Here is a 50,780-nt window from a genome sequence, read left to right as displayed (position 1 = left end):
AGAGGAGGGGCCCCTGTCAGGGTTTCCCCCTTGCTTATCATGGGAAAAAAGAAAAGCATTAAAGTCCCCAATGATAATCCACGGATCCCGAGGATTATCCCTACCAATTCTGTTCAGGATATTCCAAGTGTGGGGCTTAAGAGAGTCAACCGGAGAGCCATAAAAACACGTAAGATGGAAAAACACATTGGTAACCGTACACGAGACATAACAATCAAAATGACTAATAGATTGAGAAAGTAAAGTGATAGTTACATCATTAGACCAAAATAAAAGCAAGCCCCCGCTTCTACCTATCCTAGGTATTTCCAAACCCGAGTCAAAATGGAGCTTGTGCTTAAGATTGTCAACAGCATTCTTAGCAAGCCTAGATTCCATAATAAATAAGATAGCAGGATTACAAAAAGAAACTAAACGGGAGAGATTACGGAATGCACGATCACTCCCTAATCCACGCGCATTCCAGCTGACAAGCTTCATGGCGGGGGGCAGGCCTGCTCAGTGGCGAGGCCTGCGTTTCCAGAAGAAATTTCAGTGGCCTGTGGGTTGTCAGAGCGGGAGCGCTTGATTTGATGACGAAGCTCTCCGTTGACCATTTCAGTTTGCCTTTTGAACTTGTCCTTTGAATCAGGCTTGTTTCTTTTCCTTGAGGCTTTAGAACCCGACGGGGTAGCAATTCCCAGTTGGTAGGTGAGGTTCATGGCTTCAAGTCTCTTGCTAGTGTCAAGGAGAGAGATGTTCTCGGGCAATGGGACATGGCAGTATTTTGAGCTAGTGGAGTTGGAGCCGCTTGAATGTTGGGAGGTGATGGCTTGATTCGGCGTGGAGGTTGGAGAGGCTTTTGGGACACTAGTGTTGCTCATTGTGGCGTTAAGGAGGGCAGTGTATGTTGGTGTAATGGTCTCAGGTGGGTTATGAGGAGGGTTGTGAGTTGGTGTGTTGGTTGTGGGGTCGGGTTGGTTCCATTGAGGGAAGTTTTGTGGGAGGGTGGATGGGCCAGATTTGAAGAGCCCCACTTGTTGTGTTTGGCCTTGGGGAGGGCTAATATCGTGGGAGCCATAAGTGGGAAAAGGTGGCATGATCTCCGGGGGTGCAACACAAACCACACTAGCCGGGTTAGAAGTCATGAAGGAGGCTACTGGAGGATTGGCGAAGTTCAATTGTTCAGGGCATAACAGAGCGTTAGTAGAAACTTTAACTTTGCCAGTAATGGTTTTGATGTCATACCTGAGCTCCGGGGGGAAGGGAGCTTCATCACATGCCTTCATGTAGTCCGTGCACCCTTTATTATAACTATGTCCCATTCGGCCACAGAAGAAGCAAATGTCGGGTAGATTCTCATATTTCAGCTCTAGCCAAACGACTTTGTTAATGCCCGAGAAGTGAATGGGTATGCCCCGAGGGAGGGGTTGTGCAACATCAAACATAGCCCTAAGCCTAAAATAGGGTCCCCATGTCTCACGAAGAGATGGCTTGTAGAGCTCCAACATATGGCCGAGAGAGGAGGAGACAAGAGCCGCCAACTCTTCGGAGCGTTTGAGAAAGGGAGTGTTGAATACTTGAACCCAAAGAGGAATTTTGAGCAAACTATCCCCATTTAGAACATCCAGAGAGTTCGGGATATCCATAAGGATAGCTTGGTTGAGATAGGTCCAAGGTTGTTGCAACAAAACCCGACGCCTATCTCCATCACAACCAAACTCAACAAGGAAGAGGCCATGAGGGCGCTCGGTAATAATCACCGGATTTCGAGAAATATGATTCCAATTCTTTGTCATTTTTTCGATAAAGTTCTTCCGGTTGTAGGACTTGACAGTGTGAACTTTAGCAACAAGAAAAAGAGGAACATGTTGAGGCTCGGTTTCAGGGGTGTTTGCAGGAGTGTGGTCATGTAAAGTTTGGATAGTACACTCAGTTTCTGTTAGGTTGAGAGCAACAGATAGAGAAGAGGTTAGATCATCCATTGAGCAGACAGATGGAGTGTGAAATAAAACACAAATCAGTAAAAAACAAAGCTGAGATTGCGGAAGTTTTGTTGTTGGTGTGGAATGGAAAGGAATTGGAGAGCAAATAACCAAACAGATACACGGGCAAATGGGGATGCTGGATTGAAAGAGTTTGATTGGGATAACAAATACTAGGAAAAACAAATCTAATTTAAACCAAAATAAACTGCCCTTACTAACAGAGGGTATATAAAAATGACTGATATATATCACACTTAACTATGGTCAGCGTATTATGGAGAAAGAAGAACACCAAGAAACAAGTGGTATGAGATTGGAGAAAGAGGTATGGAGACACTAGGATAGACCACAGAGAAAAAGGTTGATAGGAAGTCAAGGCTTGGACGGTTAAACTAAAGAGAAAGGGAGCAAGACAAAGATATAACCAACTGAAAACACGCAATAAGCTGAGGTACGTATAACTCTGAAGGGGAGGGAATATGTTTGAGACAAGATCGCACACAGGGGAACTGCTTATATGCACGGCTATAAATAGAAAAATACCTACAGAGGTAAGACAAAATGTAGCAGTAGTAGTCACTTCTGTAGCATTTAATAAGGAGTAGAGTTGCTGCCTAGGGGATTTGAAATTAACACTGGACAGAACACATTTGCAGGTAAAATTAAATGAGGATTTCAAACTCAAATTGGCAAAAGGGATTAAAACCCTTCTGTCGACGGATTTGAGAGGGTTCCCATTACCCCAAATCCCTTTGAAAGTACAAATTCCAGGATACAATTTAATAGGAAGACCAAATATATATCTAAATTGCTCAATAAAAAACCAATTTCTCTGAGCAGATTTGACAGTGAATAGGAGAAAATGTAAGGGGAAATCAATACCTGTAAGAGGTTCATTTAAACCTGTACTGATCGACGGATTTGGGAGGAGGCCGGAGTAAATGTTGATTTGACTGGGGTGGTTGGGTTTCTGCTGAGGAGGACGGCTCGCTTGGCTTGGATGGGTCGAGCTGTTCTGTGTCTCAGTGGATGAAGAATCGAAGCCACCATGATCGAGCGATCTGGAGCTTGGCATGGGTTTCACCGTGTGGAAACTGGCATAGACTGGGTGTGAACACGCATGGGAAGAAGAAGAGTCTCTGTTCATACTGAGAGAGTCGAGAGGAAGTCTGGAAAGGTCTAAGTTATTGTGATCCATAGCTTCATTTACTATAACAATAGAATTTATTGTATGTTATGAGGCATTCAATATATGACTAAAAAAACTTTATTAACTGGCTGCACATTGTATATGGAATAGAAATATCACTTAAGTTGTATTATGACAAAAAATCAATTGTATTGTATTCTAATAACAACATGAGTTTTGATACCAAATGTTAGAATACTGTAAATTTAAATTTAGCCTTAAATAATTCATGAGAATCAAACAATAGAAGCGTACCGGAATCCATAAACTCGATTTTAGAATGGTATAATCTTCTAATTTTCGCATCAAAGAACTTTTGAAGCCTTATTTTCCTAATGATGGGAATTCAAGAATCTAAAAAAAAAATATGATACAAAAAATAGAGACTATTACCGTTATGTTACCAACTGCCAAAACAATTAGTAATATTTATTAACTATTTCTAATTTGGCCCCTCATCTAATTAGAAATTGTCTAATTAGTATCCACATATTAAAATCATGATAATCATGCTCAAAATTCATAAATTTTATTTCAAAATATATCACATAAATTTAATGACCTAAGATATATTTTTTACATATACAATTTATTTATTTTGGAAAAAAATCTCAATTCATGGTATGTGTAGTTTAGATTACCTTTGTATATATAGATCGTTTGTAATAATAATATTTTGATTATATTTTAGTCATAGGTTGTTGATAATTCCTTGATAGTGGATATTATACTCACTAATAAACTAAAATGGGTCATTTTAATTTACCTTCTAAGCAATTTGACCTTGTTAGATTAATTTTTATTAATAACAATATCGTTTCATTATTATTTTTGTAGGAATAAGATTTATTTATTTATTTTGAAATGGTAGGAACTAGGAATTAGATATCAATTTAACATGTTAAGAAAGAAAAAATATATTAAATGAATATCTTAACATTTTAGTCCAAACAAAATCTTCACATTTTCTAGCACAGAAATAATCTTCACATATTTTTTTCCGTAATGACAAAAGTATCTTCACATTTATTATTAGCAAAACAATCTTGACATTTATGTAAAAACTATACTATCTCTCCAAACAAAATCTTTTCTGATTTTTTATTTATTTAAACAAAAAAAACATGTTTTTTTTTTCTTTAATTTCATAAAAAGAAAAAAATTTCACAAAATAAAACTCAATTTCTTTGATTTGAACACAAGCAAAGCAAACTGATTTCAACTACCAAACTCATATTCAGTCTCACCTTATTCTGTCTCCCTCTCTCTGAATCTTCCATCTTTCCCCATTTCATATTCAAATTCCGATTGGATCTGTACCACTAAACAAATCCCATCTTTCATTTTCTCCAAATTTTGGTTTCAGAATCAAATCACCGGAATTTCACCGTTTTGTTGGAGAAAATGCTGAGTAGGGGGTCGAATGCCCGGCTTTCCGGCATGGCATTTCGATCCCGAATCCCAACGCTCTTGCTTTCCATGTTCGCTACTTTCGCTTCCATCTATGTTGCTGGCCGGTTAGTTTTATATATCACACCTTTTAACGACTCTTATGGGTTCTTTTTTATTCTTTTCATAAATTAAATTATGTTTATATATATGTCTTGGTTGTTTTCTGTTATATAGGTTATGGCAGGATGCCCAAAATAGAGTTTATTTGATTGAAGAGCTTGATAAGATTACTGGTCAGGTGGGTTTTTATTTGTTCTCTGTTTAGACCCATCTTGTGATGTGAAAATGTGTTCTGGAAATCAAATTTATGTCTTTTTTTCATTTTGTTTAAATTAAAGTATTGTGTAAGTGAATTTCTTTTCTTGTGTAAATTTTGATTACCCAGATGTGCACATGGTTGACTTGACTATCTATGTTCAATTAAATTAACCATTTCTGATTTGATTCTAGGGTCATTCTGCGATTTCAGTGGATGATACATTGAAAATCATAGCCTGCAGGTAGAAGAAATAGCATCATTTGGTTTTGTGATGTAGTGTTTTGGAAATGGGGTTTGAAGAGTGTTTTTTTTTTCATGTTAGGGAACAACAAAAGAAATTGGCAGCCCTTGAGATGGAGTTGGCTGCAGCTGTACAAAAAGGTTTTACTTCGACCCGCTCGACAGAAACTAATGGAACTCACACAAAGAAAAGGCCACTGGTAGTAATCGGAATTCTTACAAGGTTTGGCCGCAACAACAATAGAGATGCAATTCGGAAGGCATGGATGGGGAGTGGTACAGTCTCATTAGTCTTTGTATTCACCTATGCATTTCTTTGTGTTGTTACCTTTTCATTATGTCTTAGCGGTAGGGTGTTGTCTGTTTTACAAATATGCTAATCTGTTAAGTCCTTAGTGACCGAGACTAATTAATCAGTGTTTATATGACTGATACAAATTACAAAAACATTAAATTTGGATTAGTGCTATACAGGGTTTGCTGTAAATATCAACATTTAGTATGCTGGACATGAATTTGGGGTAGTTAACATCTTTGATAAAGAAAAACCACACTAGCTATTTGGTAGTTCAGATATGCATCAACAGAATGATCAAATACAAATGACATTTTTACAATCAAGTTGCTAGATAACTTAAATTTTAGGTTATGTCTGAAATACTAAATTTTGCCTTGATTGCATTTATCTGGTAGCTGGATATAAACAAATCCAGCAACATAAGCTGTTTCATTTAACTAATCAATTTCATTTTACTAGCTAAAGGAGTGTAATGTCAATTAGTCTTTTAGACTAAAGTCTTAGCTGCATGGAGCTTCATTTTATTTTTATCTTCTTGCTTGAATTTTGTAAGTGGGGCTTAGTTATGCTACAAGTGTTTATTGTGTTAAGCATTTCTTCCTTTGAAAGTCTTACAAGGGATGAAACTGTCTTCGCAGGTGGTGCTTTGAAAAATTTGGAGAATCAGAAGGGCATAATTGCACGATTTGTCATTGGACGAAGGTTATTTCCTTTTATTCTCTGTTATTTGGTTGGAGGGACTGTTGTTGAAGCAATATTTCCTTTGGTATATGATTATCAATAGTAGACCTCTGCCTAATGATTCATTCTACTGCAGTGCAAATCGTGGCGACCAGTTTGACCAAGCCATTGACAGTGAAAACAGGAAGACTAATGATTTCATGATTCTTGTGCGTTTTTGTGTTATTGAAAATTGATAATGAATGTTTTCCTGTAATTATAACTGGTATATAAGCTGCAATGATTTAACTATTTTCCAATTGCGGTCTTGGCAGGATGACCATGTGGAGGCACCTGAGGAATATTCAAAGAAGGCTAAATTATTCTTTGCTCATGCTGCAGAGAAATGGGACGCTGAGTTCTACGCTAAAGTCAATGATGATGTTTTTTTAAATATTGGTTAGTTGAATCACTTTCTTAAATAGAGTAAAGAAACATGAAACTATCTTGGAGTTGGGATTCTTGAACCCTGTCATGATCAAATATAACCCTACCCTACTCTCCCCTATTTCCACACGTTTCCTATTCCTGAGCAAATGAAATGATACAGAAATTATTCTATTACCTTTAATCAATAATTTAGGGACATTTGGGAAATACCATTCTTCTGTTAAACACCATTAGTGTTTGAGAGGTGTTATTTAGTATATTTACTTGTATCACATGCACGCTAAACAATGAAAGCTACCTACTTTAGAAGTATTTTCACAATTCAAACTCTTAAACTGTTAACATATCTTTCTTGGGGTTTCGTATTTATTTCGTATGTTCCCCAGATGCTTTTGGAGCTACTCTAGCAACCCATATGGATAAGCCTCGTGTTTATATTGGCTGCATGAAATCAGGCGAAGTTTTCTCTGAACCGTGAGTTTTACCTTAAGATATAAGGACATTTACAACATGAGAAGTATAAATGACTTGTTGTGAGATTCTTATAATTTGCAATCTCATTTCTTTTCTCAGTGGCCATAAGTGGTACGAACCAGACTGGTGGAAATTTGGTGACAAAAGATCGTAAGTAGTCCTAGAACTTAATCTAATCTCTTGTAGATCCTATATCATGGGGAATATTCACAAATCTTCTGTTTAGCTAATTGTTTCTACAGTCATCTTTTTGGGCATATGCTTTACACCCATCTCTTATTCTCTCTGTTTGTGTTCCTTCTTAGGCTATATTGTAATATTACAGAACATGCTAGTATAATATTACATTGAAAATGAAACACTGCATTTTTAAATGCTGATGAAATGGTAAGTCGTTAATTAAACATGCATTCTGCTTATAAACTTTAGGAATATTACTTCTTGGCAAAGACATTTGACCTTGGTACTTGCATAACATACCAGTTATTGTACTCTTGGTTTTGTAAATGCTGTTTTTCTTGAAAGATAAACTGAAATATTGCTGCTATAGTGTTCAACAGATTTTAACTTGTCTAAGCATTTTCATTTGAATTATTTTTCCTATTTAATTTGAAAACGAAGCCTTGGGCTCTGGTTGTCAACAGATATTTCCGTCATGCTTCAGGTGAATTGTATGTCATTTCACAAGCTTTGGCGAAATTTATAATGATAAATAGGTGAGTACTCTCTTTAACAAACTGGTTTCAATATAATGTAACCATAGATGCAAGGATTTATATCTTGTTAACTGGTTTTACAGAGCTATTCTTCGTACTTATGCACACGATGATGTGAGTGCTGGATCATGGTTTATTGGGCTTGATGTCAAACATGTTGATGAAGCCAAGTTTTGCTGCTCATCTTGGTCATCAGGTATCTCAGTCACTCTCACTCTCTTACTCATCTCCAAAATATCAGAGACATTCGTGCCGGTTTTGTTTTGCATAGTTTGATTAATCTCCTTGATATAACTGAACATGACTTTTGTTTTTCAGGAGCTGTATGTGCTGGTGTTTGATTTGATTTTCTTTGGGATTGTTTTGAGAATAAAATCGAGGTAGATGGTTCTTCGGTTTGAAGATATTAGTTAACATATCTTGATGTTTTCACTTGGCTTCATGAGAAAAAGCATAGTTCCTTCCCATTTGAGAGTCGATTACCCTCTTATGACGACAGATGAGATAGCTTCTCTCGACATTTTGACAGAAACACAGATAGGATGATCGTGATCGGTTCGAAACCACATTTATGAGTTAGAATGTAGGCCAACTTTGTAAGTATAGAAACACTAATGTCAAGGGTATGTTTTTTTGTTTTGTTTTCTTTTTATTGGCAACATGATGTATTTTCCGAACATCATTGTCTTATGAGAAAGAAATAGGAGTGATTCTTTTCCATTTTTTCAACTATACATCTCACAATAGTGTGTTTAATATATAAGGGAACTTTTATTATATTCATATTTTAATATTAATTAGCTTAACTATTCAATTTTTAAACTTTAATAACTATTTTATTATACCTTTAATTATTTTTATTAATAAGGTTTTTGTTTTTGTAAGCATTTACTTTATTTCCTTTTTTAATTTTGTTTATTTAATTAACTATTATTTAGCTAAAGTTTTTCTTTAGAAGACTTTTTATAAAAAATATATATATATTATTTGAAAGTTTAATGAGATTGGGTGTTTATTGTGAACTTTTTGTTTTAACAATATATGTGCTACTTTTATCTACTTGTTGGTGTTATATATAATTTGGTACTAATTAGTATTTAAAATAATAATGTGCAATTATATATTTAATAGTGTCATATTGTGTACTAATTAGTATCTAAATATAAAAATAAAAAAAAATGATTTCTAATTAGTATCTAAATATTTGAATTAATTTCTAAATAGTATTCAAATAATTTTGTTAACTACTAATTGGTATCCGATAACATAGAATAGGTCAAAAAAAAATTGACTAAAAACTTTATGTTGTGGTTTTGAATACTAATTAGTAGAAAAGTACTTACCATAAAAACCTATAAAACCACTAATAATATATAAAATCAATAGTATGTTACATATATAAGAGGTAGTCGTATAGTTGGTTATCATTTACAACTTAATACTAATCAAAGTATTAAAGTGCTGCTTTTATTTCGAGCCGTTTAATTATTAATAATATTATGATTTATTTTGAAGTTTTACATTATCTTCTAAGGAAACAACAAGGGATTAGGGATTATATGGCTTTAAAATTAGATACGAGTAAGGCTTATGACAGATTAGAATAGAGTTTTCTTAGCAGAATTTTATTAAGGATGAGTTTTTTTCGAACAATGGGTATTATTGGTTATGAAATGTGTAAGTATCGTGCATTATAATATCATTCATGGAGGTGAGTCCATTGGGCTAATTATTCTGGCATTAGACAAGTGATTCCTTTTCTCCTTATCATTTCATACTTTGCGTTGAAGGCTTCTCAGCTCTCATTCGAAGGTATGAGGAAAGGAAGTGGATCCATAGGTGTAAAGTGGCTCGAGGTGCTCCTATGATTTCACATATGTTGTTTGCAGATGATAGTTTTTTCTATTATAAAGCTAATGATTTTGAAGCTTCCAAAGTTTTGGAGTTGTTGGCTACCTTTGAAAAAGTTTCGGGGAAAAAGTGAACCTTCACAAATCTTTTGTCTTCTTTAGTAACAACACCTTGCAAAGATGTAAAGAAGGGGTCCTAAACATTCTTAGTATGTTAGAAGCGCAAGAAGGTACATCTTATCTAGGTTTACCAAGTTCAGTAGGCAAAAATAAGAATTTGGCTTTTGGTTTCTTGAAGGATAGGGTCAGAAAAAGAGTTCGAAATTGGGATAGTAAATTACTATAAAGAGATGGAAAAGAGATTCTCATTAAATCAGTAGTCCAATTTTACCATCCTATGCTATGATCATGTTTCTTCTTCCGGATGGGGTGTGTAAGGATAAGTAACGGTTCATGAGACAAGTTTGGTGGCAGACTTCAGTTGACTTTAATTTAGCCATGCTTGGTAAACAAGGTTGGCGTTTACTCACTCAACCTCAATTCTTGGTGGGGAAAGCTTTTTATGCAAGATATTATCCCAATAGTTCTTTTTTGAGTGCTCAATTGGATTCTAATCCAAGCTTCATTTGGAGAAGTATTCTTGAAGCTCAAGGCATTGTTCGACTCGATGTTCGTTAGAGAATTGATTCAGGCAGTGACATTATGATCCTCCAACAACCTTGGCTTCCTCATTTGAGTGACCCTTTTGTGCATTCTGATCATCTTGCTCTCCATGGAAATAAAGTCTCTAGTTTGTTTAAAAGTGGCTTAAAGAAATGGGATAAAGAAATTATTTCTGATCTTTTTGAGGATTCTCTCATTTTTAGTATTCCTCTCAATGAGTTTGAAAATAGGGACTCTTGGTATTGGAGTAAAGAATCGTTTGGTGCTTACTCGGTTAAGAGTGCTTATAATCTTATTCAAGAATCAAATGGTCATTTGGATTATGTAGATAGTTTTAGTTTTTGGTGCAAATTTTGGCATCTCAAAGTTTCTCCAAAAATAAAAGATTCCATGTGGAGAACCCTGTCTCATTGTTTACCTACTACTAACAATTTGAAAGCTAAGTTATGTCCCATTGAAAGATATTTGTCCAATGTTTAGAGGAGGAAAGGAAACTACTTTCCATTGTTTGGTGGAATGTCCTTTTGCCAAGCAATGTTTATCTCAAGTAATTGCTGGTTTTTCTCAAAATGGTTGGATGAATTTTACTAGTTGGTTTGTGGACTTCTGTTCACATAATTTTTCTGCAATTATTGAGAAGGTCTCTGTTGTTTGTTGGGCGATTTGGAAGGTCAGAAATGAACGTGTGTGGAATGAGAAAGTTTCTGTGATAGAAAGAGTGTTTGTTAATGTAATTACTTATCTTGATAGTTAGATTTTGGTTCAATCTAATGGAGGAGAACTCTATTCCGTCTCAACTCTCTCTGCTATTGCAAATGAGTACTAGACTAAACTTGAAATGGATTCTATCAAGATTAATTGTGATGCAACCATTTTCAATGCAGAAAATTTATTTGATTTTGGTTGGATAGCCCGAGACCATTCATTCAGACCATTTGTTGGAAGTTGTGGCAGGAAGTAAACTCCTTTTGATCTTGTTTCTCCTATTCAGTGGTGGAACTACTTGTATCTATGGAGTGGCCATGGCCCTCCCTAACTTTTTAGAAAAAAAAATATAATAATATATAAATTAAATTAGAATAATTAGATTTTACTTATAAGAAAAATGTGATAATTCTCTTATTATTAATGCCTAATAATAAATTGTGAAGTTGAAATAAAGAAGCTCAAACCCAATAGAACATTTAAATTAGTTATCTATTTTATGGTAAAAAGTGACAAAAAAAATGATTAATATAATTTATTTTTGAAGAGTAATTTTGTATGATATATATATTTATATGTGTCTTTATATATGTATTCTTATGGTATCTAATACCATATTAATATGACACTTTATAAGTAGTTAGCGGTTTCTTATATTATTTATTAAATTAAAATATTTAAGACTCGATATTATTTTACACTAACGGATATGTCACTTTTTATAGCACTTGGCACTATAAGGTGCCATTTATTATTTCTCATTATTTTATATATATTGTATAAAGTTAATTAACTTTTTATATTGATTTATAAAATACTACATACTAAAAAAATTAAGTGAAAATACATTTTATTTGGCCTCTCCTTATGTCGTCGTCTAGTTCCGCCACTGCTCCTATTGGTTTAATAATCTCATATTGTAAACGTTTACTTGCAAATTTGTCCAATGTTGTTATTTTTTTTGTTAAACGATTAGGGAACAAGGTGGCTTATTGGCCCTATTTATGCTCTAATCATATTTGTATTGTCAATGGGAGTGTTGTCCCTATTGAGTTGAATGTCATTTTATTGGCTGAAGTTTAATGCAGATGCTTTTATTCTGTTTCAAAAAACATGTATCCATAATAACATATTATTATTGTGTAAATTACATGGATAATTAATAAATGGAATAATCTGATACCAAAACGCATTATATATTTATTGTACTAAATAATTGTTATAAGAATAATGTTATTAATAATGAGTGATTTAGGATATTCAATTAGTTAGGATATATTTGTTTTAAATATAGATTATATTTTATGCTAGATATTATTACAAATAAATTGGGTATATTATTTTATATTTAACAAAACTTTAATTATTTATTTGTATAAGTATAGATGTGTAAATTCTCTAAATTCACAACTAACTCAAACATATTAAGACAATAAATATGGTGGTTCAAATTATGATTTTGCTTACAATTAAGAATGTGTTTAGAAGTTACTGTATAATTATTTAAGTAATAATTACATAAAAAAAATTAATTTGCTTACAAATTAAGAATGTGTTTAGAAGTTATTGTATAATTATTAAAGTAGTAATTACATAAAAAATTTAATGTGTTATTTGATAAAATAATTAATAATTACAAAAAAAAAAAAAATAGTTAATATAAAAAGATTTTTTTATATATATAATTATAGTGTAATGGCAATTAATTCTCATAAAATCATCTTATGTCAAATTGTTTAATTACCTTCAATCAAATATATCACAACTTTCCGCAAGGTAACTTGCCACATTGACTCCCCTAGACTGTCCTAGTGAGCACTATCAATCTAGAAACATTTAAATTTATTTTTTATTTTAAGATTTCTTACTTAAAAAAAAAAATAATGTATAGTATAATATAAAAATTTTAAGTATAATAGAAAAATTAGTGTGATGGTGTATTTTAATTATAAAGTAGAGAAGCTGAAAATGCTCTGTAATTAAAGGATCAACATAATTTGTCCTTTTTGTGTAAATATAAGACTGAAGGACATTATTATAGAAGACATCAAGTTTAAATGATTGCAATCCTTCCCTTTTGATAAGGTAAGTAAATCTGATTGAACCAAGTTATTAAGAACTTGTTGAACAGCTTATGATTCAATATTATACAGTTTTCAGTTAATGCAAAGAAGAAATAATTTACGTCCTTCATATAAAGATCAACATCAAAAATACATTATAAATAGATGTATACATAAATTGTGAACTGAGTGAAAGACATCTATACAACTTCATGGCCAAAAAACACAAATATCTATGACAACGACATGGGATTTGATTTTCGTTCAGCAAACAAAAACTTATGTGAAACATTTATATGCTGTACAATAGTACTGGAACCCAAAGGTCCATACAATTTGGCCATGACAGTCTTACCAATACACCACATCACTCTAATTCATCAGTGTAGGATAACTCAAGATGAACCATTGAGAAAATGTGCCAGTGCCTTGTCTGTATCATTCTCATACATTATTAGAGCATCAGCAACGCTCTTCGATGGAAATCCCATCTCTCGTAAGAGATTGTATCCATTGACAAATTCTGGAACCTGAAATAAGTAAAACAAAAACACATCATCGGGTGTTTCTCAGCACCGCGGCTCCAGAGCAAGATATTTCTACTAGAAACCAAAACATCCTATACCACATTTTAATGACATAAAAAACAACACAATACACAGCACTCAGAATAATATAGTTGCAGAACTCAAGAAAGCACCTTAGTGGAATTGTCTCCATAATGCCCCACGGCAATAGTAACAGCTTCTCGACTCAGCCCTGAAGCAATATATTTCGCAACGGTAGGGTCTGGGATGGATCCCTGCCATAAAAATTTATTCAATTAACAATTTCTTATGAATGTAAGACCAAACATATGCAATATATTAAATATTCTTTTGCAAGTAAATTACCACTGATTTCTGAAAATTGCATACATGCACTCAACCATTGAAGAAAAGTATTGCAAATATGAAAAGCAATGAGCCAATGAAAGTCAATAAAGATGACATACCACCGAAGATGATGAAGATGTTGACGCTGGAGTCCTCGATGGAAGATTTTCCAGCCCAAGCTTCACCCAGTTCTGGTTTTCCTTCTCTGCTTCAGCGAGAATTTTCCTCTCAAGCTCAAAATCAAATTGGAAATTACTCCGAGGTATCTCTCCTACATATGGTGACAGCTGAGGCTACAAAATGAGACAATAAAGCCAAAATTATACTACGTTGCTTCTCTTCAATTGTTCAATACAGATAACAAAGAAGAAGATAGTATTCAGGTCAACTGAGAAAATAACGCAAATATCACACTAACAAAGTAATAATTCTTCAAAACAATGGCCGAACATTGAATTCACACTGATGACATAACTTAATTCTTTAAGGTGGCGTTTGGTTGGAGGTAATGAAATGGAATAGAATGGAAAGGAAATAATTTTCATTCCATTCCTTTGTTTGGTTGTATTTAAAATCATTGGAATACCATTCCAATAGAATGACCTTTCCATCATTTTGGTGGAATGACTATTCCATTTTAAAATGGAAGAAAAGACTATTCCAATGCAAGGTTTGAAAAAATTTAATAATTTTTTTATCAATTTTTTTATACATTTTAAATTTTATTCTATTCCATTCCAATTCCAATTCCAATTCTCATTCCCATTCCTATTACTATTCCGATATTTTCGTTCCTCCCAACCAAACGCCTCCTAAGTGTTGGGGAAAATGAAAGGCCGAACTACTTCACTAGTATGGACAGAGGTGTAAATCCAAAAAATCACTGGTATAATAACATGAACAACGGCTACATTCATAGATGTAACATGACAGATGAAACATCCAGCTCGAATTTCATAAAAAAGACACAAAAATGTATATTATATATAAACATATCGCCAGTGGTGCAACTATCATATAGATCATATACCCTTTGAGGCAATAGTGCAACAGCACAGATCTAAACAAATCAAAGATATACTGACCATGTATTTGACAAAGAACCCAACAATAAAAAAGCAGAATTCCTTCACCAAATATAATAGGGAGACACAGTTATGTTCCTAAGAATTTTTTACGACTTTCTATTACAATCTTCATTACTGTTCCCCCAAATTATGAGTAATCAAAAAATATCGACTGTGGACAAAACTAAGATCACAAAAGCTCATTATCGTCGAATCAAGCAAAATTCGTTGTCGTTTCTTATCTCCGAAAATACACAGGGTTCAATCGTGAAGTTAATAAAGTAGAATAATCAAACAAAGCACACGATCGCTACTATGGCTAATAAAGCATGATAACCAGAAAAAAAGAAGTCGGATCTTACAGGAGGTGTGATCCGATACTCCGGCTTTATAGTTACGCGTATACCCAATCCAGCTGCACATTCAGAAAACAAAGAAAATCGAAAAGTTGGTCAAAATTCCAATAATAAACAACAAGAGCTGCAATAATTCCCTAACCCTAACCCTTATAAGAATAAAAAGAAGTGAAATTTGTAGACTTACAAGAAGCAGAAGAGGGAGGAGGTGGGTTGTGGGGGTGTTGGGGAAAGGGACGGCCATGGTTGGGACCAAGCTTGGGGTAGAGAGCGGAGGAAGAGGAGGAAGAGGAGGGAGGAGGAGGAGGAGCGTACATGGGGTGGTTGGGTTGGGGAGAGGAAGAGTGTTGAGGGTACATGGGGATTTGGGCTTCCAAACTCCTGAATTCGCAGTCCATACAAAACACCAACACCACCACGCCGATGATCCCTTAATTAATTCTTCACTTTCTTTTTTTTCTTTTTCTTTTTTTCATTAAATATTAAAATCCACGTTTTGGAACTTTCTTGTACTTTTCGCGGGTGTTTCTCACAAAAAAAATTTATTCTAATGCAAAATATAGTTTATTTTGTCAAAATTATATTTTAGCGTGTTAAATTGTAATGTAAATATTTTAGAGCTAGTTAGTATGTTGTATTGTATTGTATTGTGTTAGATTGTATATCATTTGGAACGCCATATTAGGTCGTATTGTATCGTATTATATTGAATTGGATTATATATCATATTTTTATATAATACTATGTTAAACTTTAATTTATACTAAAATATTATATATTTAGGTGTCTATAAAAATTAATACTATATAGAGTTTTACATAAAAATATTGCATAAAATACAATTCAATATAATACAATATAATTTAATACGGCGTTCCAAACAAGCTCATTAGTATTATTTAATACAATACTATGTAAGATATTGTATTAGTATTATTTAATTCGGAACCCGGTCTCGGGTCGGGGTCCGGGTCCAAGTCTAGGTCGGATTCCGGGTTCGATTCCGGATCCGAATCCGAATCCGAGCCGGGTTCGGGTCGGGGTCGGGGTCAGGGTCGGGGTTCGGGTCGGGGTCGGGGTCTGGGTCTGGGTCCTAGGTCTGGATTAGAGATTGGTGTTGACCTCGAATCCTTTATAAATATTATAATACAAGCTAATACGGATCATTTGTTATGTATTAAATAATACAATATACATTGTATAAAAAAAAATTAGTCGTAATAATTAATACAATACATTATTTTATTCAAACATAGTGTTATTTATTATTTAATACAATACGATCCTTATACGGCATACTAAACGAGCCCTTACATAACAAAAAGTGATCTGATAAATACCATTTTGGATCTTGTGTTTTGTAAAAGTTACTAATTGGATCCTCTATTTTGTTAAATGACAAAATAGACTCTGTATTTTCTAAAATTGTACAAATAGGATTTTTTGTCAAAATAAAATTTAATAATAATCTGATCTATATATGTTATGACAAAACTGGTTATATTTTTTGTATCTATTCGTGTTAAAAATTGTTTTTAAATTGGTTATATTAAAAAGATAAAATTATTGAAAATTGAGCTTACGGTCTTATTTTTACTATTTTAAAAAATATAAGATTTATTTTATCATTTAACGAAATAGAGAATTTGATTGGTAACTTTTACAAAACATATGACCTAAAATGGTATTTACCCATTTATATCACAATATAACATGATACAAAATTTATTAATAGATTAGTACTAAATATGGTAACTCATTCATTTGCAACATTTAATATAAAAAAAAAAAAATATGTACATTATATAAATTAAGCAAAGAAAAAAACCATTTTATAAGTTTATTACAATGTATATGTAATAACTTACTTTCATAAAGTTATACATTATTTTATCTATTATAAAAAAAATTATTTCCAATTAATTATACAATATATATAATAAATATTTGCCAAGTCAAAAAATATAAGTATTTAATTTTTTTATTTATTATAACACATTATTTTAATTAATGAAGGATGATATATTCATAATTATTTTATAGTTTTATAATATTTTAGTTAATTTTAAAAGCTAACTATTATTACAAATATTAAAGATTTGTATTTATTAGTATTTGTCATTAAATCATTATTAGCTATTCCCGAATAAAATCAATACCCATATACATACTATACCATATACGTACTATAATTGAATTGGTAAATTAATCTGCAACTCTAGCAACAGACAGAAAATACGTGTTCCAAATAATACTAACTCTACAGTATAGTGTATTTGGCTAAATAATGAGCAACACTATAGAGTCTTAAACTCCAAACAAGAATCAAAACACAGCATCATGAACGACAAACGAGATCACAGAATGATAAACATAAAATTGAAACAAAATTCAAAGTGAAACTAAAACTTGAACACAAATGCTTACATGGAAAAGGCAATAAAGATCACTGTGATCTTGAGCTTAATAATCCGCGTGAGAAAACAACCTTCAACATTTGTTGAATCTTCTTTATTGATGCGAGAATAGAGTTACAAAGTTTGTATCGAAATCCTCTTCTCTTTTCAATGGAGTCTCGGTCCTTACACTAATCTTCACTTGAGACCATTCAATAAAACACATGAAAGAGTCTATTTACAACCCTCCAACTCACTATTTTCCATCTCTATAGCTCATCTTGACACACTACATTATGACTAGTAATATATAGTATTGTATTAGGTACACTTAACGGCTAAAGGAGTAACTAACTTAACTGTGAAAGATAGTTAAGTGGCTGAGGTGGGAGCTAAAACTGTTAAAATAGTTAGTAGAATCGGTTCAAAGGCGTCAAACCTCAACAATTTCACCTGATTTGATCACTTGAATCATCTCTGTCTGGCATACCAAAGATACATCTGCTTTCTAATTCCAATGAAAGTTGTCTCTCAGGAGAGACAATGCTTCTTTAATTTTGAGTAAGCTTAGACAATGTTTGTCACTTGTGATAATTGTTGACTCAAAAATTTGGACACAGACTCCTAAACCACACCCGCTCGCTAGATTAGAGACAATGAATTATAAGTTAATTAAATATATATATAAGAGACACACAAGGAATTTATACTAGTTCATAACATGTATCGCGACAGTAGTAGAGCTACGTCTACTTTGAGTTTTATATCTCACGAGGTGGATTACAAAAAAAAATGACTAAGTCTGGATGCTCTCATTTTTAGAGAGATAAACTAGAGAGATATTTTAACCTTATGACTACTTTTCTAAACTTAAAAAATGAGCTAGTGGAGCTCTCTTGGAGGTCCTATTAAATGATAATAAAACAAACCAAAAAATATGGAAGAATAAATTTAGGCTATTTCTGACCGTAGATAATGATCTAACGGTAGAAATTAACTTTGAAGGTTGATTGTCAATTTTCGGAACTTGAGTCGCATCGGTTGGACCCGCTCCGAATAAGTTATGGCTTAAATTCGTAACTCCCTTGGGGTGAAATTTAGGACAGGCCAATTCCCAAAAATTATTGTCACGAAACCACGATCTGGATGCCCCAATGGTTCTCAGAAGCTTGGTCGAGGTTCCATATGAATGTGGGTGCTTTCTTGCCTTTGCACCCATGGTTTATATCAATAGCTGATTTCTTTTGAGTTTTTACCTACCAAATAAATCCAAATGGTTATAGAATCATGTCAACCTTCTTTATTTTTTGCTGCTTGAGAAATTGGCCTGTCCTAACTCCCCATGAAATTAACTTCTTTTGTGACTTGAAAAGAAATCTAACTCAAAAAGAGGAGGGATTCTATCACTTCCATCAATTCAGTCCATATATAGAAAACATGACTAAAACTAATTGTGGTCTTTACCATCAAGAATATTGTTATACCACAGTCCTTCCATCAAGACATATTACCTTTCAAAAGGTTAGCCCTTTCAAAAGACCTCTCCATTGATTGATATGAAGAGGGAGTATATACCATGCTTATTGAAATTGATGCATGGGAAAGAGATGGGAGGACTTTATTTACCATTGAAAAACCTCTGCAATTTTGGCCTTATAATGTCTTGTCGATAAGTTTATGTAGATACTCGCTTCTCTGATGACTCTTGGATGATGCTAATCGAACAAGATGAAGAGGATGGTCAGAGTGCCACTGTCATCTTGTCTAGGACAGTGTCGAAAGATGAGAGTTCAGTTCAAGATGACCCAGAATATTCAAGGAGAGTATCTGTATTTTTAGACCGGGATGATGAAGAAGTTACTTCTACTCAAATTTTTCTAGAAAGAGCTAGGGAATCAACAGGTTGTTGATGCTCCCTATTCAGTAGTTATACCTTGTTGTCTTGCTCTTCTTTTATTTTACTAATCGCTTGTCTTTTGTTCTTTGTAGACAACATGAGTTTCTTGGCTCCCATGGCATCCTATTTGAACAGGAAGATTCCAGTGCCAAAGGAGACCGAACCTCCGGTCAAGGAGGTTGTTCAAGGTGTTGACCGAGGTTTTCGGCAACTAATAAAATATGATTATACTATTGAGCTGTAAGAAAGTGAGAGAAGAATTTTTACGTGGTTGGGGCGTTAATGAGCCTTAGTCCACGAGTCTTTGTTATTTATGGATGTATTTAATACAGAATTTATACTTGGGAGGATGTCACCCCTATAAATACAGAGAATGTTCTTGGTGAGTATTTACTCTTCTTGCTCATATGCAGCCCAAGATTCTCGATCCCATTTAATGAGCTTTGAGGGGGTATTTATAGTGTTTTGGTGGGGTAATCCCTAGAATTGTTCTTACAAGTGTATCTGTAAGTATCCATAAAGTTGGGTATTCCCAATGAATATACCATGAGTAATGCATGGTCAAATCCCTAGGTGCTGTAGGGTTTTTATGAGGAATGTCCTTTTTGCCTTGTGATTGACGTGACTCTTCACAGTGTAGCCGTCGCTAGACTTAAATGATCATTACTGTGGCGCTGCTGGTTGGAGGTTGTGCCGTCAGACTTTATTGCGTGTTGCAGTCCCAACACGCTTCCTCCCATGCAGCATTTAATGCGACTTGATTGCTCAGGAGAAGCCTGACACCTCATGGAGATGCTTTAGTGCTACGTGAGCCTCCGGGAGCACCTTGAACTCCGGGTGCCTCCTCCGGGACCTATGTCCAGGATGTTTCCTTGTGGCTTACAAAGACTTAGCAAATATTTATGAATTATCTGATCCACGTGTCCCTGTCCGGTTGGTCCACGTATATTGGGCGAAATCAGGGGCAACATTTACCCCCAAGCCTTGCTTAATTTGAAAAATGAAACAAGGCTTGCTCAGGTGCCTCCGGTTGACTCCTCGGTTTCTTGGCACAAGCCTAGAGCGCGTGAGGGTGTGTTTAATGATGGCATTTAATGCAGAGATTCGCTTTTTGCAGAGGTCGATTCGTTTCATGCCCATTGATTGATGGGGCGCATTAATGGTGTCAGACGGATACTCAAACGTTTCCACCGCCTTTATTGTAAATCAATCTGGCCCGTTGATCTTTGGGTATTTGAATCGTGCGTTTCCCCCACCGTTCGATTGGTAGGTGGTGACGCCTGTTCCATATGCATTTTTGCCTATAAAAGCCACCATCTTTCCTTCATTTCGGTTACTTCCCATTTCTTGCCAACTTTGCTCGAATTTCCTAGATAGAAAATTCTCAGACCCAGCACGAAACCTTTGAACACTTTGCAATTTTCCCAGTTCTTCCTTGCTTGCTGCTACCAGTCCTTCTCGTCTTTACTCGACTCGCATCTGGACCCCCAGTTCAACACTTCATTGTAAGTTTTTTGCATCCTTTGGAAATGACATGCTTTTACTCGTTCTGTTTGTTCTTTTCTGGGTTCGCATTCGAGATTTCTGGGCATGCAAGTGTTTAAGTCCTTCATGTATTATGTTTTGCATTTACTGCTTTAGTTGTAGGATCGCCATTGTCATGCCTCTGTTGTTATTGTGCACTTTCATTGTAGAAGACCATACGCTCTTCGTTCAATGGTTGTTTAGGGCATAGAGTAGGATCTTTTCTTTCTGTTTCCTTTATCGTGTAAAACCACCTTCTGCGATTTTACTGCACCCGACACTTGTTCAGGGAATCTTTCTAGGGTTTCCCGTGTGACACGTGTCCGGAGGGGGCCTCTTTCCAGCGGTTAGGGGACCCCCATTCCCTTTTTCTTGACTTAGGGTTTGGCATGGGGCCTAACTGCTGGAATTTTCTCTTCTCTTTTTTTTTTCACAGAATAGAAAATGTCTGCCTCTGGCTCAAAGTCCTCAAAGAAAAGCGGGAAACGCATGGCTACTCTAGAGGAGGTCTCCTTGGGACCCGTTGCCCATGAGGGGTATAAGTCTCAGGCAACCGGATGGGAAGCGGCCGAACTTCATTCCACCTTAACCTGTCCCCATCAACTGGAGAATATTGTGGAAGTTACTGGGATCAAGCCTTCCACCTCAGGAACCTACCATCGGCCACCTCGCGATGCGGAGACGCCCAACCATAATTATGGCGGCTTCGGAGCTTGGAGTCAGACGCACTTGATGGCTGGTGCCATGCTTCCTCTTCAGGACTACTTCGTTAATTTTCTTGTTTTTGTCGGCCTTGCGCCATACCAACTTATTCCCCAAGCTTACCGCCTGCTCTCAGGCTTGTTTATTTTTTATGCCGCCCGCGGATGGAGATCTCCCCACCCGGCGGAAATTTTGTACTTTTATGAACTTGTATTCGTCCCCAAGAAGGGGGACAAACTTAAGGACGGTTTTTATGGGTTCCGGATCCACCCTGCTAACGAAAGGGTGGTTCCGTATAATAGGCAGACTCACGTCAAGGAGTATCGCCATCGCTTTTTCTTTTCCTCCGGGTTCAGGGCAATGGACCACCCGGAGCTCCTTACTGAGTGGGTGAGGATCCCTCCATATCAGCGGACTGCCCCTACCCAGACCTTCCTCCGGAGGGCCCAGGCCTTTGCTTCCTATGACCGAGCCGATCTTGACGTCGGGGGTTTGGTCACTACGGAAAACTGCAGGAAGGCCAAACTTATCCTTCCGCATCAATCCGTGGAGGACTCTAACCTCTCCCGGGTCATCTGTCTCAATGTGAGGGCGCCGGTCGCGGAGAAGACCTTCCGGGACGAGATTATTGCCACGGCAGAGAAGAAATACCAGGACTATCTCTACCGGAAGGCCCAGGAAAAGGCATACTCTAAGGCCCAGGCGGCCTCCGGGAGGGGACTTCGTGTGGGAGCCCGGTGGTAAGAAGAAGCCAGGCGATTGCCGGGAAGTCCGAGGCTAAATTTTTTGACAAGATTCTTCAAGAAGAGATTGGAGATCGTCCCGCTGGGAGGCCCCTTCGCATTGAGGATTCTTCGGAGAGAAGGGCTCTCAGGCCACAGCCTTCGGTTCAAGAGCCAAACTCTGGGGCTCCTGGTGCCAGCACTTCCGGTGCCGGCGGTAAGTCTCCTTTGATAATTCATTATGTTCCTTCCGTTGGCGAATATGTCAGTCGTAGGCCCGTAGGGTTCGACGAGCGTCTACATAGGTTTAGGATGCCCTCGACCCGGTGGGTGGATCGTTTGAAGGAATTTTATTTTTCAAACTTAGGAGATTTCCTAGGTCGGTCCCGGATGGGTACTTGTCCTCCGGAACCTGTTCCCTTAGGTCCTTCAGCTTACATTACATCCAGCTGGTTCCGGCCTTCGGACAGCTATCTCGGAGATGATGCTGCCAGCATTAAAGTTCAGGACTTTGCTAGGGCCGAATTAGGAAGTCCGGGTAGGAGTAGCTTATTTGCCATATCTTGTGTAAGTGGTTTCCCACGGATGTCTAACACTTGCCTATTTTTGTTAAACAGGTATCTCCATGGACGCCGTCTTGGACCAGCTTGCCGGAGTTCACACTCCCGAGGCTCCTCCGGCCTTTACTTCTTCCCCAATAGCCCCTGCCCTAAAGGTCTCTTTCAGCGCTCCCCCTGACACTATTGACTTAGTGGATGACGAGGAGGTGCTACCGGGAGAAGGTCAAGAAAAGCAATGGGGCTTTTTTGAGGAAGTCGCAGAGGGTGCGGGAGAGCTCCGGGATCTTCCTGAGGAAGCTGAAGAAGGTGAAGAAGAGCCTGAGATTGCTCTGATTCGCAAGCGCAAGGGCAAGATGGTTGCCCAGGACGAGCCCAAGCGGCCTCGGAGAGCTGACACTCCTGCCCATGGTCTCGACGGTGGGGTCTCCCCCATGGAAGAACATCCTGCTCCTCCCAACATTGTGCTGACTCCAGTTCCTGGGGATGAGGTGAGGCAAGAGCTCTGGATAGCCAAGCATAACTATGCCATGGACGAATACTCCTGGGGGTATGCCGAGGTGGAAGCCCTTAGGAGGGTTTTGCGGGTTGAGGTACAGGAAAGTATCAACAACCCGAAGTACCAGGATCCGTGGGACCTTAACTTGGACCCCCTGTCGGACTGGTTCCGTCGTTTCCTTGGGCCCACCTTGGCTCCCTTCGTCGCGGAGATGACTGGCGAGTTCGCTTCTCAGCGTACCCGGTGCGCACCTAAGCGGTTCGCAACTTGCGCCTCCCTGAACTCTATCTTCCAGGTCCAGGACCTCAGCCATTCCCTCACCGTGGTAAGTGCTTTACAGTTTTGCTTTTCCCTTCATTTTTCTTCTTGGGAATTCTTTCTTACACTTGTGTTATTGTTCAGCTTGCTGCTGAGGATGGCCGCCTCTCCAAGAACATCATTAATCATGGCTTCGTTCTGTCTGACTTTGGGGACATGAACGACGTCAGGAAGGTCCTTCAGGACCTCACTGCGGAGCGGCAGCTCTACCAGGAGGCTGCTGAGCGCCGGGAGGCTGCTGCCAAGGCCAATGAGGAGGAGGCCAAACGGAGGGAGGCCCAAGCGGAAGCCATAATTCGGGACGAGGCCCAGCGGAAGGACAGGCTGGAGGCCCAGCATCAGGAGGAGCAGAGGGCGGAAAGCGAGGCTGCTGCCAAGGCCAAGCGGGAGCTCCGGGAGGCCAGGGAAGCCTTGGACGAAATGGTTGCCGAGGTGAGATCCTTAGAGGAAACTCACCAGGCGAACTTAGAGTCCAGGGCCGCTCTAGCCGCGGAGCTGAAGGAGCTCAGGGACTTCAAGGAGCAAACCACGAAGAAGGCAAAAAGAGTCGAGCTCCTTTCTCCCGTTTCCTGCGGCCGGTGCCCAAAGCGCTTCGACGATGGAGTCTTCATGGCTTGGTCTACCAACGACCAAAATATCAAGCTTACCTTCTACCCCGATCCTGAGGAAAAGATTGCCAAATTTTGGGAGAAGAAGAAGAAGCTTGATGCCATGGTAGAGGCGCGTATTGGACCTCGCCTTCCTCCGCGTATTGACTGAGCTGCTTCGAGATTAACCCAGTACAACCAAGATTCCACCCACTTCTTTTATTATTCTCTCTTTTTTTTTTGTACATATTTGCTGCTGCCTTGGAACAATATATTTAGGTAGCAGTTTTTATTCGAAGGGGAGACAATTTTTTAAGGCCTATCCCCGGGCCGTTTGTATGTATATGACCTGCCCTTTGGGTCAGGATATTTATATGTGATCTTTCTTTTGCCACATATTTCTCTTTTTAACCTGTCCTTTGGATCAGGATTTTTACACTTATGCTTTTTATTTTTGTGCATACTTTTTGACCTGCCCTTTGGGTCAGGATATTTTACTTAGTTTGTTTCTCTGTCTGTCCGTGCGGTATACCCTAGTACCCCCCTGAGTGGCATAGAAACTTTGTTTTTAAGGCACTCAATTTTATTTAACATGTAGAGGAGGTATACATTTGGACGGTACAAACTCTTTGAACAAAGTCTAAGTTTTATTTCGCTATTGGTAATATCTTCTGAGGTGATCGGCATTCCAGGCTCTTGGCACAATGGTTCCATCCATTCTTTTTAATTTGTAAGTGCCGGAGCCGATTTCGTCCTCGATCTCATATGGTCCTTCCCAATTTGGCCCAAGTACCCCCACTCCGTGTTCCTGGGTGGCTGGGAAGACTCTTCTTAGGACCATATCCCCAATAGCAAATTTTCTGTTTTTAACCTTAGAGTTAAAATACTTGGTCACCTTCTTTTGATAAGCAGCCATCCGTATTTGAGACTCATCCCGGAGTTCTTCGACTTGATCCAAAGCCTCTTGAAGCAGAGCTTGATTCGTGGCAGGATCGTAAGTCGTCCTCCTGTGGGATGGGAATAATGTTTCTACCGGGACCATCGCTTCACAACCGTACGCCATTGAAAAAGGCGAGTGACCGGTCGTGGTTCTGGGGGTCGTCCAGTAGGCCCATAATACCCTTGGCAACTCTTCAGGCCAGTTGTTTTTGCAGGCCAGCAGCTTTTTCTTCAAGGTGACCTTTAGGATTTTATTGACTGCTTCCGCCTGGCCGTTTGTTTGAGGCCTGGCTACCGCGGAGAAGCTTTTCACTACTCCGTGTTGGTTGCAGAAGTCAGTAAATTCCTCGCAATCAAATTGCTTTCCATTGTCAGAGACTATTTTGTGAGGCAAGCCATATCGACACACTATGTTTTTGATAACAAAGTCCAATGCTTTCTTGGCAGTTATTGTCTTCATAGGCTCAGCCTCTGTCCATTTGGTGAAGTAGTCTACTACTACTATTGCATACTTTACCCCTCCTTTTCCTGTTGGCAGGGACCCAATAAGATCTATTCCCCAAACCGCGAAGGGCCAGGGACTAGTCATCAGGGTGATTTCATTTGGAGGAGCTCTCGGTATGTTCGCGTACCTTTGGCACGAGTCACACTTTTGGACATAGTCTATACAATCTTTTTTCATTGTTGGCCAGAAGTACCCTTGCCTCAATATTTTCTTTGAGAGGCTGGGTCCTCCCGTATGATCTCCACAGAACCCTTCGTGCACCTCTAGCATGATTTGTCTAGCTTCAGGGTCCGATACACACCTTAAATAAGGCATGCTGAGTCCTCTCCGGTAGAGAATTTGATCCATCATCACATAACGATGAGCCTGATACTGAATCTTCCGAGACAGTGCCCTTTCTTGGGGCAACTCACCTGTTGTTATGTATTTTACGATGGGGACCATCCAGCTGGGTTCTTGCCCAACCGTTAATGTGGTCTCTTTTATTTAGATGCTTGGCTCTGCCAAGCGTTCCACTCATACTACCCCCAGCTCTTCGATTTCGCTATCCGAGGCTAACTTAGCCAGACATTCCGCGTGAGCGTTCTTTTCCCGGGGGATTCTTTCTATTTTGTAGTCCGTGAACTCGTGGAGTAGCTCTCGGACTATTGTTACGTATGCGGCCATCCGCTCGCCGCGGGTTTGGTATTCTCCGGATACCTGGTTTACGACCAGTTGGGAGTCACTGTAGACTTCCACTCTTTTGGCTCCTACAGCTTTTGCCAATTTCAGCCCTGCTATCAGGGCTTCATATTCGGCCTCATTGTTTGAAGCTGCGAAGTCGAATCGGAGGGCCGCCTGGAGTCGCAGTCCAGTTGGTGATATCATAGCCACTCCGGCACCAGAACCGTTCTCATTAGAAGCTCCGTCCACCAATACCCTCCACGTGGGGATTGGCGGTATCGGCGTATTCGCTGTTGCCTCGGCTTCGTTGCATTCAGTAATGAAGTCTGCCAAGGCTTGGCCTTTTATAGAAATCCGGGGTACGTAGTGCAAGTCGAATTGGCTTAGCTCCATTGCCCACTTGAGGAGCCTTCCGGACGCTTCAGGTTTTTGGAGGACTTGCCGGAGCGGGTGATTGGTCAGAGTTTTGATCGGATGGGCTTGGAAGTATGGCCTTAACTTCCTTGACGCCATCAGGAGGCAGAACACCAGTTTTTCAATGACCGGATATCTCGTTTCGGCCCCTATCATGCGCTTACTGACATAGTACACGGGATGCTGAGTTTTTTCTTCTTCCCGCACCAGGGCAGCGCTGACCGCGTGTTCGGAGACGGCCAAATAAAGAAACAAATCTTCTCCGAGGACGGGTTTTGATAGGATAGGAGGCTTGGCCATGTGATTAGTGGTTAAAAATACACTTTTATTTATTTTAAATGATAAAATAAATTGAGTTTTAATTGGTATTTTCATGAAATTATTGTAATATATTTTATAAATGAAAATATTTGATTTTGATTCATTTTATGTCTTTCTTGTAGGAACTAAAGTGTATTTTTGTTGAAAGAAAGAGGAAGGAGCAAAGTTGAAAAGAAATGAAGAAAAAAATGGCATTTTTGTTGAAGTCCAAAGCAACCCAACCCAAAAAGGTTAAGCCTAGCCCATGAAGCTCATCATCAATTTTGTCTCTTCCAAAGCATGTGATGCAATGATGATAAGTCTAGGTCATCATCAACCCTATTTTCCTCTTTCACACTCAACCTTCATCCAAAGAGTAGAAGTCAAAATCACAATGATAACAAAAATAATATTAATTTTATTTTTGATTTGAAATGTCAAATTTAATCTTAATATTTATTTTATAATCCCAAATTTTTATTTATTTATTTTTAGTCCTTTTATGGCTCTATAAATAGGAGCTCATTTTAGTAATTTTTGGAGTGTAATTTTTAGTGTAGAAAAACTATAGCAAAATTCTCTCATCTTTTCTTCTCATCTTTTCTCTTTAGAAATTTTATGAGAATGATTAGCATAATGGCCTAATCTTCCTTGGAAGGTTAGGGATGATTCCATATGCAAAGTGAGGTTATTTTGTATCTTTGATTCACATGTAATATTTATTTGAGTAATGCAAGTTTTTATTTCACTTTTATTTTCTTGTTCTTCATCCATCTATACTACTATATATGCTATTATGTACTAAATATATATAGACTTAGTCATGTTCTTTCTATATATTTTTATTTAGTGATTGTAGTAATAGTAGTATTTATCTTGTTCTATCTTTTATGTTCATTTATATTTACTTTTTATTAAACATATAGGTTTAGTCATGCTCTTCCTATGTGCTTAAAAATTAAGAAAGTAATATTAATGTTCATTTCCTTCACTATCACCACCATCTCTATTTCTATTTTCTTTGTCATTATTTTTACTAAAGATATATAGGATTAGTCATGCTCTTTCTATGTGTTTCCATTTAGTAAAAATAATATTTATGTTTAGTTTTATGTTTAATCTTTTATTGCATTATTGCTTGATGTATAATGTCATTTCTAGGTTCTACATAAGATTAAATCATTTCTTTTATTTTCAAGAACTTGTATACTCAAAATATAATGAACTTTAATGTTGTATGATTAGTGTCAACTTTGTGAATCAAAGGTACAAAATAGCTAAACAAGCATATGGATGATTCTTAAAGCCTTTCTCTCTTTTACTATTGATTATACATTTATTTGCTTTCTTTTAATATTTATTATCAAATTAAAAATCACAAAATCATTGGTTACTATTATCACTTATTATTAACCTTTTGTTTTTATTTTTCTACTAACGCTTTTGTCCATAATCACCTCCCTGTGGAATCGACCGCCCGATCTATACTACAACCACCGCTAGTGGAAGTCACATTTGGGCGTTAAACAAATTTTGGCGCCGTTGCCGGGGAGGTAATTTTTCGAAAGCTAGTGAAATCTATAATCAAGAGGTTAGTAACTTTTTTTTTGTTACATTTTATTTTCTTATATTTGTAAAAAAAAAAAATTACCTATTATTCAAAGTATGCTCTAAGGTTGCGGTTTTATCCGATCTTCCTTATCAGAAATGATTTCTTGAAAAAAAAAATAAACAAAAAAAATTATAAAATACAAAAAAAAAATTAAAGTATAAAAATCATAAAACACCTAGTATTTTTTATAACAATGTAATAATACATATGACACAAATCGAGTTTGCTCTGTCTAGAAAGATTGGTTTTTAAATAAGGATTGTGTTAGTGTACCCTCCACCTTACCTGGGAACCTCGGTTCTGTCTAGGCAAGGTTGGGACGAAGCGGTACCTTGGCAACCTTTCCAATTCGCCTGGGAGCATTCTTGTGTTAGTCTTTGTAATATTGCATTTTTGTACCTTATACTAAAAAAAAATAAAAAATAAAACTTATGACTAAAATAAAAGAGAAATGAATGAAGAAGAGAAGCAACGTTTTGAGTTTTATTTTCCAACATACTATGCTTCATGTAGAAACTTTGCAAATTATAGTACTATTGATGGTACCAATAATTTTAATGGTGCATTTCAACTTAGCGAAAGAGAAAAACTTCAAGCTCAAGTAAATTTATTAGCTAGAAAATTAGATGTTTTGAACGCTAAGTATGATGATACATATGAAGTTTATGATGAACATTATTTTGACTATGAAGTAGTTGATAATAAGAATGATAATCATAACTGGAAAAATCTTATTGACTGTAGTTGGAAGTCTGAGTACAACTACAATGCACCAATTGATTTAGATTTTGCCGAGAAAGCTTATACGTTTTGTCATTCATCTCAATTTACCAATAGCAAATCTCTAGAGGAAAATAGTTCAACATTCTTTTCTAGTCTAGAGAATGAAAGAAAGATGAATGAAAACCAAAGTGCTTTGCTCACTCAATTAGTAGAGGAAAATATGGAATTCAATGAACAAATTTCAAACAATGTTCTTCCTCCACAAATTGAGATAATACCATCACCCTCTACCCCAATCTCTTGCAAACTCGATGGGGATGATGCTATTACTATTTGGAGTGACAATATTTCTCATCCTGAAATTCTTCCAACCCTTCCAAATGTCATTCCAAATGAAAACAAGTGTTATCATACTGATGTGATAGACACAGTTGTGGAGGAAATTTGTAAAATTTTCTCAAGCAACCAAGCATACATTTTCCTCCATGATTTTGAGAACAAATACTTTCTTTATCCTGAAAATGTCACCAATGCGTCAATTCTTGAGACGAAGGATAAAAGAAAGTTCATTTTTGATACTGGATAGTACAAACATATAGTTGGTAGACTTACCTGAGGAGATCACTTCTGTCTACCAATGACTAATCAGGTTTTATCTTTATGTTTTTAGTAAGTTTATTTAAGTTATTTTATCTTTTTTATTTTCTATGTTTGTTTTGGGTTACTGTTATCAGGTTATCTCCACTCTCACTCCGTGCATATTGTCGTCAATCAGGTGTACTCTTTTCCCTATCTTTTTTTATTTCATATTTTTTGTGACATTGAGGACACTGTCTAATTTTGAGTTGGGGGTGGTGAGCTCTGGTGAGCGTTCATTTGGAAAATTATAATTGTCTTGTTGAATTTTTAAGTCAAATTTTTCAAAATTATCTGAGCATGATTGTAAAATTACAGTTTGAGTCAATATTTGCTATGTTTCGTTATCAAGTTGTGATTTTTAGAGTTGTTTTGTATACTTTCCAAACATGTGGTAAAATGGTTGTAAACACATATAGTTAAGAAAAATTTTGAGTGTAAAGTTTTTCATTTTTGGTGAGTTGTGAGAGTTGAGAAAATAACTTTTTGAACTTTCATTGATCATTTGAGTTGGTAAAGTCAAACTTTTGGAATTTCAAACATGACATTTACTAGAGGGATTAATTTTATGTCAAAAGAGCCTTTGTGTTTATTTCTTTGTAACTTTATTGTATTTCCTTATATCTTTATTTTTATATGTTGTCTCTTGTCAAAAAAAAAAAAGGAAAAGAAGAAAAAAAAGTAAAAAAAAAAAAAAAGATCATCAAATCAAAAAAAAATAAATCATCAAAAAAATATATATAATGAAAAAAAAAAAGAACAAGAGCAACATCATTTTATTTTGATTTTCAAGTAGTCTCCATCTGTTTTTTTTTTTGAGAAAAAAAATAAATAAAAAAAAAATAAAAATAGCAAAAGTAATATCATTTTATTTCTATTTTCCTCAATTCTTTCCATATCTAAAAAAAAAAAAAACATGTTAGTTTTTTTTTAATTAAAAAAAAAAAAAAGAGAAGCATCACATGTCTCTCTAAAGAAAAAAAAATTGTTATTATATTTCTTTATTTATTAGTTAGTTAGTTGGCTCTTTATTTTGTGAGTTTTTCATGTAATCCCAAAGGTTGTTTGTCATTTGAATTCTATTGGTTTGATATGTCTATCTTGTGATCAATATTTGTTCAAATTGCTTGTCCTAAAAAGTTTATCCTCTCTCATTTGTGCGTTAATTGTTACATTTCCAACTCCAAAGAGTGTCACCCTTCTAATATAAATACTTTCAATACCCGTGAAAAAAATTGGAGTTGAAACCTTTACACTTTTGAGATTTTTCGATACTATTTGTGTTAAGACTTGAAATAAAATAAATACAGTTTGGTGCACACACACACAACTTTGTTGTTACAACTGAAATAACACTGATAGCAATCTTTAACTCTCTACTAATATTTTAAAAATGCTTGGATATTTTTGCGTGATTTGACTTGTTTATTCAACTCGATTATTCTTTTTCTCCGCTTGAATTGCTAGGAACTAGCAATTAGCTAGTTGGGGGTTGTGATTAGTGGTTAAAAATACACTTTTATTTATTTTAAATGATAAAATAAATTGAGTTTTAATTGGTATTTTCATGAAATTATTGTAATATATTTTATAAATGAAAATATTTGATTTTGATTCATTTTATGTCTTTCTTGTAGGAACTAAAGTGTATTTTTGTTGAAAGAAAGAGGAAGGAGCAAAGTTGAAAAGAAATGAAGAAAAAAATGGCATTTTTGTTGAAGTCCAAAGCAACCCAACCCAAAAAGGTTAAGCCTAGCCCATGAAGCTCATCATCAATTTTGTCTCTTCCAAAGCATGTGATGCAATGATGATAAGTCTAGGTCATCATCAACCCTATTTTCCTCTTCCACACTCAACCTTCATCCAAAGAGTAGAAGTCAAAATCACAATGATAACAAAAATAATATTAATTTTATTTTTGATTTGAAATGTCAAATGCAATCTTAATATTTATTTTATAATCTCAAATTTTTATTTATTTATTTTTAGTCCTTTTATGGCTCTATAAATAGGAGCTCATTTTAGTAATTTTTGGAGTGTAATTTTTAGTGTAGAAAAACTATAGCAAAATTCTCTCATCTTTTCTTCTCATCTTTTCTCTTTAGAAATTTTATGAGAATGATTAGCATAATGGCCTAATCTTCCTTGGAAGGTTAGGGATGATTCCATATGCAAAGTGAGGTTATTTTGTATCTTTGATTCACATGTAATATTTATTTGAGTAATGCAAGTTTTTATTTCACTTTTATTTTCTTGTTCTTCATCCATCTATACTACTATATATGCTATTATGTACTAAATATATATAGACTTAGTCATGCTCTTTCTATATATTTTTATTTAGTGATTGTAGTAATAGTAGTATTTATCTTGTTCTATCTTTTATGTTCATTTATATTTACTTTTTATTAAACATATAGGTTTAGTCATGCTCTTCCTATGTGCTTAAAAATTAAGAAAGTAATATTAATGTTCATTTCCTTCACTATCACCACCATCTCTATTTCTATTTTCTTTGTCATTATTTTTACTAAAGATATATAGGATTAGTCATGCTCTTTCTATGTGTTTCCATTTAGTAAAAATAATATTTATGTTTAATCTTTTATTGCATTATTGCTTGATGTATAATGTCATTTCTAGGTTCTACATAAGATTAAATCATTTCTTTTATTTTCAAGAACTTGTATACTCAAAATATAATGAACTTTAATGTTGTATGATTAGTGTCAACTTTGTGAATCAAAGGTACAAAATAGCTAAACAAGCATATGGATGATTCTTAAAGCCTTTCTCTCTTTTACTATTGATTATACATTTATTTGCTTTCTTTTAATATTTATTATCAAATTAAAAATCACAAAATCATTGGTTACTATTATCACTTATTATTAACCTTTTGTTTTTATTTTTCTACTAACGCTTTTGTCCATAATCACCTCCCTGTGGAATCGACCGCCCGATCTATACTACAACCACCGCTAGTGGAAGTCACATTTGGGCGTTAAACACCATGTGGTCTTTTAGCTTTCTGAATGCCTCCTCCCACTCGTCCGACCATTCGAACTTTTGGCACTTCTTTAGCACGTTGAAGAAGGGTATGCACTTGTCCGTGGACCGTGAGATAAAACGGCTCAATGCAGCTACCTTTCCGGTCAGGCTCTGCACATCTTTATGTTTCTTGGGGGATGGCATATTCAGGAGAGCCTGGATTTTTTCCGGATTTGCTTCAATCCCCCTTTGGCTGACTATGAAACCCAGGAACTTTCCTGATTTGACCCCGAAGGTGCATTTCTTTGGGTTGAGTTTCATGCCGTATCTCCGGACAACTTCGAAGCATTCTTCTAAGTCGCTTGCATGGCTGTTGCATGCTTTGGATTTGACGAGCATGTCGTCCACGTACACCTCCATGTTTCGCCCCAAGAGGCCTTTAAACATCCGGTTAACCATTCTTTGATAGGTTGCTCCGGCGTTTTTCAGTCCGAAAGGCATGACTAGGTAGCAGTATACCCCCTTATCGGTCCTGAAGCTAGTGCACTCCTGGTCTGCTGTATGCATTTTTATTTGATTGTACCCAGCATAGGCGTCCATGAAGGATAACAGTTTGAATCCGGACGCGGCATCTACCATCTGGTCGATCCTGGGCAGCGGGAAGCAGTCCTTTGGACAAGCTTTGTTTAGATCGGTGAAGTCTATACAAACTCGCCAAGTTCCGTTCGGCTTGGGCACCAGGACCAGATTGGCCAGCCACTCCGGGTAGTACACGTCGCGGATCATGCCGTTAGTCAAAAGTTTGTCCACCTCTTTCTCTAGAGCTTCGGCTTTCACCGAGTCGAGCGGGCGTCTCTTTTGCTGGATGGGAGGCATGTCCGGATTGACGTTGAGTACATGTGTGATGACATGAGGGCTTATGCCATGTTGGAATTTATTTTACCAGGATCTTAGATCTACTCACAAGTATGTTTATTAACATCCTAAATAAGAACTTTCTAAAACGATAAATTAAACACATATAAAGTTTAGGAAACCTTACATTGGGTGCAGCGGAATATAATGACTCCTTCCGTTTAGATATCTAGCCCTTGATTCCTTTCTGTAGCAGAGCATTATCAATATCTGAACCTGGATCTCTTTCTCTGCATCTTTGATGCTGAAACTCCTTTGCTGATGATCTTTCTTCACGATCTTCCTCACTATGATTGAGGTATCACTTGCTGTGTGTGGGCACTACTCTCACACTAAGATTTTCGAAATTGAAGAGGGAAGGAGAAAGAAGAAGTGGCAGCTAAAGATAGGGAGAGAGAAAGGCTCAGGTTTTTCTCTGAAGGAAAAATAGAAAATTTAAGTGTAAATTTCCTGAAGCCTTCACTATCTATTTATAGCATTCCACTAGGGTTAGGTTTGAATTATTTGACATTAAAATAATGAAAAAATCAGTTTAAATTTCCTACAAAAGTGGCTGGCCCTATACAAGTGGATTTGGGCCTCACTTTTTGCAATTTTGCAGTTTTACCTTTTCTGCATCTGATTTTCTCAAAAACGCCAATTTTCTAATTCAACCATTTAAATGTCAATTCTAACTATTTAATAACTATAAATAATTATTAAATAATATTGTCATTTATCATATTTATTAATTGAACCATACAAAGTATCATAATTAACAAATATGCCCCTATAAACTCTTTCTTTACAATTTCGCCCTTACTTAGTGAAAATTTCACAAATAGACATAGTCTAATTTGTGAATTATAATTGATTAATCAAAACCAATTACATGAGTCTTACAAGCAATATTATCTCAACTAGTGGGGGGACCATGGGTCTATATAACCGAGCTTCCAATAAGTAGATCAAGAATTTATTACTAAAATTCACTAACTTATTAATTCTTCGTTGAATCCACGCATAGAACTTAGAATTGCACTCTCAGTATATAGAATGCTCTATATGTTCCACCATATAGACACATCATTAGTTATCCATTGTTATAATCCTAATGTGATCAATGATCCTCTATATGAATGATCTACACTGTAAAGGGATTAAATTACCGTTACACCCTACAATGTATTTATTCCTTAAAACACTTGACCCCGTATAAATGATATTTCAGCTTATGTGAAATGAGTACTCCACCATTTATGTTCGTTTGGTCAAGCTCGAAGGAGATCATCCTTTGCTTACTATTCGCCAGATAGAAGCTATAGATTCCATGTTTATGATAGCGCTCCCACTCAATTGCACTACCGTGTTCCCAAAATGTACGTATCACTTTGACCTAAAAGTAGGCTTAACTAACAAATCAAAGAACACGAATAGCCTTTCAAGATTGAGCCTAATCATAACAGGATTAAGATCATTTGATCTAGGATCAACTAGGCGATATTGACTTGAATAGATATTATGGTAAGTTTAATAAATCTAAGTCAAAGTTCAATATCGGTACCTTCCGATGCATACTCCATGCATCCAACCTGAGCTTTACTTTAACCAATGTTTTGGAAAGAACATAGTATTTCTCCAAATACAAGTAAACTCTTGTTGTAGATTATCATATCAGTAAAACCCTGTGTCTGATAAATCTAGGAAACTTTACTCACATAGTCATGTTTACTTTCCAATGTGTTGACGGCACAATAAACAGGATCAAGTATGTGAAAAGGGTTTCAGATGAATTTATACATTATGTACATATAATCATGAAATAAATCATGTGAACCATGCAACATTAAATGTTATTTCTGATCTATATTAATAAGTAAATCTGATTATATTGAAATGAGTTTTATTTAGGGCATAAAACCCAACAAACTCCCACTTGCACTAATATAAAACAAAAAGTGCGTTTCAAATAATCTCAACACCTTGATATACAAATCAAGTGTAGTAGTAGTAAACTCCTCGTAATAGGATCTGAAAGGTTGAATTAACCACAACCTTTTCTCCACTATTACTCTTCCTTTAATCACAAAATCATTGATAATGTGAAATTCCTCTCTATATGTCTACTCTCTTGGGATACTGGATTCTATACATACCTTTGGCAACTACTTTTGGTTAATCAGGAAATTAACACTAGTAGTTTAAGGCAATTTGGAATGGTGCCAAAGATGTATAGAACTTTCCTTAGACTGAATAAGTACCTTTCCTGCAACTTTAACATTCAGTCTCTCTCTGGTAGACCTAGAGACTTCAGATAGGTTTTTACACTTCTCCAAAATCACTATTCCACCCCCAGAGTAATCACCATCTTATTAGAAAGATTTACTAGCACAAAAGCAAATTTCGAAATCTGATATGGTGTAGTCTAAGAGTTTTTAAACACACCCTTATAGACTAACATATAGTTCCTCTTCTTTATCTTAAGATTTACTTGATTGTCTTCCAATGTTCTTCTCCTGGATTAATCTGATACCTACTCATTACTCCCACTCAACAGCAGGTGTCTGGTCTAAGGCATACAAAAGCATATCTAAGACCTCTCATTGTTGATATAAGAAATTCTTTCATGGCTTTATCTTTTCTGGAATAGATAAATAAAATCTATACCTAAGAAGTTGTGAAGCTTCTATAGATTTCCATTAGAAAGAAAATGCTTCAGCATCTTACTAAAGTAAGTTGCTTGCATTAGAGTAAGTAATTACCAGGTATACCACAAGCCATAGGTTTAGATAAACTCAAACCTATAATACTAGGAACAGGAAGTTTTGTTAAGTCTATTGAATAGACTTATAAACAAAAATTTCCTTTTATGTCCTTGTAATAGAAAACTTTAGGTTACTCCATGTGAATGGATTAAACCATAGTTCTATTGGCTTTCTTCTTAGTTTCTTATCTTGACAATCCATTACTTGTTTAAACTCACAATGGATTTTAATCACTTGTGTCTCCCAAGTTATAAGAAGGTGAGTTCCTAGAAACTCTCCCACTACGACAAGGTACCGTGAATTATGTCTAAGAAAATGGTATTAACCTCTTTGGTTGTGACAAGACAACAGAGGCAGTGGGATCATCATATGTTATATAAGATGATAGAACACTTTTGGAATCAAGAATTAAATATCTCCTTTATTTGCTACTTGTTTTTCAGACTTAGTCATTTTCTTAGAAAAGTAGTATTTGTTTGAACAAACACTTTCTTATCTATTGACAATGGGATGGTCCACCCCTAATCACTTAGAATAGCTTACAAACCATGGTTAACAGTTCTAGCTTTTCTTAAGATTTTGATTAGGACATCCATGAATCTAGTAATGATTTACATTAAGTACCCAACCATTACATCATTCTGAAATTGTATTACCATAGAAGGATTTAGGCAACGACTAGTAACTAATCATCAATATGCAACTCGAAATTTCTGGGAGGTAAGTTTGGATATAATTCAAAAATTAATTTAATGATCTTTGAACTGCATATCTACTAACTATTTATATTTCCACCCCTATCAGTTCGCAAGATCTTTAACCACTTACCTTAATGGTTTTAACCATTGCTAGAAATTAATGAAATTTTTCAAACATTTCAAATTTCTTGCTAAAAGGTATAATCTAGAGTTATCGTTTTAAGAATACAACGAAAAACTCATATCCACCCCTGAATGTACATCCATCTGCGAATGAGATGAACTACTTTCAGTGGATATAGGCATATTAACTCTTTGCAGACTACTTTCAGTGGATATAGGCATATTAACTCTTTGCAGAGATTGATCTTGTCAAATCCACTATGAACAAGATACAAATGCCATAGATTAAAAAAAATGTGGTAGTGTCTTTTGATGACTTAGGTATAGTTACATCAAAGAGTTCTTAGAATACTTCAAGTGGATCCTGGTCACAGAATATCTAACTCGTATTCCATACAGTTTGAATCCATTAATAAAAGATGGATATTAAACACTTGAGAAAGTGTAACTGTATTGTATCTGGAATTAGAAATATAAGAAAATTTCTGTTTGGATTCTAAAATTAAAGTCAAAGACTTGAATTCAACCAAATATAATGAGTAATTCTTTCTTGGACCACCACTACTAATACAAACTCTAAGTCAGATTTGCCCATACAAGTAGGAGATTTCTAAGATTGAGGATTTATATCAATTGGGAATAGAATTTCGAGATTGTAATCATATGCGTCATTTAATTTCTTAAGAGAAAATATAGAATGACATGAAATGATTTATAGACCATTCATCCAATGATATATTATTGAGCTAATTCGAAATGAATAAGCTAAGAGGAATTAGGATAATTTCGTTTATAAATAAGAATCCAACGATGCTTCGATTAGCGAAAGACAAAGTAATCTTATTTATGTAATCTTCTTGTTTCATATTGTAAAAATACTAGTCTAAGGTGTCATCAATTGATGAACAGCTAGATGTTGCATATACAATATTTATCTTTCGAGATCTTACACTATTATGTATGTCTAATGGTGAAAATCCATTAGGGATTTATCTCATTAGAAAAACAAACATGTTAGACCAACAATGAAGATTCGAAATTAAACTACAACTTAATAACAGAAAATAACATGGTTCAATATAAATTCATACACAATTCAGAAATTATAAACATATAGCAAGTAGGAATGACTAGTGAAAATACTAAAACATACAATCCTAAATAATTTCCAAGGTTTTCAACAAACTGATACAGTGTCCCGGTAGGCGAGAGTCAAAGCATCATTTATTAAATAGAGTTGTCAGCTCATCTAAAATAAAAACCATTCTAGCAACCTTTTATTCGATCAAAATAAGAATCCAACGTTGTCCCGGTAGGCGAGAGTCAAGGTTATTCTCATTTTATGAGCTTCCACCATTGTTTCATGTTTCATAAGTTTATCTCTAAGTAGTCACCGTAGTAGAGGAGTCTAATAGAGACGAAAACTTACAAAACACTTATCAAATGAAATCTTACGGTGTTAAATGCGTTCAACGAATAACCATCCATAGGGGGACGAAGTCTAGCGTCTCGAGGTTATATTGAAAACATTTAACTTTTGTAAGACCAACAATGGAGATCGAATATTTTAATAATAATCAAGCTCATTATTTAAAGTGAGTTGTATTTTCTTTGATTCTCTTTATTTAATTTATTTATTTTAAATATATATTTATTTAAAATTTCCAATTTAGAATGAAAAATTCTAAATATAAATTTTAATTTAATATTTATAAATTTTACTTAGATGGATATGAAAATAACATGAATTATTTCCATCTTAGTAATAATTTCCAATAAATATTTAGAAAAATATTCAATTTAAGTTGTTACAAAATTAATATAAATTAATTTACAACTCAAATTTAATTTTCTATAAATATATATTGCATTTCGAAAAATTAAAGTATTTAAGAATACAATTTTCGAAAATGCATGTTAAAATAAAAAATTAATCCTGGAAAAATTATTCTAATTTAATGTTGGCCCAAAATTAATTAATAAAATTAATTTACAACAAAAAATATAATTTTCCTATTTAATTAAATATATAAGAAAAATTTCAAATATTTAAGTATGATGATGAAAATCAACTTAAATATTAATTTTCTATTTAATTAAATACACTAGAAAAATACTTCAAGCAAAAATATCATCTATCTAGATTTTCCTTTGACTAATTAATTCAATTTCTAATAATATACTTTAATTTAATTTATTTTAAATTAATCAATAAATGAAAAAATCATTGATTTAAGTTGATCCAAGAATTAATTAAAATAAATAATTAATTTACAACTTAATCTATTTTTTAAGATAAAATTCGAAATTCTAGCATTTAAGAAATGCAATTTCGAAAATTGATTAATAAAATAAAATAAAATATATTTTGAAAATTATTTAAATTTAGTTGAAAAAATAAATTTCAACTAAAAATAATTTTCTATTTAATTAAATGTCATGAAAAAAGAAATATTTAAGTATGATGATAAAAATCAACTTAGATATTTAATTTTCAAATTAATTAAATGTATTAAATTCAAGAAAAAAATAATTAAGTGTAGAGAAGGCTTAATTATTAATCTCTAGTTTAATACTAGGAAAAATATACTTAAAATAAATTGTACCAAAATTAATTAAATAATTAATTTCACAATTTATAATATTTTCCTATTTAATATTAGAAATAATAAGTAGTCTAGAAATAACTATCTAGAAAATATCTTATTTGACTAAGTATCTTTTCCACAAAATTTGAAAAAATATCTAATTTAAGTTGTATTAGAAAAAATCTAGAACTTAAATATTTTTCAAATTTAAATTTAATTAAATATCAAAAATTAAGTTGTAACCACTTAATTTTGAAAATATTCCATTTTAAGTTAATATTCGAAAAGATATTAACTTAAAAAATATCTAAAGAATCTTAATAACCAATGCCTAAAATTCCTCAACTTAATTTTGAAATTTGAAATTCAAAAGATATTCAGATTTAAGTTGGTTAGTTGTAGATAACTAAATATCAACTTAAATAGGAATATTTAATGAAAAATTTAAATTAAGTTCCAGAAACAATCTAGATGGTTATAATTCTATATTTAATTAAATACAAGAAAATACATATAGTTTAGCTTAGAATAAAGAATTCTTTAAACTATAATTTTCTTAAATTAATTTCAAAATAAATGAAATTAATTATGTTGCTAATCAATTTTATTAGGTTAAACTAGTGTAATTAACCTAATACAGTTGTTCAAATCAGGCAAATGGGCCTTCACAATTGGGGTGGTTTGTGTGAGGGAGTGCTGGGTTCAGTATGTCGTACCCACTTATATGGCTCCCAACTCTCACACAAGGCCCAAAAGAGAGGAATTTAACCTTAATAAGAACAACTGTTATTAATTGAATAGACCCAAAAACTAAATGGGCCTAAATAAATTCTATCAATAACTATGATAATTTATTTTAGCAACATTAACCTATATGCATCTATAATAAAATTAAACACATAGGCTCACACAGGCACACTTTGGATGGGTCCTATCATGTTGCTAGGTCATACCCAGATGAAAGAAGATTGTAAATTATGCCTGTTACAAATTATTATCTTGACCAAGGGAGCCATCAGATCATTAGATCTGGCAAAAAGTAACCATGGCTATTTGCAATCAAGTAATAATAGGTTTTGAAAACTTACACATAAGCTAAAACACATACTCCTGCAACAAGGTTAGTTGGATAGTTGGATGTAGGATTTATTTAATTTTAAATTTTGAAATAATTAATTAATTAAAAAATAATTTTTCGAAAATTTAAAAAAAAATTTGAAAATTCGAAATTTAAAAAAAAATAAAATTTAAAATTAAACCTACAATTTTGAAAAATTAGGTTTCAACCAACCTAAATATCATTTCAAAATTTGCTAACTACTTTTAAAAAATTAAATTCAGATTTTAAATTTAATTTAAATAAATAAAATAACAAAATTTAAAAGTTAGCAAAATATCTTACATCTATTTAAAATTACATGATTATAAATATCTTATTTTAAATTTAAATAAGGTCAAAATATCTAAAAAGATTTAATTTTAAAAAAAATAAAAATATCTTAAAAGATAAGATATAATTAAAAATATCTTAAAAGATAAGATATCTTAAAAATATCTTAAAAGATTTTATAAATATCTTATAAAATCTGACCTTAAATTTAAAAATAAGATAAGATATAATCAAATTTAAAAATAAGATAGATTTTTAAGCAAGAAGATAGATACTAATTCTATTCAAATTCAAATTACACTAATATCTTGAATTAAATTTAAAAAATATTAAATTAATTCAAAATGATAATTAGAATTGAATTAGGAATAGTAATAGTATAAATACAAAACTATACCAAAAAATTGGAAGTTAATTCCATGAAAAAGCATGAAAAATCGAAGCAAAACAAAAAAATTCGAAACTGTACGGACAGATTTGCGATCACAGGAAAAAATCAGCACAGCCCCGATTTTTTCAAATCTTCAAAAAATCATAACTAATTCAAATAAAATCCAAATTAAGTTCTGTAAAAGGCTAACTTGCTTAATTTTTTCCATACTATCCAATAAAAATGATTCCAGAGATGAAATCGCAATTATTTTTCACGAAAATTTCACAAACATCAATCAATCATCAAATAACACTCAATACAACATGATACCATCCAAAGAACATACAAACAATCGTTTTAAAGTCCAAATTTCTTGCAAGTAAATCAATTACCATGGCTCTGAGGCCAGTTGTTGGAATTTATTTTACCAGGATCTTAGATCTACTCACAAGTATGTTTATTAACATCCTAAATAAGAACTTTCTAAAACGATAAATTAAACACATATAAAGTTTAGGAAACCTTACATTGGGTGCAGCGGAATATAATGACTCCTTCCATTCAGATATCTAGCCCTTGATTCCTTTCTGTAGCAGAGCATTATCAATATCTGAACCTGGATCTCTTTCTCTGAATCTTTGATGCTGAAACTCCTTTGCTGATGATCTTTCTTCACGATCTTCCTCACTATGATTGAGGTATCACTTGTTGTGTGTGGGCACTACTCTCACACTAAGATTTTCGAAATTGAAGAGGGAAGGAGAAAGAAGAAGTGGCAGCTAAAGATAGGGAGAGAGAAAGGCTCAGGTTTTTCTCTGAAGGAAAAATAGAAAATTTAAGTGTAAATTTCCTGAAGCCTTCACTATCTATTTATAGCATTCCACTAGGGTTAGGTTTGAATTATTTGACATTAAAATAATGAAAAAATCAGTTTAAATTTCCTACAAAAGTGGCTGGCCCTATACAAGTGGATTTGGGCCTCACTTTTTGCAATTTTGCAGTTTTACCTTTTCTGCATCTGATTTTCTAAAAAACGCCAATTTTCTAATTCAACCATTTAAATGTCAATTCTAACTATTTAATAACTATAAATAATTATTAAATAATATTGTCATTTATCATATTTATTAATTGAACCATACAAAGTATCATAATTAACAAATATGCCCCTATAAACTCTTTCTTTACAATTTCGCCCTTACTTAGTGAAAATTTCACAAATAGACATAGTCTAATTTGTGAATTATAATTGATTAATCAAAACCAATTACATGAGTCTTACAAGAAATATTATCTCAACTAGTGGGGGGACCATGGGTCTATATAACCGAGCTTCCAATAAGTAGATCAAGAATTTATTACTAAAATTCACTAACTTATTAATTCTTCGTTGAATCCACGCATAGAACTTAGAATTGCACTCTCAGTATATAGAATGCTCTATATGTTCCACCATATAGACACATCATTAGTTATCCATTGTTATAATCCTAATGTGATCAATGATCCTCTATATGAATGATCTACACTGTAAAGGGATTAAATTACCGTTACACCCTACAATGTATTTATTCCTTAAAACACTTGACCCCGTATAAATGATATTTCAGCTTATGTGAAATGAGTACTCCACCATTTATGTTCGTTTGGTCAAGCTCGAAGGAGATCATCCTTTGCTTACTATTCGCCAGATAGAAGCTATAGATTCCATGTTTATGATAGCGCTCCCACTCAATTGCACTACCGTGTTCCCAAAATGTACGTATCACCCTGACCTAAAAGTAGGCTTAACTAACAAATCAAAGAACACGAATAGCCTTTCAAGATTGAGCCTAATCATAACAGGATTAAGATCATTTGATCTAGGATCAACTAGGCGATATTGACTTGAATAGATATTACGGTAAGTTTAATAAATCTAAGTCAAAGTTCAATATCGGTCCCTTCCGATGCATACTCCATGCATTCAACCTGAGCTTTACTTTAACCAATGTTCTGGAAAGAACATAGTATTTCTCCAAATATAAGTAAACTCTTGTTGTAGATTATCATATCAGTAAAACCCTGTGTCTGATAAATCTAGGAAACTTTACTCACATAGTCATGTTTACTTTCCAATGTGTTGACGGCACAATAAACAGGATCAAGTATGTGAAAAGGGTTTCAGATGAATTTATACATTATGTACATATAATCATGAAATAAATCATGTGAACCATGCAACATTAAATGTTATTTCTGATCTATATTAATAAGTAAATCTGATTATATTGAAATGAGTTTTATTTAGGGCATAAAACCCAACATGCAAGTCATGTCTTCTTGGCGCCATGCAAAGATGTCGATGGCGCCTTTCAGTGTTTTTACTATTTTGTCCTTTTCCTCCGGGTCCAGGTTCTTCCCTAACCGGAGTACTTTGGTGGAGTCGACGTCGCACACTGATATTTCTTCGACGTCCTCCATTGGTTCCACGATTCTTTCGGACCCTACACGAGGGTCCAACTCATCCTCTTCGGCCATTTCTGGCTCAGCGGACTCCCGGACCATAAGTACGGGCAGGTGGGTTGCAACATTATAACATTGCCTTGCTTCCCCCTGATTTCCCCTTACGATCCAGGCTCGGCCTCCACAGGTAGGGAACTTTAGGCACAGATGTCGGATTGAAGTGACTGTGCCAAAGTCTACTAGGGCCGGTCGGCCGAGGATCGCGTTGTAGGCTGTCGAACAGTGCACCACCACGAAGGTGCAGTATTTGAATGTGCTCTGGGGAGTGTCCGGGCACAGGGTGACCGGGAGCCTCACTTTTCCCATTGGGATAAGTGTCGTCCCGTTAAACCCTGTGAGCTGGGATCCACTAGGCGAGAGGTCACGATCTGTCAAGCCTATCGCGGTGAAGGCTTCTTTGAAGAGCAAGTTCACGGAACTCCCATTGTCAATTAAGACTCTGGCCACCACTTTATTCGCGATGGGGGTCTCTATGACCAACGGGTCGTGATGAGGGAAGCGCACCGTCTTGGTGTCTTCTTCCGTGAATGTGATGGGTTGGTCCATCAGCCGAGGCCTTTGAGGTGGGAGTTGAGTAACTTCCCATATCTCATTGTGTTTAGCGGCCCCGGCGTATCGCTTACGCTCCTTGCGAGTATTCCCTCCGATATGGGGACCTCCGGAGATCATGGCTACCCTTCCATTAGGCCGGGGCGGCAGTCCGGGGATATGCTGGGCGTCACCTGTGGGAGCAGCTGGAGCCAATACTCCTGCTGTACCCCCTGGTGTTCCCGGAGGCATACCCCCGGTCACCTGACCCGGGTTGAGGTGGGGCAACCTATTCTTGATCCACTCATAGAGGTGGCCCAATCGGATTAGATTTTCGATCTCGTCCTTGAGATTCTTACATTCATTGGTGCTATGACCAATGTCGTTGTGGTACTCGCATCTTTTGCTCGGATCTCTCCGGGAGCTGTCTTTGTACAACAGCTGTGGTCTCCGGTAGTGTGTATTTTGCCTAGTAGCGAAGTACACACGTTCTTGGGAGTCCGACAGCTCCGTGTATTGAGTATATTGGGGGTGTATCCCTTTTTCTGGCGCTTCTCTCCCGTCCGGGTGCTGCCTTTGGAGGACCTTTTACTCCTTGATCCCTGGGAAGGGCCTGTTAAGCTAGCAGCCGGAGCAGAATGTGAAGGAGCTTGCCCATTCACTCCGGACGGGTTGCCAAAATGAGAAGATGCTGGTGCCAAAGCTTGGCCCTGGCTATACCCGGGGGTAGCAGAGAACTGTATACCACTTGTTTGTGGGGTCGCAGTCGGGGCAGTACCCGAGGGCGATACTCCGGGCATATATCCTGCCACTCCGGTGGGATAGTAGCCCCCATAAGCCACGATTTGGGCTTCTTCGAGGTTGATATATTTTTGGACTCTCTTCTGGAAGTCCTGGAGGCTAGCAGCTCCTTCTTGCTGCAACTCATTCCAGAAAGGAGTCCCAGTACGGATGCCTGCTTGGAGAAGTGCAAGCTGTTGTCCGTCATCAACTTTCTTGGTTTTCGAGGCTTCCTCTCGGAACCTCTTGATGTAATTCTTCAAGGTCTCGGTGGGCAGTTGCTTGATATTAGTCAAGGCACTGACCTCCAGGTTGACCTTTCTTGCGGCGACAAACTGTCTCCGGAAGTTGGTCTGTAGCTTGTTCCAACAGCCCACGGATCCTGGTTCCAGTTTTTTGAACCATTCCTCCGCGGACCCACTTAGAGTGAGTGGGAAGCACAGACACTTGGCGTCATTGCTGACCCTCATGACCGTCATGACACGGTTGAACCGTGACAGGTGGTCGCTGGGATCGGAGTTCCTGGTATATGCTGCCATTTCGGGCATCTTGAAGTTTTTAGGGAGCTCCGCCTCTAGGATGTGCTTAGCACATGGCTCTCGATCCTCGCTGTCCGAATCGGAGTCGTCTCCCTTCTGCCTCCGGGAGACTCGGGCAATGTCTTTTCGGAGTATGGCGAATTCCGCCATAATTCCTTCATTCAACGTACCCGAGGAAACCACGGGTCCGTATCTTTTTTGGTCAAGGTGATCCCGAAGATCACCTTGGTTCCCATTGATTTGATTTCTCAGATCAACAGGAGGACATCTCTGTCCTCTTCTCCCCCTACCCCCGGGTTCCTGGTGTACAGAAACGCTTTTTCGGTCCCCTCGATCCTGAGGGCCAAGACTCCCTTTTTGGGGCTTGCCCCTCTGCGGACCTTTCCCTTTAGGGAAATCTGAGCGGACTTTTTGCGGATCCTGCACCTTTTTCTTTCGCCCAGGGGTAGAAGTAGGGTTTTTTGTTTGATTCCCTTCAGCAGGATACCTTATAGGGCTAGGCTCCCTAGATTTCTGCTGTTGGGAATTAGGTGAAGACGTCGCTGGCCCCTTGTCGGGCCCAGCGGTCATTGCCTTGGGGTGTATGTGAATGCCAGCTGCTTCCATGGCTTTTTGCATGGCCAGCATCACCTCCTGCATTTTCTGGTTTTGCGCTTTCTGAGCTTCGATCTCGGCTTCGTGATCGATAGCTTTTTGTCTAAGAAGCACCAGTTCTGAGTAACTACCTTCATCATAGGCATACTCGTCGAGGTTTCCCTCGTAGTCATCATTGGGGACTATTTCTTCTTCCTCGGACTCCTCTGCTGCTCTTGAGGCTACATCTTCCTCGTTTGGGTCTTGAGCGTCTTCCAGAGGGCGAGGCTGACGAGTACTTCTTGTCTCCACCATATTTGTGAAGTCAAATGCTTGTTTTGTAGCAGCTTTCTTCAGCTCTCAATGAAAGCACCAAAATGTTGACCGAGGTTTTCGGCAACTAATAAAATATGATTATACTATTGAGCTGTAAGAAAGTGAGAGAAGGATTTTTACGTGGTTGGGGCGTTAATGAGCCTTAGTCCACGAGTCTTTGTTATTTATGGATGTATTTAATACAGAATTTATACTTGGGAGGATGTCACCCCTATAAATACAGAGAATGTTCTTGGTGAGTATTTACTCTTCTTGCTCATATGCAGCCCAAGATTCTCGATCCCATTTAATGAGCTTTGAGGGGGTATTTATAGTGTTTTGGTGGGGTAATCCCTAGAATTGTTCTTACAAGTGTATCTGTAAGTATCCATAAAGTTGGGTATTCCCAATGAATATACCATGAGTAATGCATGGTCAAATCCCTAGGTGCTGTAGGGTTTTTATGAGGAATGTCCTTTTTGCCTTGTGATTGACGTGACTCTTCACAGTGTAGCCGTCGCTAGACTTAAATGATCATTCTTGTGGCGGCTTGGTTGGAGGGGATTGTCTTGATCGGACACTATTGCATGTTGCAGTCTCAACACGCTTCCTCCCATGCAGCATTTAATGCGACTTGATTGCTCAAGAGAAGCCTGACACCTCATGGAGATGCTTTAGTGCTACGTGAGCCTCCGGGAGCACCTTGAACTCCGGGTACCTCCTCCGGGACCTATGTCCAGGATGTTTCCTTGTGGCTTACAAAGACTTAGCAAATATTTATGAATTATCTGATCCACGTGTCCCTGTCCGGTTGGTCCACGTATATTGGGCGAAATCAGGGGCAACACAAGGTATTCCTACCGAGTCTTCTGCTCTTACAAAGAAGAAACTTCGAAAGAGGAGTAAACTTGCTGAAGTCGTCCCCTGCCCAAGATCTAGGCTAGGAGAAGTTCAGAGCTGGTGGAGCTGATGAAGGATCTCCCATTGAGATTTCTTCATATGAGACTAAGAATGGTGTTCTGAACTCAGGTTTAGACCTGGTGAAGCAACTGTGTGCATATGGCTCCTGGCTTCTTACCAATGGTGATGATGCCTTGATTGGATCCAAGGATAAGAACATCCCATTACATAAGTAGTTAGCCCCAAGCCTTCACATGTTATTGCCCAAAGATGCTTTACTGATATCTTTGGGGTAACAGTCTTTTTTGTCTCCTCTTGAATTAACTTTATTTTACTTATCATCACCTAAATTTTCTTCTTATTTTCAGGGTTGTGTTGGTTATGCTTACACCATGGATAACAAACACAAGAAGGCGGTTGAGCTTGCTAAAAAACTCTCAGTTGTAGAGTGTGTTGTTGCTGAGGAAGATTAGGTGGCTGTCTTGAAGGAAAACATTGATTCTCTAGAGAAAATCATGGCCAGTCTTCGAGAAGTGGTTGATAGTGCAAAAGCTCGAGAGAGTAGCTTGAAGAAGAACCTAGATGCTGCTTGGAAAGAAAGCTTCAGAGGTTGAAGATTCTTCTCGGCTGGAACTTGATGAGCAGACTTTAACTGCTGCTCAACTTAAAGATCAAGTTAAACGTCTGAGAGAGCAAGCAAATAAACTGGAGGATAAGGCTGTTATTAATGTCACCTTTTTACGATGACTTATGCTTTGATGTCTTCTATCATGCTTGGTCATCCAATGGAGGAGCACAGTCATTCAACTAGTCGGCATTCCTTGACACATAAGTCCTATTCTTTATAAGGCATTGTGAGCAGAGTTTTAATGAAGATGCTCTCCAGAGAATAGACTTAAACTTTAATGGAGATGAGCCAGTAGTTGAAGAAGCTGCAAGGGTCGAAGGCTACAAGCTCGAGCATCCTAACATCCCTCCTCCTGCTGATGTGCCAGTTACAAGGAATGAGGAACAAATTGAAGTTGTTATTGGCATAGAAAGCTTCTTGGCTTCATAGGACATTATCTTAGTCCATTTTTCTTTTCTGTTTTTAGCTTTTAGCTTTAGTGTGTTAGTTGGTCGTCCCGAACAGTCTTTCAATGTGGATAAGCCTTAGTAAAATGTTATCATACTTGTTTAAATCAAATTAGAAATTATTTTAACTTAATAAAAACTTTATTCCAATATTTGCCTTTTAATTTTACTTTATTCGTTATTGCTTGACTGTTTAACACTTGCACAATACACCATGTCTTAAGAAACTCAATCACTGGGAGTTATGTCATTATTTCTTAATGTTATCTTTACCATGAGAGTACTTACATAGATGTGAAAAAAAAATGAATGCTCATGTAACATATATCTCTCGTATACCATACCATAACCTATGTGCCCCCAAGTGATCAAAGAAGTACCTTCATTGGTCACTTGCCATACCAAAATCTCCCGGGCTTTCTTAATCATGACTCTTAGGTGACTGTTACACGTGTGAGCACTCTCCACTTATTCAAAGATTCGTGGGGTGACAGTGTTGAACTCACTAAAAAAATAACTGAAATTATCTCAAGACCAAATCTACAAGCTCTACTCAACGCTTGTGAGCGTCGCCAAGTCTGTAAGTTGTAATTGATTAATTTAAATAAAGTACCAAAAAAAAAAAACTTTGTTCAACGTTCTTATTCATCAAATTAAGTACAATTACATTACTATGAGGTAAGTTGACAGAAAAAGAAGTAGTAGTTGCAGATTTCGTTTTTCGTCCAAGCTTAGCTAAAGTGATTCCCACTATACTAATGCCCTCTTCGACTTATAAGTATAGGAGCCATACCTTAACAATATACCTCTTTACCTAAAGACAATTTCGTCGTATCTCGTCAGTTTAATAGGTGATCGATTCACTTGCTCTTGGTAAAGTGAATTTTATTGTGAAGCGAGCTATTTTGAAGACAACTGTTTTTATTGGTAGTACCATCGTAGATGTACCCCGTTCCAGTACCTTAGTACTGACACTACATTCAAGTTGTAGTTATAGCATGCCAACTTGTATGTTTCAGGTTCTAATACTTCAGTGACGACATATGGTCGTAACATTTAAAATAAGGGTAAATGGCGGCAAAACCCCCAATACTTTCGTTTTGGTTTCACTAAACCCCCACAACCTAAATTTCTGCGAGTAAACCCCCAAAACCAGTATTCTGTTAGCAATTTACCCTTTCCGTCCAAATTTAGCTGTTAAGTGTCAGGTTGGCTTGTCCACGTGGACACAATATACACGTGGCACAATTTTATTGGTCCATGTAAAAAATTAAATAATATTTCTTTTGTTTTCTTTTTTTCTCCTTTCTTTTTTTTTCTTTTTCTTTGTCTTTCTTTTTTTTTTCTTACTTTCTTTTCTTTCTTCTTCTCGTGTGTATCATTCTCTCTCTGTCTCTCTCTCTCTCTAATATGCAGAGGCAAGCCCAGACCACCTCCCACACCACAACCACCCTTCCTCCACCCAG

General features: G+C 36.0%; 2 protein-coding genes across 2 annotated transcripts; one reads left to right on the top strand and one right to left on the bottom strand.

The window, feature by feature from the left end:
* Positions 1-4,294: 4,294 nt before the first annotated feature.
* Positions 4,295-8,482, top strand: LOC115716794 (hydroxyproline O-galactosyltransferase HPGT1). Its single transcript, XM_030645697.2, has 12 exons — positions 4,295-4,673; positions 4,783-4,846; positions 5,059-5,108; positions 5,190-5,383; positions 6,044-6,107; positions 6,223-6,295; positions 6,401-6,524; positions 6,902-6,989; positions 7,089-7,139; positions 7,634-7,705; positions 7,789-7,901; positions 8,024-8,482. The coding sequence occupies exons 1-12, from the start codon at positions 4,561-4,563 to the stop codon at positions 8,044-8,046; spliced, it is 1,029 nt and encodes a 342-aa protein (XP_030501557.2). The 5' UTR covers positions 4,295-4,560; the 3' UTR covers positions 8,047-8,482.
* Positions 8,483-13,118: 4,636 nt separating this feature from the next.
* Positions 13,119-15,825, bottom strand: LOC115717246 (branchpoint-bridging protein). Its single transcript, XM_030646217.2, has 5 exons — positions 15,472-15,825; positions 15,291-15,343; positions 13,981-14,154; positions 13,687-13,788; positions 13,119-13,516 (listed from the first exon to the last, which is right to left on the bottom strand). Exons 1-5 carry the CDS (start codon positions 15,680-15,682, stop codon positions 13,382-13,384), a joined length of 675 nt encoding a protein of 224 aa, XP_030502077.2. The 5' UTR covers positions 15,683-15,825; the 3' UTR covers positions 13,119-13,381.
* Between the last annotated feature and the right edge of the window lie 34,955 nt (positions 15,826-50,780).

Source organism: Cannabis sativa, chromosome 5, assembly GCF_029168945.1.
Source record: "Cannabis sativa cultivar Pink pepper isolate KNU-18-1 chromosome 5, ASM2916894v1, whole genome shotgun sequence".
In the NCBI taxonomy this organism is placed as follows: domain Eukaryota; kingdom Viridiplantae; phylum Streptophyta; class Magnoliopsida; order Rosales; family Cannabaceae; genus Cannabis; species Cannabis sativa.
The sequence above is the reverse complement of the archived record's forward strand: the minus strand, read 5'-3'. Positions and strand labels throughout refer to the sequence as shown.

What these genes read in the sequence shown, in the direction of transcription:
- LOC115716794 (XM_030645697.2), top strand. Translation starts at nt 4,561, where the DNA reads ATGCTGAGTAGGGGGTCGAATGCCCGGCTTTCCGGCATGGCATTTCGA. An exon ending in TTGATAAGATTACTGGTCAG is followed by an intron (nt 4,847 to 5,058) that starts GTGGGTTTTTAT and finishes ATTTGATTCTAG; the next exon opens with GGTCATTCTGCGATTTCAGT. An exon ending in CTAATGATTTCATGATTCTT is followed by an intron (nt 6,296 to 6,400) that starts GTGCGTTTTTGT and finishes CGGTCTTGGCAG; the next exon opens with GATGACCATGTGGAGGCACC.
- LOC115717246 (XM_030646217.2), bottom strand. Translation starts at nt 15,682, where the DNA reads ATGGACTGCGAATTCAGGAGTTTGGAAGCCCAAATCCCCATGTACCCT. An exon ending in AGTATCGGATCACACCTCCT is followed by an intron (nt 14,155 to 15,290) that starts GTAAGATCCGAC and finishes CTCATTTTGTAG; the next exon opens with CCTCAGCTGTCACCATATGT. An exon ending in ATGGAGACAATTCCACTAAG is followed by an intron (nt 13,517 to 13,686) that starts GTGCTTTCTTGA and finishes TACTTATTTCAG; the next exon opens with GTTCCAGAATTTGTCAATGG.